The 72,089-nt window shown below is 31.9% G+C and overlaps 2 protein-coding genes and 2 long non-coding RNA genes across 4 annotated transcripts in view; 3 read left to right on the top strand and 1 right to left on the bottom strand.

Annotated features, from left to right (window-relative positions):
- The window catches only part of LOC134690468 (uncharacterized), a 3,312-nt gene extending 3,004 nt beyond the window's left edge, over positions 1 to 308 (bottom strand). Inside the window, exon 1 of the long non-coding RNA XR_010101938.1 lies at positions 160 to 308. This is a non-coding gene — a long non-coding RNA (uncharacterized LOC134690468). The remainder of the gene's footprint in view (positions 1 to 159) is intronic.
- A 4,014-nt stretch (positions 309 to 4,322) lies between these two features.
- On the top strand, positions 4,323 to 5,456 carry LOC134690170 (uncharacterized). The gene has a single exon (XM_063550148.1). The coding sequence runs from the start codon at positions 4,323 to 4,325 to the stop codon at positions 5,454 to 5,456; it is 1,134 nt and encodes a 377-aa protein (XP_063406218.1).
- A 15,027-nt stretch (positions 5,457 to 20,483) lies between these two features.
- LOC134690467 (piggyBac transposable element-derived protein 4-like) lies at positions 20,484 to 21,904 on the top strand. Its single transcript, XM_063550437.1, has one exon. The coding sequence runs from the start codon at positions 20,795 to 20,797 to the stop codon at positions 21,695 to 21,697; it is 903 nt and encodes a 300-aa protein (XP_063406507.1). The 5' UTR covers positions 20,484 to 20,794; the 3' UTR covers positions 21,698 to 21,904.
- A 17,667-nt stretch (positions 21,905 to 39,571) lies between these two features.
- LOC134690466 (uncharacterized) lies at positions 39,572 to 42,048 on the top strand. Its single transcript, XR_010101937.1, has 4 exons — positions 39,572 to 39,767; positions 40,274 to 40,340; positions 40,701 to 40,772; positions 41,747 to 42,048. It is a non-coding gene; the product is annotated as an uncharacterized LOC134690466 (long non-coding RNA).
- The last annotated feature ends 30,041 nt before the right edge of the window (positions 42,049 to 72,089 follow it).

The raw sequence follows: 72,089 nt of genomic DNA, 5'->3' as shown, positions 1-72,089 counted from the left end.
GTTGTGTATATAGAGCTTCCAATGCTATTTTTGATAAAATGGTCCAGTAGAAAAAAAATAAAATTCACTGCTTACACGAAATCAAAATGTGTAACATGTAGATAGTCTGACAAAAACAAAATATTCAAACAAAGTTATCCTATTATTACATGTACATACCTCTGGTCATAAAATAATTGCCGGCTGCTCTTTATATGCACATACATGTAAATCAATGCCTCAGAGAATTGCATTCTGTTGCTTAGCTTCTTCTTCTTCTTGAAGTACATGTACTTCCATAGAAAATGCTAAACGAAATAATGTAAAATGAAATGAAATTAAAATATCTGACAAATTGCCTTAAATATTTTTATACATGTTGTATGGCAAAATTGACTTATTTTGATATTTAAAAAGAAGACCAAAAGATCTAGACTTGCCCTGAAAAAAAAATAATAATAGTTTTATACTATATATATATAATATAAAAGTATTAAATCATTTGAATGTTCTAATCCATCTTATTAAATCCATATATAAAAGTATTAAATCATTTGAATGTTCTAATCCATCTTATTAAATCCATATGCCTGTTGTATGAATTCAATGGTGTATCAAAGTGGTTAAATTTGATCTCTGACTAAATAAATTAATGCCAATCTTTTTCATCAGTTACAATGTACCAGTACAAATGTACATGCGGTCAAGGGGATAACTTAATTGAGGAGCCTGTAACTCAGTGGTTGTCGTTTTTTTATGTGTTACATATTAGTTTTTTGTTCATTTTTTGTACATAAATAAGACCCTAAGTTTTTATCGTTTCAATTGTTTTACATGGTCATTTAGGGACTTTTTAAAGCTGACTATGCAGTATGGGATTTTCTCATTGTTGAGTAGTATAGTTGTTAATTTCTGTGTCATTTTGGTCTCTTATGGACAGTTGTCTCATTGGCAATCATACCACATCTTCTTTTTTATATTAAATAAGTTATTAGTGAAAATAACATGCATTTTGTTATGCCAGATAATTTCATGAGTTGTCTACTCTTTGTTTCTAAAATTTTCTTTAGGAGTAACATATATCTGTTGTTTTTGGTAGGCATTAGGGAATTTTTTTAACTATGTATGAAGATGTATGTGCAGTAACTAAATACACAGCCTTTATAACTAATTTTCAAATTAAACAAGTGAAACTGCGAGCTACTGCTCACTGATGATACCCCCGCCGCAAGTGGATAATATTAATAGTGTAAAAATATGCAAGTGTTCAGTAAACAGGAAGTTGTTGAGTGATGAATCTATCACACGGTATAGCTGACTTATATAAATCCTGAAACAAAATTTCAGAAATCTTTGTATTATAGTTCCTGAGAAAAATGTGACGAAAATTTTCAACTTTGCTATCATGTGTAAAATCATACAAGTGTTCGGTAAACAGGAAGTTGTCAAGTGATCAATCTGAAAACGCATCACACAGTATAGCTGACTTAGATAAACCCTGAAACCAAATTTCAGAAATCCTTGTATTGTAGTTCCTGAGAAAAATGCGACGAAAAATATTCATGGGATGGACGGATTGACTGACGGACAGGCAGAGGTAAAACAGTAAACCCCCCTTTTTTAAAGCGGGGGTATAATGAATACATATTTAATCAACCATGGTAACTTCTATAGTCAATGAGACAAGGGATTTCGAGGGATTAAACTTAGCTGTTATAATATGTATATATACATTTGTATAGCTACATGTAGTTATCATGGTTATTACAGAAATGTATCAATGTATTACAAATGTATTACATGTTTTATATGAGACAGTTTGGTAATTACTGGAAAGCATGCTCTGATCATCATGATCATTATGTCTTACAATAACTTAAAATACATTGTGATTTTAAAAGCATGATATACTGATATATGTCTTAGCAAAAGCTTTGAAGTTATTTAGAGAAGCTGTAATAACATACTTCAGTTACAATAATTATTGCATATATTGTACACCAAAACCTGACCTACATTTGTGTATTTTGTATACTGTAGTTACTACTAGTAATGGTTACTAACTGGAATAAACCTTAACCAGGCAAGGTTTGGTGGTATTAATACCTTGTTATAAGCTTTGAACTAGCTATCAGTATCTAAGAGGTACATGTAACTGTCAAATCTAGACTTAAAGAGGTTATTTTTGTTGTGGTGATGTATAAATACCCTGTCTGGTCTATGTTTTTGTTACATGTAGATGTCTTTTTTCTTTGTACATATATCTGATGGCAAATGTGTTAAGTCCTTTTCACACCACTATTTAAGGTTAGGATGGGGGGTTAATGTGTCACCAACTAACTGGTTTGACTCCATCACATCCTGTACATGCTGTATGTTTCTGTCCCAAGTCAGAAGCCTGTTATTTAGCAGTTCATGTTGTAGTTTGTTGCTTTAATAGTATACAATGTATCATATTTGCTTATTTGTTCCTTCATTTGAATTATTTCACATTTGTCATTTACCATTGTTTACAACATTACATTTTGCATCTTTTAAAGCTGACTTTACATTATGCACTTTGCTTATTTTTGAAGTCAACCTTTAAGATACAAATGCACATGTCATTGCATGTAGTTCAAATTAATTTGACGTCTAGAAAAGCTTTTTTTAATTTTTGTATTGACGCCATTCTGTGACATATATAGATATGTTAATAAAATTAAGTATAATAGCTTTCAAGATTTCATAATTACTTGGACTACATTTGTACTTGTATTGTAACTTATAATTGTTGGCAGGCCTTTGTAGCTGAGTGGTCTATGTAGTTACTACTGTATTAAATCACTAGCCAGTCAACACTGAGGTTGTGAGTTCGAACCCTGCTAGTACAGGGTTATATTTTTTTATGTACATTTAAGTTCATGTTAATCAATGTAAAAGTAGATCTATCAATTTCATGCACTCATAATAATTTGAGCTTCAATCAAATGTAAATAATCATGATTTTCTCGATTATGCTAGAATATGATTCTCGTCTTGGAACCACTTGATAACAGTGTTATTGTTCAAAATGTAGTCTCAGTTTGATCATAATTAAAATTTGGGAAAAAATTTCATGAACATTATTATCTTTGGCTATGCAATGTATGAAAAGCCGGCATACATTTTATAAATCTAAATTATATGAAAAGAATGGGAGTAATAGAACCTCACTGACATCTATCCATTCATTCAGTATTGATGCCCCCCCTTTTTTTTAATTTAACTAATCTCTACAGAGTTTACAAATATGGTTATTTGGGATGTATTTAAAAATAACCTTATGATAGATAATGAAACAGATGATTAATAAATGCAATTACTGATCACCATTGGATATATACATAACAATATCGTTCTCGGGTTTATCAACAGTCAAATAGTTTTTTGTGAAAAATTTGCACACACATCTTCCTGCTTTTGTCCAATTGTAATAAAAAAAAAGGAGCATAATTATATTTACCTTTCAATGCCATGCCGAAATCTTAGAAATATACGTTCAGTGCCAAGGCTTGTTTTTTCATCCAGACTGGTTGTGCATTATGACGTTACTGTACTCTAACGTCAGTAGTATGAATAGGCTAACACTGGGACACATTCCAAAGGGTAATAAAGATCAATGCAAAGTGAACGGGACTACATTCCTAAGAGTAATTAAAACCCACGCATTATAGTCATACCAAGCGATGGAAATACAGTGTTTTGAGGTGTTAGTTTTATGGTTGTAGGTTCACGAAGTACAGGGATGCTATGTAGATTTTATTAAACAAATTTTATACCCAAAATACAGTGTGTTTGCCACATTTCTAAGAGCAATTAAAACCCACGCATTATAGCCTAACCCAAGCGATGGACATATAGTGTTTTGAGGTGTTAGTTTTATGGTTATAGGTACACGAATGACATGGATTTTGAAGAGATATTTATGTTTATTATGTAATCATAACACTTTTATAAAAGAAGTTTATGTCTTCTTTCACGCTGAATGTTATATCCAAATCACCAAAAACAACACTTTTTGATGGATGAAGTTGAAGTTGAATTTATGACTAGGAAATTAGACAATGTTTTAGAATTTATTCACGCTGACTACGTTTTAAAAAATGTGAAAAAAGATAACACTTTTTATGATTTGATTCTTAACATTACATTAGAAGAGTTATATCATGATTTTTTGAAAGAAGTATCAAGCAGAAACATTCCAGAACATTTATTCCTGTTATATTCTTTACGTCTTCGCACACCAGACTGGTATTCTATTAGTTGGAAGAGTGAAGAACGTATTTCGAAGATTAATCATCTTGCAAACCAAATGTTCAAATATGACTTCTACAGAAGAGGACAAATTGATTGAAGACGTCTACTATAATTTACAGAATGGAGCAGCATATGCAGGTCCGCAGAAGATTTACGAGGTTTTGAAGAAAAAGAAAAAGAATCCACCGGGACTTTATAAAATAAGAAAATGGTTACAAAGCAAAGATGACTATACGCTTCAAAAACCCATTCGAAGACGATTTAAGACTCCCAGAATAGTTGTGACAGAACCATTGGAAATGTTTGACGCCGACCTTGCAACTTTAAGTTCAATTTCTTCCTTTAACGACAACTTTCAACACTTGTTAATCGTTATTGATTGTTTTAGTCGTTATCTATGGGTGGAAGCATTGCAAACTAAAACAGGGAATGAAGTGTTAAAAGCGTTTCAAAAAATATTTGAACGAAGCAACTTCCCGAAGAAGTTAAGGACAGATTCGGGCGGTGAATTTTCCTTTACAGGTCTAAAGCGGTTTTTGAAGAGCAAGAATGTCTACCATCATTTTGCTCTAAACTCTACAATTAAGGCCAGTCTCGCTGAACGTGTGATATTGACGCTGAAACGAAATATTTTTCGATTTCTAACGAAAGAAAGAACTAATCGTTATATAGACAAATTACAGGATTTTGTTGCCAGCTATAATAACACTCCTCATTCTTCCCTGGGAAATATTGCTCCCTCAAATATTGATGATGAAAAAGATCAAAGTGATTTGTGGGCTTACATGTACTTAAAGAAGAACACGAAATCAATCAATTCACATAAAGGAAAGACGGAAAAGCCAAAACATCACTATGTTTTTCGTACTGGAGACATGGTTCGCATCAGTCATTTAAAAAGATCATTTCAGAAATCATATGACCAACAGTGGACATCTGAAATTTTCAAAATCGCTGAGCGTTTTCTTTTTCAAGGTTTTCCCATGTTTAAAATAATCGATTTTAAAAATCGATTAATCAAAGGTTGGTTCCAAGCTCCAGAACTTCAAAAGGTTGTGAAAAATGCTGATAGTTTATGGTATATTGAAAAGATAATACGCAAAAGAAAACGTCATGGTCGTATTGAATATTTTGTGAAATGGCAAGACTGGGATGATTCATATAACAGCTGGATACCTAAAAGTGACGTAGAACAATGAGTTTTCATATGATTGTTAACAGCGATGGTTGTCTTGACTATTTTCCAAACAACAAACCTCATCGTTTTGTTACACATTTACAAACACCGCTTAATTTACGCGAAAATTGGAAAGTTGCGTTGGTGGACATTAACCTTCCAGGACATGACTCTGCTAAAGAAACGGATATCTATTTGTGTTGCAACATTTGCACAGGAACATTGGTTGATGGAATATATCGCTCGGTGTTGAGACGCATATGCTTAATGGATACAGAGATGGATTATTGTTCATTTGAAAACTTATTATATTTATCTGTTATAAAAAGTGAAGTCTATGACATAGAATTCTTTTTAACAGACAAACATGGAAACACAGTTACCTTATCATCCGAACCTATAAGTCTAACGGTTCATTTCAAGTCATATCCATTTTTTTATTGATTGGTATATAAAGTCAATCTCGTGTTTCACTTTTCTCATTAAAGTTGGTTACCCGAAGAGACTACACCATGGATGTTTCAAAAATGTATATTCCCGATCCTCAGAAATGGATGAAATACTACGAACAAGTTGCAAAAGGTCACCATAATGCTTACATCAATAATAAAAACAGAACAACATTTCAAAGAGGTGGTTCAATTGCTCGCAAAACTGTCGGATTTATGGATTCAATCGGCCTTCAGTCTTTGAGACCTAAATCATCCGAACCTATTGAAATTGTTTCTCCAGTTCAACAGGTAGTTGATCAAGCAGAAAGTAATATACGACGTGATCAAAAAAGATATAAAAGAAAAAACAGTATAGGTGACCACAATCGCTCTTATAAGCATCGAAAGGGACACACAGTCAAGAAGTTATCAACTAAATCTAAATCGAAGGAAAAGGATATTTTCAGTCGCTAGTGTGCTATGTCGACCGTTAATTCATCAGCGTTTCATGAAGTTCAGCCGAGTGAATTATCAATTTTTGATTTACCCGGGACACAGACGGGAGTTGTTAATCTATCATTTCAACAAATTCGTCCTGTCTCTCAACTAGACAATGAGTCACCTATTGAATTTAATATTTCTGGTCAGAACAGTATGGATTACATAGATCTCCGAAAGAGCACAATGAATTTGAAAGTAAGATTGGTAAAAAGTGATGGAAGTAAAATAACATCGACTGATAAAGTGGGACCAGTAAACCTCCTTCTACACTCACTGTTTTCACAGGTGGAGGTCAACGTACAAAATAAGAGCATTACATCTTCAACTACCAACTATCCATACAAAGCCATGATTCAGACTTTATTAAAATATGGACATGAAGCCAAGGACTCTCAACTCACCTCTCAGCTGTATTACGCAGATACACCAAACTATTTTGACGACTCAGACCCGGATGGACAAAACATTGGATTGTACACGAGGTCGCAGTTTTTTAAGGATAGCAAACTGGTCGATTTGCAAGGAAACATATATCACCCTTTGTTAGCACTAGAGCGATATATTCTGAATTCAACCGGGATGACTATAAAATTCTTCAAATCGAAACCAGAATTTTATTTGATGTCATCCGATGAGATGGCAGATTATCGAATCGAGATTGTCTCAATGCATCTGAACATTTGTCGTGTTTCAGTCAATCCAGGCGTCATTTACGGTCATAACGAAATATTGAAGACAACGAATGCAAAGTATCCATTTGTCAATACAGATGTGAAGCTTCTCAGTATTCCAGCTGGGAATTCAAGCTTCAGTTTCGATAATTGTTTAATTCACTGAGACCAAACAAAGTGATTATTGGTTTTGTGTCCAGCAAAGCTGCATCTGGAGATTACAAATCAAACCCTTTTAGATTTAAAAATTATAACCTAAGTCAAATTGCCTTACTGATAGATGGTTTACCAGTTGGTGGGAACCCAATGAAGCTTAGTTTTAACGGATCCAATGGTTCTACATACCTATTAGGATATAACAGTTTGTTCGAAGTGAGTGGAAAAAGCTTGCAAGACAGCGGGAACGCCATTGACAGGGATGATTTTACAGGTGGATGTGCATTATATGGATTTCAAATCGAACCTGAATTCGATGGCTTAGACTACCTCACCCTTTTAAAACAGGGAAACGTTAGAATCGAAGCCCATTTCAACTCACCACTACCTGAACCCTGCATGTGTGTAGTATACAGCGAGAACTCTGGTTATTTTGAACTGACACAAAGCAGAGATGTTGTTTTACAATGAATACACTAGAACTAGAGTGTATCATCAAATGTGATCGGAACATGAGACCTTTCATCAGCGGTGTTTTTGCTAAAGATGAACTACCGCTTAAACTTCCTGTCATTCCTGGTGGTTTTATTGCTAATACGCAAGGCAAGGACGAAAAGGGAGAACATTGGATAGCAATCTATGTCGATGCAAGTAATACTGGTTATTTTTTTGACAGTTTTGGATACAGACCTGCATTCTACAACCAACATTTTGTGAACTTTTTCGAACGCAATAATTTAGTCGTGCAGTTTAATGATAAACAGTTGCAAAGTTTTAATTCTAACGTTTGTGGTTTTTACTGTATTTTCATACTCTCTCACTTATGTAGAAATATTAAATTTAACGATGTGATTCAATTGTTCCATTGTAATGATAATTTATGTAATGATGAATTTGTATTTGAATTTGTTGTTCATGCTTTCGATCACTGCATTCAAAACAACGATGAGGTGACCTAAATGTCTTGTTAACCATTACATACTTTCAACAAATAAAAGTTTAACCATAACCTGCTTTCCTTCATAACTCCTTTACCATCACAACCATGAGCAACGTTGATGATGCGTTAGTAAAGTTTAAATGTCCTGCAACATGGATGATCTGCGGCCCCACTTCTTCGGGTAAAACAACCTTGGTGAAGCAGATATTGTTAAACGCCGCAGGTCTTTTTGAGGTTCCACCACATCAAATTATATATTCATATTCAATCTGGCAACCCTTATATCAGGAATTACAGGATCGTATCAGGAATATAACTTTCATACAGGGTCTACCGTGTGAGGAGGACTTCAAGGCGAACAATGGGTTACATTCCATTTGTGTAATAGATGATAACATGTCCCATGCTTCTGAAAGTAAGATGGTTGAGGATCTATTCTGCATAAAAAGTCACCACTTGAATTGGACGACGATGGTAGTTGTTCAAAATATTTATTACAGGGGTAAAGTCATGCGAACGATAAGTTTGAATTCCTTAGTGTTTGTGTTTTTTTAAGAATTCTAGAGATGAATTACAAATAAGTACAATTGCAAGACAAATGTTTCCGCAAAACACTGCCTTTTTCATGGGTGCTTATCGACAGGCTGTAAGTAGATCTCATGGTTATCTCGTGGTCGATGTAACACCGGGTTCCAATAAGAAATATCAGTTGCGATCCAATGTCTTGCCTGGTGAGGATGTCATAATTTATGTATCAACAAAATGAAATTATCGAATGCAGATCGACATTTAATCACTTTCCTTTCAACTGCTCGTTCACAACAGATAAAATCCATTTTATTAACGTTGACATTGCAACAACAGAAAAGTCTTATCGAGATTGTATATAACATTTTGAAGGGAACGATTTCATTAACAAACGTAACAAGAAAAAAAATATCACGTCACCAGAAAGACATTAGAAGGCTAGTAGCTGGACAACTTACAGAGAGACAGAGAAGAAATCGTTTACAGAAAATTGTATCTATAATTCCTTTGCTTATGACAGCTTTCATCAAGTATGAGTCGGGAAATGATCTTGTTGACTAAAGAGAAGTATGATCGTTTAATTCAGGAACAGAACAACGCTGGAGAAATGACAAATTCTGGTAAAATGACTGACGTTGCCATTCAGACAGGGGGTGGAACTTCATCGCACGACGAAAAGGTAGAGGAACAACCTTCTGGCGGGGCTAAAATGATGGATGATGTTAATCAAGACTCAAACCACAACGAATCAGAACATTCTAATACACAAACAGAGTCATTCAGTGATGAAAAGGTAGTGGATAACACAAATGCCATATCACGAAGCGTTGCACCAAGCATTCGCATGACTCCGAACGATTTTTTCAAACTAACAACCACCAAAAGGATAAATAAAAGGAGGAGAAAGTGGTTAACATTTCGCTTATGATTTATTATATGTAATGTTTGCTTTTGTGAATAAAAAATGACGGATTTAGATCAACTTGTTACATCTTTGTGTGTAAAATATAAGACAGACGATCCGCAGTTAAAGCAATGTGTGAAAACATTAAAACGAACTCTTGACTGTGATGATGATGATGAGGAGGATGATTGTGTTGCAACAGCATTCAAAAAGACAAAATTACAATGTCGCTCGTGTGGTAAGATGATAGCAAAGACTTATTTCCGAACACACACTTCGTTACATTGCAAAACTAGGAACACCGTTTTCCCTTGTAACCATTGTTCAAAAACATACAATACCTATGACGATTTGTTTCAACACGTTGATCATGAACATCCTCTGAATCAGACAGGTGGTGGTAGAAAGCGTAAACACAGAACCAAAAGAAATGTGTTTCAACACGTTGGAAGTAAGCAAAAACAAAGGTGGAATGAAAGCGCTCTCAATAAAAACGCATGTAAACATTTTATGATTCCACGAAAAAATGAACGATATGATATGATTACTTTTTTTGCAAATATCAAGGATGAGGTGATAGAGTACTTAAGAAAAAAATGTCGAAAATCGGGACAGCTTAAGTTTTATATGATCGTTCATGTACAAATGATACGACAAAGGGTTAATCGCAAAAACGAAGAGGCAACACCCTATTTCAGATCACCAACATCACATATTCTGGTGGCAGAAGATAGCGGGCTCGAACATAACATTAATGTTGCTTTTCGAAAGATGTTCAAGGCGTTAGATGAATTCATTCGGAAAGGTTCGTCTTGGACATTGAAAAAGATTACAAAACTAGAGATTCACACAGCTACATACAGAGCCATTGGTGGTAAATCATACATACAACTACCACCAAATCTAAGATCCTCAAAATCAGTGATTAACATCAAAAACAAAGATAACAAATGTTTCTTGTGGTCGGTTCTAGCTTCATTACATCCCGCAGAATACCACGCCGAGCGAGTTAAGCAGTATAAACGGTTTGAAAACGACCTCAATATGAATGGAATAGAATACCCAGTTCATCCATCCGCAATGCATAAATTTGAAAAACAGAACAACATTTCCGTGACAGTAATAGCTTACGAGGAAGGACGGTTGTTTCCTATATACATAAGCAAATTGAAAAATGGTTACCATCATCAAGTTAACCTGTTGTATTTCCAAAAGAATGATGATCATCACTGGTGTTTGATTAAGAACCTAGATAGGTTTTTGTACCACACAAAACCATCAACTCATAAATATAATTTCTGTCATCTGTGTTTACAGAGTTTCAGGTCAGAAGAAAAGCTTAGCAATCATTTACAGTACTGTTCGCAACATGATGCACAACGAACAATTTTCCCAACTAAAGGTGTAGATGATATTTTGAAATATTCAGATTTTAGAAAGCAGATGTTCGTCCCCTTTGTTATATACTGTGATTTCGAAACATTGAACAGAAAAATGGACACCTGTTATCCTGATCCGTTGTCTTCCTCGACAACAGAGGAAGCCAAATGTATACCCTGCGGTTACGGATATAAGGTTGTGTGCGAAGACTCGAAATATACAAAGAAAACCGTTATATACAGAGGGGAGAATGTTGCCGAACATTTCCTGAAATCACTTATGCGTGAGCGATGCTATATCAAAGATATTCTTTCACACATAGAACCGTTAGTCATGACTGACGAGGATGAGGACAAGTTTCAGAAAGCAACCCATTGCCACATTTGCGAAACACCATTTACTTCCTCGACTATTCGTTGCAAAGACCACAATCATTTGACTTCAGCTTTTGTCGGTGCAAGCTGTCAGTCTTGTAATTTAAACTATAAGCAAGCAACTTTTATTCCTGTGATCAGTCACGGTTTGACCAATTTCGATTCACACATTATCTGTTCAGCAATGGGTCTTTTCAAAAATGAGACCATAAGCTGTATTGCCAAGTCTACGGAAAAGTACATTTCATTTTCTGTGGGTAGCTTGAAATTCATAGATTCTTACCAATTTCTAAGTGCTTCTCTGGAAAAATTGATCGAATCTTGCGAAAGGGAAAAATTTGAATTGTTAAGTCAAGAAATCGATAAAGCTCACTTGTTATTTCGTAAAGGAGTATATCCGTATGATTACATGGATGACTTTGACAAGTTCAAAGAGAATAGACTTCCCGCTCGAGAAAAATTCTACAACAAACTTACAAGAACACATATCAGTCAGGAAGATTATGAATATGCACAACAAGTTTGGAATGAGTTTAACATAAACACCATGGGTGACTATCATGACCTCTACCTGAAAACCGATGTGTTGACACTAGCCTGTGTTTTCCAGAACTTCAGATCGGTTAGCATGAGTTATTATAAACTTGACCCTTGCCAATACGTTAGTCTCCCCGGACTTTCCTTAGCAGCTTGTTTGAAAATGACCAAAGTCGAACTCGAACTTTTAACAGATCCCGATATGTATTTATTTTTTGAAAAGGCTATAAGGGGAGGGTTATCAGTGGTTAGCAAGAGATATGCCGAGGCAAATAACCCATACTTGCCTGATACATATGATGCAGAAAAGCCGAATTCCTATATCATATATCAAGACTGTGTAAATCTGTATGGTAAAAGTATGAAGATGAATCTTCCCGTGAATGATTTTCGTTGGTTAAATGAAGAGGAGATTAATAACTTCAATATCCACGACAAAACATAAAATGATGAAACGGGATGTGTGTTAGAAGTGGACTTAACCTATGATAAATCCATTCACGATTTTACCAACGACCTACCGCTCGCCCCCGAGAAAAAAGAAATAACTAATGATATGTTATCACCGTATTCTAAAAGTTTGTTAGAACATTTGAATCAAAGGCGAGTGTCGTCAACAAAACTCATTGCTTCCGTGGAAAACAAAAGCAGATACATATTGGACTATCGAGCCCTTAAACTTTACATGCGACTCGGTCTCAAACTGACAAAAATTCACAAAATTCTATCCTTTCATCAAAAAGCATGGTTACAACCGTACATCGACTTTAATACACAGAAGCGTAAAGAGAGCACATCCGAGTTTTTACGTAACTTTTTTAAGCTGATTAATAATAGTTGCTATGGAAAATTCATTGAGAATGTAAGGAAATATATGAACTTCAAATTAATACACACCGAGCAAAGATTCAGACGAGAGGTTGCAAGGACAAACTTTCAACATTTCACTGTTTTCGATGAAGACTTGGTTGGAGTCTCACTCTCCAAAGTTGAACTGAAACTCAACAAACCCATATACTGTGGAATGATCATACTTGACTTATCTAAGGTCATTATGTATACTCACTTTTATGACAATATCAAACGTGAATATGGTAATCGTGTTTCCCTATGCGCAACTGACACGGATAGTCTAATAATGCATATAAAAACTGAAGATGTCTATAGTGATTTTGCAAATCAAAAGCACTTGTATGATCTGTCAAATTACAACAAAGATCACTTTCTCTATGACAATACCAACAAGGGGAAAATAGGCACCTTCAAGGATGAAACCCAGGGATTACCCATTCATGAATTTGTTGGACTAAGATCAAAAATGTATTGTTACACCTGTCCTGCGACATCGAAAAAAGAACATCCTATAGCGAAAGGTGTTAAAAAAAGCACAATACAATCAAGCCTCTCATTTCAAAAGTATTACGATTGTCTATTTGAAAAAACACAAACGATGTGCAACATGAATTTGATAAAAAGCGATAAACACAGACTACATATCAATAGATTAAACAAGATAGGGTTGTGCGGTGCTGATGATAAGCGATGGGTTTTAAACGATGGAATTCAAACGTTGGCTCATGGACATTACAAAACCAAAGACAATTCATAAGTCATCGTGTAAATTTAATGTAATACATATATACAAAATAAAATTATATCATTATATTGTGTTCTGTTAATTAATTGTCTCATTGACATTCACACCAAATCTTCTTTATATATATCAAGGAGAAAACTCGAAAACAAAATTCCAGAAGAAAACCAAAAAAAAAAAAAACCACCAAAATATCCTTATTAATTTCGTTCAGACATTATTTTTGTCATCAAAACATTCCAAAATAATGTAGGAAATATATTTTTTAAATCAATGAATATTGGTTTTGGTAAAAGATCACATTTTTCTTGAATTTGAACATATGTTTTATCGTAAAAACTTTTGACAAATGTTAATAGAGACTTTTCATATAATGAGTGAGAAAATGAAATATTGATACTTCTATGTTTTATCTTATCATGTATTATTTTAAGAATGTTGCTCTCCATGCATTTTTGGGGAAAATGTTACGTAAATGTCTAAATTGTGTTATTTTAAAATCTAAAGAATCAATTATAATTTCGTTCAAAGTTTTAAATCCTGCATTTTTTATGATATCTAAATAACCATTTAAATCGGTTGATAAATTTCTTTGCTCTAAAATTTCTTCATTAACAAGGTAAATATCGTGTAAAGAAAAATCAAAATCGTCCCAAAATTTGTTATAAAGATAAGATGACAATTGTTTTAGTATTGGCGTTGTCAGCTGAACTAAAACATCTCTAATTTCAACACTATGTAAACTACGGCATATGACAACTATTTTTTCTATCGCTATAAGTTCTAAAGTATTTATTGACATCATTTATTTAAAAAAAAAAAATATTATTTTTTCAAAAGTCACTGTCTTCTTCTTCTTCTTCTTCTTCTTCTGATTCATCTGATTCTTCTTCGGAGCTCTCTGTCTTTTTTGTTCTCCAACCACCCCTCTAAAAGAATATAAGATACAAATAAGGCACAACTTTCATTTAAAGACAAACGTATTATGATATTTTCTTTCATTTATTCAACACATTTCAACATGGAAAGAAGTGAAGAAAATAATCACATGGATATTTCAGTAACGACAGAAAATGACAGTAACAATGATTTTGTTTTCCTCAATTCACATATGAAACTTATTAAGCGTATAGGCATATTAATGCTTGCATACACTACAGTTATATGTCTCGTGGGAATTATACACATGTCAACAATACCATGCATTACATATGTTAAACAACATGAAAGTGCAAAAAATGATAGTGCATGTGCTACACAACACAGATTTACTTTAACGGATAAAGTTTACATTGGTGTATGTGACGATAATATGGAAGTAAATCTGTATGCAGAATTGATTGATCATACCATTCAACTTTCACGACGTCAATGGAAATATTTAAAGAGGACTGTACCATTCATAGACCGTTTGTTGAGATTAAAACGTATGACTAAATGAATACTTACTGTGCCTTCTCCTGCTTCGTCAGAAATGAAGGGGTTCTTCTTTGTTTTCTGTAAAAGAAACAACTATGTATCATTAACGTTTCATATGATAAAAAAATATATAAATAATATTTAGTTTTCGTTTTGTTTTATTTTCCATTACAAAAAAAAATATGATCGGTTAAATGAGAAGATGTAGATGTGGTTAATTATTTTCGTTAAATCTTTTATTTTTTTTCCCTACCTTTTTAGTCTGTACTTCTTCTTCTCCTTCTCCTGCTTCGTCGGAAATGAATGGGTTCTTTGTTTTCTGTAAAAGAAACAACTATGTATCATTAACGTTTCATATGATAAAAAAATATATAAATAATATTTAGTTTTCGTTTTGTTTTATTTTCCATTACAAAAAAAATATGATCGGTTAAATGAGAAGATGTAGATGTGGTTAATTATTTTCGTTAAATCTTTTATTTTTTTCCCCTACCTTTTTAGTCTGTACTTTTTCTTCTCTCTCTTCAGCTTTGCGTTTACCACCTTTTTTCTAAAAGGTAAAGAATATATATATATAAATGTCTAAGAATATAACTTAACACGCATATATATACCAAACAATAACATTCGATAATAAATGATGATAGAATGTTTAGTTTAATACTTTAAATTTATATTTTAACTATTTATCAGAAAATATAACGGGTTTATTTGTGGAATTAAAAGTTACACACACACGCATACACTCACTTTTGATTCTTTCTTTTGTTCTTTATCACTTGCTCTGTCCTGAAAACAAAATAGGAATTTATTAACGAATAAAGAATGGAAACGGAGCATATTTTAGTTGGGTAGATGACTCTTTGACATGTGTAAATGTCTTCATTTTAGAAAAAAATATAGAATTCTATCCTGCACAGAAAATTAATGTCAAACTAATTCTAGTAATCAAAATCATGTGTGACAATAAAATACTTTTACCGTATAGGTTTAATCTCTAAGACTTACTTTAACTACTTTGTGACATAGATGGAGAGTTGTCTCAGATGCACTCATACCACATCTTCTTAATTATATTCCTTCATATTTTAGATTATTTTCATAAAATTAACTTACCCTTTTCTCCAGCTCTTTCTTTATTGTGACCATTTTTTTCACTATGAGTGAAAGTTTGCTAAATTCATCCACTCCCAGACAAATCCCTCTGCCAAACTCTCCTTTCTTTTCCAGACATATATAAAAAAAATCCTCAAACTTCTTAACTTTAACTACCTTACCCCGTCCAAAGGTCTGGTAGAAGTAATTGGCCCCCTTCTTATTTGTTAAGTACACCATGATCTCGGTATGACATACAAGATCGATTCCAATGCTTATGTACAAGGAAAGTGCGTGTGGTTGTAAAAAAATTTATTATCTTTAATTTCCAATTATCATAATTAATGTCAAAGACAAAGGTCTGTAAAGTATTCAACGTTCGCTAGTACACACAGTTTACGTATGTTATCATATATTTCCTATGCTTATGTTTCCTCAGGACTGTCTTCCCACGAGTATATTGACTTCGCTCATTGTTCTCATGCGTGAAGGAAAAATAAAACAAGAAATTGCTATCTATTTTTTATTTTAATTCAACAAAAAAAAAATATTTATAAAATAGTAATACATACATCATAAATTAAAACACCTTCTTAAATACTTGCAATTAATGTAAAACATGGATTTCTTATAAATGAGATCTTTGTTGGATGAAAAGTAATGTTGAACAGAGAAAAAAAAATCCTCATAGAAAATTTTACACTATAACTTTCTTTTTTATTACTTTCATACTAAAAATCCAAAACATATTCATAACAATATGGAAGCTTCAAATTCTCTAAATTTCTTTTTTGGAATGTAACAAAAAACATTTTTGCATAAAAAAAATGAATATTTAACATTTAAAACAGTAATACATACATCATAAATTGAAGCACCTTCTTAAATAGTTGCAATTAATGTAAAACATGGATTTCTTATAAATGAGATCTTTGAGAAAACTTTACCCGTAAATAAGTTTGTAACAATATGGAAGCTTCAAATTCTCCAAATTTCTTTTTTAGATATGAACTATTTATTTTTTACTATAATTCTTTATTTCAACATAAACATTTGTATTTAAAAAAAAACGTATATACACCATAAAGCATCTACTTGATTGCGTGGAATGTAAAAAAAAGACATTTGGATTTCAATTTCCACATTATTTTTCTATAAAAACATACATATATATATATTTATACACACATAAAGCACCTGCTTGAATACATGGAATGTAAAAAAGTGTTTTGTATCAAAAAAATGAATATTTAAAAGAGAAAAAAAAAAACATCACAGAAAACTTTACCCGTAAATAAGTTAACTTGATTTAACGATACAATGAAAAACAAATCTTTAATTAATATTATTGACATACACGAAACTGTCTTTTTTTTTTAACCCAGGGATATAAAACTATTTTATAAGTAATTCTTATTACCATAAACCCTTCAAAAAAAACTTTCTTTACTCCCCCAGTGATATAAAAACTATTTTATGAGAATTTGTTTTGACAATTAACCCTTCAAAGTCTATCAACCCTTGCTATGTAAACAATACATTATTGTCATTTAAAACAGATATATAATTGATTACAGAAACAGTTATATATGTAGGTAATAATTATACATGTAGGTAATAATTATACATGAAGGTAATAAAAAGAATTATCATTACATTCAATTGATATAAAAAAGTAAAGCAAGGTCTTCAAAAACCATTTATTAAAATGGATAAGATTTGTGAAAGGTGTATGCAAAATAACATTCTGCATTCAGAGGATCAAAGTAAGTGTCTTACGGAAAAGATGGAAGAAAAAATCACAACAAATTATCCATTGAAGAAAATCGGTATAGCAATACCTTTTGTAGACACCCTTTCTGGAGATCAAAAATATCAACGTTCAATGGCAATAAGAAAAGTGTAAGTAATTTATATTTCTAATTTTAAACTTTAATCTATGGTGTATATCTCTGAGGTTGTCTGGTTTGACGGTTTGATCTTCTCAAAAATTGAATAGCTATTTGTGGTTCTTGTTGATCTTGATTTTGTTGTGGTAATGGTTGTTGTTGTTGTCATAAATTCAACTTCAACTTCATCCATCAAAAAGTGTTGTTTTTGGTGATTTGGATATAACATTCAGCGTGAAAGAAGACATAAACTTCTTTTATAAAAGTGTAATGATTACATAATAAACATAAATATCTCTTCAAAATCCATGTCATTCGTGTACCTATAACCATAAAACTAACACCTCAAAACACTATATGTCCATCGCTTGGGTTAGGCTATAATGCGTGGGTTTTAATTGCTCTTAGAAATGTGGCAAAAACACTGTATTTTGGGTATAAAATTTGTTTAATAAAATCTACATAGCATCCCTGTACTTCGTGAACCTACAACCATAAAACTAACACCTCAAAACACTGTATTTCCATCGCTTGGTATGGACTATAATGCGTGGGTTTTAATTACTCTTAGGAATGTAGTCCCGTTCACTTTGCATTGATCTTTATTACCCTTTGGAATGTGTCCCAGTGTTAGCCTATTCATACTACTAACGTCATAGTGTAGGCTTACTGCAAGAAAGCGGTAGGTAAAAATCGAGGGTCAAATGAAAATTTACTGAATAATTGATTTTTACATATATATAAATAAGCATAATTTGTATAGTATTTTATATGCATAAATACATTATTTCTTCTAAAAAGAAATAAAATTCGTAATTAAATAAAACTTGAGAACATAGTTTTGTTTAGCTTAAGTAGCTGTTTTTTTCTAATAAAAGACGCATACCTAATCATACATAGACTTGTTTTTTTAGAGACAATCTTTTAATTTGACCATATTTCTAAGACATATATTAACTTTTATAATGAATTGTATTGTCTTCCCGTATCAAAAAAAATATGAATTGACCGACAGCTTTTCCATACATTAGTGATTTTTTTCATCACATTTGAAAAGGCATTATAAACAACTGATAGAGAATATAAATCCGGTGATATACACTTACAGGTACATGATGTACATAACAATTATACAAATAATTAACAGCGAGTACTAGAGTTCCGTTATTTTACGATAACTTTTTAATGTCAATTATAACGCTTCAGCATGATTGTCCGTAAATCTTGTAATAAAAGAAAAAAAATGTTTCTTCTTTACTTGTATGATACATGAGGTTGGATAGGAGGGGTCCTAATCCCAAAATTCCGGGCTTAAAAACACGCAATCCCGAAATCCCGGGCTTAAAAAAGCGAAATCCCGAGGTCCCGAAATTCGAATAAATAAAGTCCCGTACTAGAAAGGGTCAATCCAGAAATCCCGAGCTTAAAAACACTCAATCCCGGAGTCCCGATAAAGATCTTATCCCCCCTCAAACATACTAATAGCACTAACTGTACGTGCAATATTGGATTTCTTCTTCTTTTTTTTTATCAAAACTAACAAATTAAATCTAAATTTTGCGGGAATTATGGTGTTGGAACGTCAACGTCATTGAAATCAATGACGTCATCATAAAAAAATCCTCAGCGAAAACATGGACGATTCAGATGAATCTTTTTCCGAATCTGACCAAAGTGATCTAGAAGCTGAATATGATAGTGAGGAAGGAGAAGAAGGAGAAGAAGGAGGTGAAGAAAATGATAGAAATGACGAGCAGGTGCTTCAACCCTGGTTTCGGATATTTCCACCCGAAGAAGAGCGTCGCCAGCCAGACTTTCAGGAAACTGTTGGACCACAGAATATGCCAAACCGAAATTCGAAACCTATAGCATATTTCTACCTACTGATGACATTAAACTTCTTACAGCACATTGTCCAGGAAACTAATAGGTATTTATTCAAAAGCTATAGTCGTAACGATATTTATAAATATATCAAATATAAAATTTTAGACAAAATAACATATGGAATAAACAAAATAACAATTCCAATTTACGGTATCTCTATTCTTGTTAGTTAGCACATTTTCCATAAAAAGGACTTAAATTTGAATTGGGAATAGATCAAAGAGACAGCAACTCTTCAAAAGAGCAGAAACAGCTTGGAGAGTGTTGATTTGTGCATTTATAACAATGTATCAATCTTATATACACGACTGTCAGAAACTGAAACTTGATACAACACTTATATAACGATGTCAAATTGTAACTCTACATAAAAGAAAATATATTAAATTAGAATTGAAAGATGTGGTTTAATTGTCCCATAACATGTTTCTATAGAGAACAAATGTCACTGATACAAGGAACAATACTGATAATCGTAAGGTTTTCAACGCGAAGCAAGAGCTCATAATGCAAAGCAAGATATATCAAAAGTACCCAAAAAATACAATTATCGAATATCAGACTTATTTTTTTTCTTTACCTTTGAAAATGTGTTTTTTTTTAAGGGAATGACATTTTCGATATTCTTGTAGGTATGCTAGAGATTTTATAGCCAGTCGCGAAAGGATTAGACGCTTCTCAAGGTTACATGCTTGGCCTAAAGTTGGAGCCTGAAACTACATTAACTGAAATAAAAGGATTCTTTGCTGTCATTCTTAATATGGGTTTGGTTAGAAAAGCGACAATAGCTGAATATTGGAATTGTAAATTGCCTAGTCAAGACACATCATGGTTTAGGAAAATGTTTAGTCGAAACAGATTTCAACTTGTTTTCAAATTTTTTCATCTTACTAACAATAATAACATACCCGGCAGAAACGACCCAAATTACAGTCCAACAGCAAAATTTCAGTGCCTTATTGATTTATTTAATAGACAGTCGCAATTTCATTACAAACCGGAACAAGATTTAAGTATTGATGAAAGTTTGATAGGGACGCGGGGCAGAACATGAATGCTTCAATATATACCAACAAAAAGTTCAAAGTTCGGGGTAAAAGTTTGGATGCTTGTTGAGGCAGTAACAGGATACATCATCCATGCCATAATTTATAGAGGAAAGACATATGACCCAACACCACCAGGACTAACCCAGGGTTCCTACGATGTAAATAACTTGTTAGAAAGAGCTGGGTTACTACGTAAAAAATATCATGTCGTGTGCGACAGCTTTTTCACTTCCATCGCGCTAGCTAAACAGCTTTTTCAACTTGATACTTATTTCACCGGGACAATTCGACAGAACAGAAACATGCCAAACATGATCAAACATGCCATATTAACGGAACGCGAATTTAAATACGCAAGACAGGGACCTATTCTCATGTGTGTTTATCGTGAAAGGGCTAGAAGGAAATCCGTTCGTATTTTATCGTCGTACGAAAAGGCTACCCAAAATAATGACAATAAACCACAAATACTTGAATTCTACAATAAAAACATGGGCGGGGTCGATCTGGCAGACATGATGGTAACGCATTATAATGACAATAGGAAAACTTTTAAGGTATGGAAGAAAGTTGCATTTAATTTCTTGCAGCGCATTGTAATTAATGCATATATCTTGTATTGCAAAAACACGTCTGATCAACCAGTCAAGAGTAGACTACAGTTTTTACAATCAATTATAGAAGATCTTTCATGCGATTATCTGCTATCTCGTGAAATGAATGCACAAGCTAATCCGGGTAGACAAAAAAGAACTCGCTTAAGGAAAATTGCCAAGTATAAGGATTGCTCCGTGTGTTCGGATAGAGACGGATTTGGCGGTCGTCATCGAACAAAAACGGCGTGCAGAAACTGTAACAAAGGCTTACACAAAGATTGTATGAATAATCATGTATGTATTGAAGAATAAATTAATCTCTTAAATATTATATTGTCAACGCTTTTGTTTTGTCTTGTCTTTTTAATGTCAATAACTAAATAAACAATTTACAGGATGGCAGAAAATACCAAAGATTGACTGGTAGCGTCATGACAAAAAAATATTTAAAACAGGCTAGTAAAAATCAAACTATGAGTCTACAATATGTGTATAAAACTGAAGATTGAGTAACATTATCTTTACTTTAAAAAACACACACAACAAGGGAAGCAGGTACTACTTTACATGTTCCCGCCGTTGCGTGTATTCTGATATAAGAAAAGTTTTTAAGTTTTAAAAAGATATGTGTAAAGACACACTTTAAATAAATGTGATCTGGCCAGGTCAAACCAGAACTTGAAAATTGGTATTTGCTTTTCCGCTACTACAAAACCAGGTTTATATTCAAATATCATCGTCAATATGCTTGTGAGTGTAACCTACCGATTCAGAGATAGATGTGACCCGAAAAATTCAAAGGTACATGTAGCTGTAAAAAAATCATGTCTATACTGTAACAACTTGCAAAGAAATCCCTTAATCTTCACTTTGTAACGAAAAAAATGTGTGTAAGAGATCAATGAATTTATTTTAAAAATATACTATTTTAGGGAAACACTATTCATCAAATGCGTATATTAATAAATAATGATTTACACGCACCTTTCTTACTTTTAAAAGAATTAAAGAATTTGGCGCGCTTTGTGTATTTAAAAGGAGCCAGAACAATGACGTTACGTCACAGTACATTTTACAGCATCAGAGTAAAAAAAAACAATGGCCCAAAAGTGGCCCCTTGGCACTGAACGTAGTACGAAAAAAATGGCCCAAAAGTGGCCCATGGCACAGAGATGGTTAAGGTACATAAATGTACGTCATCCATGAAAACAAAACACTTTCGACATTTCGAACTTTCGTTGCGTTGTCGTTGACCTTTTCTAGACTTTCATTTCTATGTTTTGTTCCTCGGTTTCTTCTAGTAATCGACAAGTCACCCAATTCAATTTATCTGTTTATATGTAGAAGAAGAAGTAGTATCTTTCTCTGTCCATTCTTAAAACTTAAGGTAGATTGATGGTATACCGCCATCTTGGATTGTACAATCACAGTACAAAATCGGTCTAGTTATTTGCCTAAATCTGCAAATTTGGAGACAGATTTGCAATTCAATTGTTAGAAGTTTTTTCTATTTAAAGAAAACTTGTTAATTAGTTGTATTATACAAAATATTTTAACAAATATCCTTTTCTTTGGTTTTAAAATATTTTTTTCAAATGAGCCATTTAAGGGTAAATAACTCTTTTAGTACAAAATTTATACTGGGCTAATAGGGAAATTTTTTATATTTACTTGTAGCAAGAATACAAGTTCGGTGACACCATGTTTTTTTTTTATTTTCTTAAAACATATTATGAAACCTTTCTTCTCACAATTTATTTCAAAATTCTATCTCATAGAATTTTTTTTATGCACACTAATGTGTTTTTTCATGAACAAACTAACCAAATTTTGGCAATTTTCAACGACTCATAGCTTGAAAAATAGCACGGTGACCCATACTTTTTATTAAATTTTTGAAAACAGCATAATAAAATCTTCATTTTGGCAAATTATAAAAAAATTCTGTCTCAAAAAATATATACTGGAGATCTACCTTAAATAACAGCTGTAGACTGCTGCGGATGATCGCGTGAGCGTCCATGGTTTTGCGTGTCACAAAACGATAACGGTGAAAATATTTCCGAATTTTCCCGGTTTTCGAATTCTACGTGCCAAGAACGTAATACTAGGGTCTGGAATCAAAATTAGAGATCTAAGAAAAGGGAATAAAAAAAAATGCAGAATAAATAATAACTAATAAAGAACAGAGAGAGAAAAATGGGGTAATCAATAAAGAAAACTTATTGAGAATAAAGAACAAACTATAAATTATATAAAGAATATTTACTATATTATTATCTATTAATCATAACTCATTCACTTATTTCACATTCTGTTCATGATTCAGAATTAGAAAGCTCTGCTGTTGGGAGGATCTATGCTTCGATACTAATTTTGACATTTTCTTCAATTTTCATTATTTTTTTTAAAAACATATGAAAACATATGAAAATCATATGTTTTTCATATGTTTACAATCATATGTTTACATGTGTCATAAAACAGATGTTTACATATGTCTGCTTACATATGTTCTCATATGTTTCAAAACATATGTAAACATATGATTGTAAACATATGTTTATCATATGTTTGTCCTAAACATATGAAAAACATATGATTTTCATATGTTTTTCATATGTTTTGAAAACATATGATAAACATATGTTGCAATTTTTCCTGTGTAGGGCCGTGTTCACACCAAACGCCGTGTAGAGTAAACATGTTTACAATTAGTTTAGTGTAGTGTACACTGGTTTCACATTACATTTGTTCACATCTATACATCTTGTTTAGCTACCTGTACATAAGATTTGTCCCCACTTGTAAACTATATGTCATTTAAATGTTCATTACGTACAACTGAATTCAAAATTTTTGGAAAATGTTTCTAGCGGTAAGGGAACAACCATTTGACTTCAAAAGGGGTGTGGGGGATGGGAATGGAAATATTCCGATCCCCAATTTGATAAAAAAAAAATGGTCATACAGATGATAAAAAAAATATTCTCAATCAAGTGTTTCCCCATACATTATAGTGTTAAATATTGAAAAAAAAAGTATTTGATCACCAGCATCGAAAAAAAAGGAATTAAAAACGTACGCGCGAAAATAAATCTGACTCAGATAAAAAAAAAAAAAAACCTCCCCCTTTTTTTTTTAAGTTAAGTGGTTGCTACTTTATGAAAGCCATTTTAATAAGATGCAGTAGTTTGAATATACTAGAGATGTCTCGATAACGCATTAGAAAACGTTGGCTGCAACAGCGTGCTTGCAGCCGGGAAAAAAGGATTGAGATATTAGGGATCACTACATTTTTATCTTTTCTGTTCGTTTCAAATGGTATTTCTTCTCCAAGGAGTATTTAGTAAAGGAATAGGGTAACGTTTTTTTTAATTCATTTTACGTGTTATTTAACGGAACTGAGATACTAGACAAACATATCATTTACCTCACACTTTTTTTAGTCATGCATTTAAGCGTGAATCGTTTTTTGAGTAAAGACCAGTGGCGAATATTTCTGTGTACGTCAAGTCGATACGGGACGACCTTTTCAAATGAATTAGGCAGCAACTATTTACTTCTTTTTTTGTGGAGGGGGAGGGGGCGTGGGCTATTGATTTTTTTCAGGACAAATTTTGGTTACAAGTCGAAATCAATTTTAGCATTATATATATAGTGGCAGCTGAGGGTGAAACAAACAATTTTTTTCAGGGCCAAAAACTGGAAACATTTTTTCTTCCCAAAACAAAATCGATAGCTCACCACCCCACCCCCTTGCCTTTATGTTTTATACTCGACTATAAGAAATCAATTGGTTGCTGCCTTATGGGTTCGGCAATGATGCTGCTTTGAGTCTTGATTAGGGGTTAATAAAGTACGTTAATTTTTTTAACCAAAAAAAATCTCTAAAATTTAGACAACTATAAATAATTATCAAAAATAGTTTCCTCCTTAAATATATACACGATAAAACTAATGTCCTAAATGCCTAGTTTTGTGTACACTGAACCTACACAAGGCCTACATTGACTATCGACTGTGTGTAGGTTAAACATGATTTAAACTACATGTGAACATTGAGTTTAATCAATGGGAGCGCAATTGTGTTTAGTTTACGTGTGAGTTACACTAACACAACACCGAATTTAGGTCAATGTGAACACGGCCTAGGCCTTAGATATTTGGCATGTGGATGTATCATCACGGGGTCAAGTGTCTTGCATCATGATTACCTTTGTGAGACCTTCAAATGTGACCTCAAGGTCAACTTTATATTGTTTTTTCCGTGAAAAACACAACCATGTAGGCCGTAACTTATTTGCCTTTTGACCTAGGTCTAACATCTTTGGCTTGTGTATGTATCATCATGAGGTGGTGTGCCTTTTTAAAATTTTGACCTTCATGTGACCTTGAATTTTGACCTCAAGAACGATAACTATGTTTTTTTTGGTAAGAAACACTTGTACATCTATCCCATCGAATTGGAGATAAAGGATACTACAGATACAGTTAAGTCGGCTTCATATCTTGACTTACATCTAGAAATTGACAATGAGGGTCGGTTGAAGACAAAACTTTACGACAAAAGAGATGATTTCAGCTTTCCAATTGTGAACTTTCCATTTCTAAGTAGCAACATTCCAGCAGCACCTGCATACGGGGTATATATCTCCCAATTGATACGATATTCCCGTGCTTGCATTTCCTATCATGATTTTCTTGATAGAGGGTTACTGCTCACAAGGAAGCTATTAAACCAAGAGTTCCAAATGGTGAAGTTGAAATCATCCCTTCGTAAATTTTACGGACGCCATCACGAGTTGGTTGACCGTTATGGAATAACCGTTTCACAAATGATATCGGATATGTTCCTTACGTCGTAGCTACAATCCCCTTCCCTTTCATGAATTTGACCTACCGAATTAGACTATTTACCGGATTTGTAATCACATAAGCAACACGACGGGTGCCGCATGTGGAGCAGGATCTGCTTACCCTTCCGGAGCACCTGAGATCACCCCTAGTTTTTGGTGGGGTTCGTGTTGTTTATTCTTTAGTTTTCTATGTTGTGTCATTTGTACTGTTGTTTTTCTGTTTGTCTTTTTCATTTTTAGCCATGGCGTTGTCAGTTTGTTTTAGATTTACGAGTTTGACTGTCCCTTTGGTGTCTTTCGTCCCTCTTTTTGTACGGGCCATGACTTTTATGAAGTTATGAATTCATATCTATTTTAAAAAATCATATTACACAAGCTTTAATAGACAATACACCAATATAGACACATTTTATGACATGTCAACTCATTCCATGCACACGGAATACATAATTGTATGAAAAAGGAATATTTTCTATTGAAGTGCAGTATACGTACTTATCTACCTAACAGCAAAGTAAACTTCCTAAGATTCAAACAGTAGGAGGAGTTATGCCAAATACCTATATATCAATAATGGAACGGACGGAAGGACAGACAGACACGGGTAAAACACCCCCCCCCCCCTTCCCGACTTTCAGTTGCAGGGGCAAAACAAGGATGTACTTAGTAACTGATTTTTGATTTGACATACGAGCTGTTGAAATTAAAAGCATGACACGTTAAAAATACTTATGAAAGAAGGGCAAAGCTTTAAAGTTGGCAGATGCTTTACATGTTCAAGATTTTCAATTTATTGGTATACAGATTCAAAAATAAACAATTCAAAACATAAGTAAAAACTATTCGTGTAACGAACCACGGCTCATGAGAGATGAAATAGAGCTGACTGTGCAAAATACTTATACAGTGAAATCAAGTTCGTTAAACATAAAACATTTTCAGTATTTCTGCAGAGGTTATGAAAATTAGATACAATTGGTTCTTAGTTAAAAGCACGGCAGTTACAAGTTTCACATTATTTTTTGGCCCCTTATTATTATAGAGAATGATTACTCTATTCAGTAATAGTCTTTAATTGAGACTTGAGAAAAAAACATTTTCGCTTGTCACTTGCAATAACACCACACTTTCTTTCTTATATTTATTTCAAAATTGCATTTGATCAAAAATTTGGAACGATAAACAAACATGACAAAAGCACAACAAAAGAAAAATAACAAATGTTGATATCCCTTCGAAATCTAATTTTGATAAAGCAAAAATAACATGTTCTATTTATATCATACATGCAACCATGATTCTAAATATAACATTACTTTTCCTAAAATTGAGAACGGAATAGAAGACCCCCGTTTATTTTATACACCAGTGAGGATAAAGGTTGAAAAAGGATACTAGAAAGATGGAGTATTTTTTTTATTCAGATGAATGTGAGAGTGCATAAATATGTGTAGTTGTTTTGTGGCCTGAATCGGATGTTTTTTTCTCTCTTCTTTTTGTCTTTGTTCCGTAACATATAAATGATGCACTGGTAGTTGATTATCCCTCTCGGTGTCTTCTAACTTTTTACATGAATATAAATCAAGTAATAAAATATTCAATAGCGCTTTGAAAAAATATGCCAGAAATTTTAAAATTATAAATAAGTCATAACCTTTTTAAAAGTTAACATTTATATTTCATTAAAAAAAACTACATGTATTATGGTTTAAAAAAAAGTATAGTGGGGCCAATTCCGTTTTGATTTTCACCAATTTTGTACAAACATCTACGAACAGAAGCATTGTAATTGCCCATGGTTAATTTAATTATTTGGTTAAAATTTTTATTGTCAGAGGGAGCTACCATTTGAGAAGGGAGGCTTTGATCAAATTTGAAAAAAATGCAAGACAGGCTTTTGAACAAACAAAGGCAGGAACAGTAATTTGGCATAACAAGCAGGATTACAATTCATGCAAACAATTTCAGGATAAACTTATGAAAATCGCAGGTCCCTAAAGGATAAAAAATAAAAATGCAGGACAATGATGTCAGAGGAGGGAGGGTGGAAGGGGTCCTGATTCCGAAATCCCGGGCTTAAAAAACACGAAATCCTGAGTTTTAATAAATTTAAATCCTGACATCCCGAAATTCGAAAAAAAAATCCAGATTCCGAACAACAAGCTGTAAAGGGCCCCAAAATTACTAGTGTAAAACCATTTAAACGGGAAAACCAACAGTCTAATCTATATAAAAAAAAACGAGAAACACGTATAAATTACATATAAACAAACGACACTAGCTTGTATAACATTCGCATGAACTTCTATTGTATTGACATCGATGTATGAGCAAAACAAACTGACAAAATAGGTATACATTTCAAAATAGGGGTAAAACAGTCAACACAGTGCTCTTATCTTAATCACAAAAAAAGAGAGAAAAAACAAATAGGTAACAAAGAAACACAAAAGGCTGATAAACGAAGCACATAAACAAAAATGAGAGAAAAAATACAAAATTAAGGTGCACAGTACGTTCCAATAGGAATGCCGACAATTTGTTGAAAAATAATATGTTAACAATAAGAAACATCCGCAAACTGATCACTTGTTCCTCTGTGAAGCATGTTTTACAGTTTTGTGCATTATTAACAAATTATGATGTATGGTTTCACAAAGTAATAAAGTTATTGCATTTGCTACCATTTAAGGGGGTTCGCGGGTATAAACCAATTTTTTTTTATAATATAGGATTTCCCTATATTTTCCTATAAATGAACTTTATCTCATACTTAATAGAAAAATAAAATAAAAAAATGGAGTCACTGTTCATTTAAGCTCAAGCATACATTTGTGTAAAATTACATTTTTTCTGTTGAACTATTAGGAGAAATAAAGGTAATATCAAAATAAAAAAAGAACTGAATTACAGAAATCACCCAAATTTTACAATAGTTTTGTTTAAGTACAGCTTATTTGAAAATGATAAAATAAAGGTCACCGATGAGTTAAAGAAGACATTTCAATTTATGCAAAAAAAATGCAATTTTTTTTGCACCAAAGGGAGATAATTTGAAGCTTTTTCAATGATATATACATTTTGAAAGTCATCTGGGTCCAAAACGAATTCATTTTATGAATGATTTTTGTTCCATTATGATAAAGTAACAACTAATAAAGTAAAAAATAAAATTTGTAATGAAAACAAAAAGTTTTAAAAAAAAATCTGAAATTTTTATACCCGCGAACCTTCTTAATGTTGAAAAGCATTGTGGAGTATTTCTTTTTTCCGATTTTTTAAGTTCACATGATAAATGGTGGTATACAGGGTTGACAAACCTAAAGTTTTGATAGAACTTATATCAGAAAAAGATCGAGATTTAAAATTATCAAGAAGTTATTTTCGACATTTCTTTAGAATCCACCTTTAATTAACACCACTACTCAAGGAAACAGTTTCACAGTATTTCTGAAGACCGTCTATTACTGCAGGCAATTTTTTTGTCAATCGATATTGGACAAGTTAACACGAACATGCACATGAGCCGGCAAGGAACTGTAGTGTATACGGAATTTTGTATCCAATACATACAAGTTAAAACCTTCGAGTTTTTGTTTAAAGTAATGTTCAATGAAGCCATGAAGGACTTATGATTGGTGAAGATCTCACGATAGGTTTTGTATGTTGAATTAACTTAGTGCAAAGGTAATTTTTCTACTATACGCTTTCACTGCACAGCAGGACAACAGTATCTTTCGTTTTTGATGTCATTAGACATAAATAAAAGACATTTGAGACAAAACAATTCTGATACATATCTCATGCGGATACATGTGTTACATTCGTATCAGGCGTTGTATGAAGCGTATAATACATATGCGAGGTTCATGTATATCATATGCAATTTTCACAGAATTGTTTTTAACCGCATGTCACACTAGATTTCCACACAAGAAACGTCTCCAACACTAGCGCAGCTGTTTATTTATGCATGAATATCACACCATTTCCTTGGCAGCATCATATGCTTCTGTTTAAACACCTTTGAAGTATTTCTAGTTGTTTCCTAATATCTTAATTATATTCGTTACTTTGGTCAGTCAACTATCAATGGGAATATATTATACATTGAACGTTTAGAATAAGTTTAATAAAATTACTTAGTTAATAATACGTTGCAAAAAACGGCTGTATATTCATAAACGTTTGTGTGCATCTATTATCATAATTGCGAGTTATGTAGAATAAACATGAATATGAGAATAAACATTATGATTTCAGGAAAATATGCAAACATACACCACATCTTCCTATATCTATATATTATAAATATCATTATTTCGGATTGTACACGACTATAAAATATATTATAATGTATAACATGTTCTCCCAATTTGTACTTTAAAACAACAACAAAACCTAAAAAAAAGTATTTATTTTCATCTTGCTTGGCATATATTTCACATATATTTAATAAGATACTCCACATAAAACTGACTATTATGAAAAAAACAGTATATAGAGGGACATTTTAGTTTGTCAACACAGCTGTCAAATGTTGCGCCTCGAGGATTGTCTGAATTAACTAGTGGTGGCTTTAAATAAGTATGGTTTCCCAGACATCTTGTTCCAGTAAGCACCCTTGCGAGAAACAAATATCTGTGTCCAGTATCATCTTTCTCAGCGTAATCATTTGAATACTTTGCGTTCATTGCAAAATACGTTCCTTTGCCAAGTAAACTGCCATTTTTACCAGCTAATCTAGGATCCAAATTGTATTTTACAATTATTTCTACCAGATCTGGTGTTGTTCCGTGAAAAAGAAATAGTTCGTTGTCATTCCCCTTACCGTATTTACGTTCAAAATTTCGGTTTGTTCTGTAATCATATCAAATACATGTTCAGTTATGCATAAAAATATTATTAATGTTTTTTTGTGGAATTAAGTTCTTTTTTAAATATTGTTATTATTTTATGCTCCCTTGTATTTATAGGTGTTTTATTTGTACTTTGTCCACTTGTAAAGAAAGTGTTAATGTCATTATATTTTTTTATGAAGGTTGATTGGCAACCAACGAAACCAATTGTTGGCGTCTCCGTCAGATATACTTGTTAATTTTTTTAGATTCATAACATCAGTTGTGTAAATCATCAGTCATTTAGAACGTAAGGTATCAACTCTCTTACTAGATTAATTAAGCTAGTATTTGCATGTTTTTTTTTGTCAATAAACCTTTCCATTGTTTCCATACGTTCTTGATGAAGGTCAATCCAGAAAAGTGCTTCTGATGCAGTCAATTTAAGTGCTGTTTTTACATTACATGATCGATAATTATTCTTGGAAGGAAAAAGTTTACGCTTATGAAAAACAACAACAGCCAAAAGCGAACACAAAACCCACCAGAACAGACTGGTTTATTCAACATATTTTCTGCAATTGTCATTATCAAGGTGCTTTCTCTTTTTAATTAATGGCATATCTGTCATGTCTGAACATGCTGGAGGACATTCTTTTTTTTCAATGCACAATGAACATTTTTGTTAGAATTAAGTTGAATGTGCTCTTTTTCAAACATGATATAACTTGAGACAAACTCATCAAAGATAGATCAAATATTCCTACTCTTTCAGCCACACCTATATATTGTGTATATATCTTCATATTGATACGATATTCCAAAGCTGGCGTTTCAAAAAATTAATTCATGATAACATAGTTGTAGATTATAAAATAAAAACGTGAAACTGAGTTGATGGTATGTGTGACGTCATTCCTAATTCATGTTATTGGTCTTGAGGATTTGGATTGTCGCCTTCAGATATGACCTTTCATTTATTACACACACATTGATATATAATACTAGCATAATCTTTATGTTAATTTGATTATATGACTTACAAATAAAATACTTCCCATATGTGCAAATTTTGCAACCTTTTTATCTGGTAGATTTGTATGCCACTTAAACTCTTGTGTAGTCTCTGTGATACTTCTTTCCACTCATCTGACTCTTCTTAGATATCAAAATTTTCCGATAACTCATCATGCATGCTTGTCCAATACTGTGGTACAGGAAATGGTGTTGGTTTTGAAAATTTTGTTCATTTTATTGTCCGTGTAAGTAGATGTTAAATTTCTTAATGATACTGCTATATTTTTAGATCATGCAATAAAATTTCATAAAAAAAAGCAACTGACAGTTATGAATTACCAGATAAATTTGCTGACACAATTGTTTTATTCGCTTTGGTTCAATTTGATCAATAGAGATAGCAAGTTAACTCGTCATGTAATAAGCTAACCGGCTTGTATCTATAATCGGTTTGATTTTAATGCAGATAGATATTTTTTTACATATTCAAGAAGAAAGAAGGTAAAATACATTTTTCTGTCCCTATAATAATTAATTGCTACAAAACAGTTATATATCAAATCTATGAAACAACATACGTAGATTATCTAAAGATTTAATTATCTATATTTTTTCTCTAAACTTTTGCCAATATTCTGTTGCAATTATTTTGACTAGCATTAGGGAGCACACAACGATATCTCTGTTTTTACGTTCCATTTGATGTTCAGTAAAAACAGGCGAACTGAATGTCATAAATGATACAAGTAATGTATTTTTTAATAAAAAAAAAAAGCAAGGTAAAATACACGTACCAGAACATGTTTAGTTGATCTATAAATAGTAAGACCTTTCTACTACAAGGTCAGTTATTAATCTGTAGTGAGAGGGTTAGCGCTATAAAACAAGGTTTAATCCACCATTTTCTACATTTGAAAATGCCGGTACCAAGTCACGAATATGACAGTTCTTGTCCATTCGTTTTTTATGTGTTTTGTTATTTATTTTGCCATGTGATTATGGACTTTCCGTATTGATTTTCCTCTAAGTTCATTGTTTTTGTGATTTTACTGTTTACTGTACACTTCTCTTTTCTTAATTAACAATATACATATAATTGAATGTTAAAACCCAATTGTTAAAACAATAATTGAAGGTCTTTCCATCACTGAATTTTAAAATCATTTAACAGAAGTCAGATTTCGCAAAGATACAACGGGCGTCAAACTACCTTCTTTTCAACTGATTATTAAAAACAATACGGCTACTATATAGTTATGTCTAAAATAAGGGAGGTCATTTGCTACTTTTAAATAAGAGCATGTCACTTCCGGTCTCATACAATACCTTATTTTACATTGATATCAAACATTCTAGGTTTACAAATACTATTGACGGAAATAAGAGAAATAATTGGTTATTTCTTATGGAACTCCACAGCTGTTCTATGTGGAACTCCGATATTACGTTATGTTGTCTTACAATTATTTTATGATATTTTTTCTTTACTTAATATGGTTTTGATATTAATGTTATTTTGATGTTACTCAATATGGAATAGTCATTACGTAATGATATTTCGATATGTCACGAAACGGTTTCGTATTGACTTGATATAGTTGTCATTACTCAACACGGTTTTGTCATTACTCGATGTGGTTTCGCAATAATTTCATGTGGCCGTGTCATAAGTCAATGTGGTTTTAACATTATTTGATGTGAATTTGACTTAAAGTTATGTAGTTGTTTCATAACATGATGTGGTTTTGTTATTTCGTAATGAAGATTTGCCTTTTCTTTATATGGTTTTAACATTACGTAATGATGTTTAAAAATTTGACGATTTTATATTACACGATGTGTTTTTGATGAGGTCCTGTCAATCTTTGATGTGGTTATCCCATTACATAATGAGGTAAATCACGTGACCATTTCGGACAAAAAAATGATTTTAATATGTCGTTTGTTATATGTGCTTTAGCATGTATAGATGGGTATCGCTATCCATTGAGTAAAAGTTCAAATTAAAGTGCGAGTTCTCAAATAGATGCAGCATTATATAATTATAATATAGATAAATTTATAAATACATTTATCGGTAAAAACAAATTTAAAAAAAAATGCTTTTCTGTATATATTTTTTATGATATTGAGGAATGATTAGTTATCAAAGGTACCAGGATTATAATTCAGTACGCCAGACGCGCGGTTCGTCTACATAAGTCTCATCAGTGAAGCTCAAATCAAAATATTTATTAAACCAAACAAAGACAAAGTTGAAGAAGATTAAGGATCTAAAAATTCCAAAATGTTGTGCCAAATACGGCTAAGGTGGTCTATGCCTGTGATAAGAAAATCCTTTGTTTTTCGAAAAATTTAAAGTTTAGTAAACAGGAAATTCATAAAAAATAACACATTATTGATATTCATGTCAACACCGAATTGTTGACTACTTGGCTGGTGATACCATCGGGGACGAAACGTCCACCAGCAGTTGCATCGACCCAGTGGTGTAAATTGTTATCAAATGTACCAGGATCATAACACATATTCAAGTTTTAAAACATTTCATGGTTGTTTACAAATCTATCATGTCAAAACAGTTTAAATATTTAATTAAAAACGAACTGTATGGTTCACAACAATGAGCACAACCTTATCCCCATAGTAAGCTATGAAAGATCCCGAAATGAAAAATGTAAATAACTAGAAACCTCACGATCTAATCGATGGAGACACCGACTTTGCTATCGACGACGGAAAATAGGTTTGTTATGTCTCACTGCCGATATAGTGATGTTAACAAATTATACACTTTAAATCAACCCACACTAAAGTTAAGAGAAATAGGGGAGTTGAAAAATGAGGCAGTGTTGAGGGTTCGGACTACCCGACAAAGCATCGATGCTATAAAATAAGAATTCCCCCAATTTTTTTTGTTGCGTAAATGATCATTTGAACATATACGAAAATCGACCTTTTATTTGTATCAATTATATTCTCTGATCCACCTCGCACTAATTGAGATTTTTTTTTAGTATCTTTTTCTTATGTGACGACGGATATGTTCCAGTTGCCGAAACCATGATACCGTCATCTGTTCTTCGGATGTGAACTACCAAATAAAACCAAATCACTCGGTTTGTACTTTTACAAATAACACGACGGGTGCACCTTTGTGGAGCACCTGATATCAACCCAATGGATTTATATTACCCAGTCATACCGATTTATTTATTCAGCCAATTGAATCTGTTTTTATGACCCCGCAACTGAAAGTTAGTGGCCATATTGTTTCACCCCTGTCCGTCCGTTAATCTGTCCAGCAGCCTGTCCGTTTTTCCGTGCTATTATGGGTATATATGGGTAATTCCGCACTACTTCTCCAACAGTTTTTATCTTAGGAAGATTTCTCTTTACTGTATGTTTGTACATATACTAGTATTGAAGGTGTGCATGTGGTTAGGGGTTTTTTTTGGGAGAGAGTGGAACTTCATTTTTTGAACAATTTACTTGCATAAGAGGAGTGTTTCCAAATAAATCCTACAGTTTGAATGCTAGGAAGTTTTCACTCTGCTGACTGTTTGAACATATAAAGATACATAATAAAATGCAATTATGGTCAGTTTTGGTTGATGCGGACAACAAATTCTTATACGAGTCAGTCTGAGGTATAAAAACTATTGAAATTTGTTTACAATTCAATATTTTAGATAACAAGAGGACATATAAAAAAGAAGATGTGGTATGATTGCCAATGAGACAACTATCTACAAAAGACCAAAATGACACAATTATTAACAACTTTAGGTCACCGTACGGCCATCAACAATGAGCAAAGCCCATACCGCATAGTCAGCTATAAAAGGAGCAAATATCGTAAACATGTTCGTGTTATAGATAATAAAGGTTTATAGTATTACTTTATATGTTTCGTTCTGGGGTTAGAGACATTATTATGAGAAGGTGAACAATTTTTAAGACAATGTAAAACAATTCAAACGAGAAAACTAACAACTTTATTTATGTAAAAAAAATGAACGAAAAACAAATATATAACACATAAACAAACGACAACCACTGAATTACTGGCTCCTGACTTGGGACAGGCACATACATAAATAATGTGTCGGGGTTAAACATGTTAGCGGGATCACAACCCTCCCCCTAACTCGGGACAGTGGTATAACAGTACACCATAAGAACGAACTATAAAATCAGTTGAAATGTTGGCACTCTAAATTGTTGCGAATATTTTTTTTTAGTCATTATGGTCCAATATTGATATCCTTTGCATTGTACAATCCATCCTTACATGAAAATATAACTCATTTACTATGCAGCTATAAAGATTTACATAATAAAGTGCAAATATGGTCAATTTGGGTTGATGCGGACAAATTTTTTTCTAATAAGAGTCAGTCTGAGGTATGAAAACTACCTAAATTTGTTTACGATTCATTATTTTAAATAAAAAGAGGACATGCTGGCACTCTAAATTGATGTGAATATCTTTTTTTAGTCAGTATGGTCCAATATTGCTATCTTTTGTATTATACACTAATCCTCACATGAAAATATAACTCATTTACTATGCAGCTAAAAAGATTTACATAATAAAGTATAAATATGGTCAGTTTCGGTTGATGCGGACAACTTATTTTCTGAAATGAGTCAGTCTGAGGTATCAAAACTACTGAAATTTGTTAACGATTCAATATTTTAAATAAAAAGAGGAGATGCTGGCACTTCAAATTGATGCGAATTAAAAATTCTAGTCATTGTGTTCCAATATTGCTATCATTTGTATTATACAATCCACCCTTACATGAAAATAAAACTCATGCATTTACAAGGCGGCTATATTTTCAATATTTTTAATAAAAAGACGACATGCTGGCACTCTAAATTGATGCGAATATTTTTTTAGTCCTAATGTTCCAATATTGCTATCATTTGTATTGTACAATCCATCCTTACATGAAAATATAACTCATTTACTTTGCAGCTTTATAGATTAACATAATTAAGAGCTTAGATTGTCAATTTAGGTTAATGAGGTGAAATAGATTCGAGTCATCCTTAGTCAGCCAGTCTGAGATGTGAAAACTGTTTTATTTTGGTGATGATGGAATAATTTGAATAAAAGAAGGACATACTTGCACTTTTTATTTGTGAAGAAAAAGAAATTTAATTTTCATGTCCCCAATCATTTGATATATAGGTCAGAGTTACTGACAGTGTATACAGGATACGATGAAAATCTGCGTTAAAGACACTCGTTTACTACAAACAGTAAACGTGCGTTTACTTTTGACAAAAATGGAAGATGAATGCTTGGTCTACACCCAACAACCAACGATAAACTTCCATATGTACATATGAGTGCTGATGATTTCGGAGTTGATGATTATAGTACGTTTATCGTGAAATTTTGGTAAAGTTTATTCATTTTTAATTTCAAAATATTGTTCATATTCTAGCCATGTGAAATAAATGTTTTTCAAAATACAATCGATAGATGCAGATCGAAACAGCTCTATAGGTTGATTATGACTCAGTCGGTTATGGTTTAGACTAGGTTACGTATGGTTTAGACTACCTCAAGAATAGTTAAGACTTAGTCGAGTATAATTCAGGCACGCATGAAATTGTTCAGACTGCAGTCGATTAATATCGAGTAAATCGAGGCAAAAATTGGCCATTTCAAACTTTTACTAGTTTTTATATATCTTTTCGAATAAAATCCAACAAAAAACATATCAATGACATCCAATGCCAACACTAATGGGTTTATTTCAGTAACATCACTCGAGTGGTTGTTAAACAATAGCAATAGTATAAGGCTTATATTTTTGGGCGTCAAATGCGCAAAAACATTTCAATTTTATTTGGAAAAAAACTACCTACAAAATAGATTACCTTAGTAGCTGTATTTGTCAAAACTTTAAGACTTTGAAGTCAATGCTGATTAAGGTAGTACATTATTTGGCTTTTAAGGTAGCTCCCGACACTAAGGGAGATAACAACGTTTTACTGATGTAAAACTGGTTCCCGTTAAAAAAAATTAGGATATATCGCCTATATATCTAGGTCACGGTAACAGTTCCAATGTCGTCTGTTGACAACGTGTGTAAACAACTTCTAAGTTACAGCCCATCGCTCAGAAGAAAGGAAGGTTTATCAGAAAGGATAAATGCATGCGTTCTTTTAAAATAAAGAATATGAATAGCTTCAACTTGAAAGTTCACACAGTCTTAAATGATTCTCAACTTATAAGATCATATGATATAAGTTTTTGGAATCTGGAGAAATTCGGCGTCCGATCACAGACAGTGACTCTCCGTTTGACGAAACCTGGAAAGAAGGTCGAAGGATAGCTCTAGTTGATCACCTAGTGCAGAATAAGTTCGTTAAGATATACAAATGTCCCCTGCGGATACTGTCTGCGAACGGAAATACGACCGTCAAGGCTTGGACCAGGAGCCGAGGCGGAGGCCGTGAAGCATTTTGTCCATACCATATCGTTGTAGCTGCAGTGAATGTAACCTGCTTATCATACATGTGTAACAGTGTTGAAACGAGGAAAGAAATGGAACTGGTGAATTGTTATCAATTCAAAAGCTGTACATGGTAAGAGTTCAATTTTCTCTTTAAACATTTTGATTTTACTGGGTGGAGAAGGTGTATGGTTTCATGTCTTGAATAAATGAACCTGCCCCACACCTCTCTTTTTCTTTCTTCAATTCCCCTCTATTATGGTCTGGGGTTTATGTTGTTTGAGGGTAAAAAGCTTTATTTTGAGGGGAAGTGCTGCTCAAATTTTTTATGAAGCTGGACTTAGTAATTTTTCTGGAATTTTGCCCCTGGAAGTTATTTATCATTTTTGCAATGAACACAAAGACACCTATACATAAGGGACTTTTTAGTTTTGCATCCAAAAGGGGAGGATTCTTTTGTAAATACTTATTTGGTAGCAATTATATAACCATAAATAAAATTAGAATTGAAAAAGTAAACAAATGCAGTCACAATGATTCATTCACAAAAATAATGTTTTACAAACTTAAAATATTAGTTTTCTTTATTTTATCATCAGAATTTTCATATTTAATAAGTCTTCTTTTGCATGTGATCAGAGACCAAGTGGTCTGATACCTTACATATTTAGTCATTTAAAACACCTAGAATAATGTGTAGAATGCAGAATAATGCATGAAGGCAACAAGGAAAATCAAGAAGGAGGGGGAGCACCCACCCTCATTCCACATTATTAGAAATAAATATGAGTCTGTAATCTATAAGAAAATAGATAAACATGAATTCACAATCATATTATATAAATTGAAAAAATCAATTGTAATAAAATTATGAACTAAGTCTAAATTTATAGTTTATAGTTTATCTAATTAACCAATACATGTGCGGCAGTGCCATGATGTGCAGAATGACATTTCGTATCATATTTTTCAGGAATGATACATTTGTACATGCAGGAATTTGTGCCACACATTTCAACAATTTCCTTAATGGATTGAATGTACTTTATGTGAATTCATCAGCCATACTTAAAAAGAAAAAGGAGAATGAAACTGGAAAGAAAATATTTGCAGTTGCAAAAGAATGCTGTAAATAAATTCAAAAGAAGAAACAGTTTTAAACATGGTTAATTTAATAAATAATTGGAAGGTAATTAAATCTTTAGTCATATAATTTCAAATTTTTTTTTTTTTATAATTTTCCTAAGTGGATATAAAGTATAATGAGGACCATAATTATATTCATATTTGCACTAAAAGCAGTCATAAAAATGATTTAAAAGATCTTGGAAATAATTTCAAGTTTAGGGTAAAGTTTTTAAATCAATTTTGTGGTAAAGCATTGTTATATATATACTTAAAGACTTTTATGTATAAAACATGTCAGAATTTGTTTCAACAAAAAATATTGAACTAGAATTAGTAACATTTGTATTTATTAAATGAAATCTATATTAATGTATTATTTCAACAAATTTAATGAAACCTATTTGGTTTTGAAAGCCTTTATACATATTATTATTACAAATTTCATTGTTAACCGTCTGAGTTTCCAGTTAATTTTAAATGTAACATGTTTCAGCTATAGTATTTGAACACTGCATGCACTTTCATTTATATATATTTGTAAATTTTGTTACTACTTTTTTTCATTAGGTTGAAGCTAGTTTTGTTGCAGAATGGCAAATGTTTGGTACTGGTTGAAACTATGAAAGTGATACAGGTAAATTTAAAGAATTTAGGCTTAAACTTTATTAATAGAAAAGATATTCCCAAATGTCAAGGTGAAAGTGGACATTGTAGATTCTAAACAACCATGTGAAAGCAACAGTCTTCTATGGTGAGAGGATGCCATACTTAGCAATGATCTTGTTATTATATGGAATATGATTTTTTTTCTAAGTTTCGATGTGAGTGGATTTATAGTTTTTTCATTAAAAGAAATGGCTTTTTTATCATTATTTTCATTATTTTGATATTGAACAACCAACATTGATAACAAGTTATTTAAAACTCTCACTTATTATAAATCTATATAATATAAATTTACTATAGTTTTTTTTATATTTGTTATCAATTGTAGGTCCCATGGTAATCATTTAACAGCAGGTTTTTAACAGCAGTTATGCAGAAAAATGAAGGATGGCTGTCAATGGTAAATACATACATTTTAGGATGATTACATGTAGTTACCTTTGAGAAAAAACTTGAGGTTTCATTTGATACTTTTTAATCTAATAATGGTGTTTTGCAGGCATTTATAACATTTCTTTTTGGACAATATATTTAGTAGACTCAACTATAAAATGAAGGATCATGTAAACTTGTACACATATGTCACTGACCTACATTTTCCACTTCATTGACTTTGGTAACATTAAACATCCAATTTCATATACAACAAAGGTATATCTCAGCAACTAAAAGGTGTCAGATCATGCAAACTTATATATACACTCTCAGAGTCTCAGTTAGTAACTCAGCTTCCAGGCAAAAGAAGGTCACAGTGATTCACATTTTACACTATTGATTTGTACTGTATTTTATAATTCAAATACAAAGTATATTATCAAGACTTCCAATGGTTCTTATGTGCCAAAATTATGAAAATGAAGATAACTATGTGATGTAGATTACTTATGTTTATCACAAACTTGGTCACATGCTGTATATGTAAATTTATACCAAAAAGAACAGTTCAACTGTATTGATTTAAGGTAGACAGTAAAGGTCACACCTATTAAATATACATGTAGACCTTGAATTTGCATTGGAAACTATAATGCTGCCTATAGCATATATATTGTCAAGTGTCCAAAGTGTCATTGTACACATAACAAAAACCACTCAAAAGGATGTCCATCATATGCAGAAGCAATATAAAATGCATACCCATCAGCTGACCTAATTATTGCAATCACTTCAAAAACCTGGCCATATATCATATAACAAAATGTATAAAACACTTAAGGAGTACCTTTGTTAGTCAGGTATAATATAATCTTTTTAAATTGATTATGTAATGCATGATTGGATTAATTTTGCACTCACTGAAATAATATATAGATTTAGTAGTTTATTTGTATATATATCACCTTTTCATTACAAATAAATAAATTAACCTTTCAGGTAAATGCAGCATCAGAATATTCCCCAGGAAAGTTTACCCAGAGAGTTTGGGAAAGTATGAATAAGAAAATAGAGAGGGAAACACTTACAGATAACCAGAAAACAAAGATTTTAAAAGAAAAGAATTGCAACTAATAGTAATATGATATATCGGACTGGGAGCAATATGTACTATTCAATATAGAAGGATTGACAATTTTGACTGAGAACAAAGTGAACTTTAATAATGCTATGACTATCAATCAATACTTGACTGAATCAGAGGAGTAAACTATTTACATATTTGTAAATGTAACAATTATATGTTTGCTTGATTATTGAGGCATTCAAAATAAAGAAAGTTGAAAAACCTTTGAAAAAATTATAATTTCATAATTTTTTGGTTATGTTAATTTGACAACTGAAATATATAATGTATTATCATTATGCTTCATCAACTTAAATCATTTATTGTGGAAAAGGTGACAAAGTCTTTTTATCCATTTACTTGCATGACTGTTATCTCAATAAATTAAAAAAACAAATATTTGGTGATTTTTGCTAACTTCTGACTAATTTATTTTGCTCATTTAATACCACAGTAATGCTAATGTAAGCTGCATTATAATGTATCATAGTATTTGTTCACATTTACATAGAAGCTATGTGTTGTTGCTCTAAAATCATGGGATTTGATCTTCTATTGTCTGTTTGGTTGTAACTCTTGCACATCAGAACAATGCACAAACTTGAATTTTCCAACTTCGTGTCCTGTTGCCATGGTAACCGTTGTTCATAGAAACAAAATAAATGTTCTCATTTCATTGCCTTGTGAAACTATTATTCTGTGAAAGTTTAACAAAGGATATGACAACATATGTCACACGTTGGTGAAGTTTGGTCACCGATGATGAATGATATACAAAACACTGCTGTTGATCACTGTTTTGTTAGGGGTCACAAAAACGTTTTTGGGGCAAAAAATAGTCTGGTGACCCATATTTTTTTTTTTTTTTTTTCAAAGCTCATTGTAATGACCATCTTATGTCAAATTTAAAAAAATATTCATTGGACCATTTTTTTGGAAATTTAAGAAAAATAGAAATTTTTAACAAAATCTGTGTTTTTTTTGGTGGTGCAATGTTGATGAAATTGGAGCTGAAATCAATTAAAATGAATAAAACTGCCATTATTTGTGTTTTATTTTCATTTTAAATAATAATTTTGTAATAAATGTAAAACAAACCTTTCAAAATACTTTCAAAGGCTTAAAAAAAATCCAGAGTTTCTACATCAGGTATGTTTTTATGCATACACGTGATATACCAACTTTGGCGACCGTTACCATGGAAACGAGTCTGGTGACATACTATTTTTAACTCAAATTTTTATAGAGGCCATTGCATAGTATATGTATGCAAATTTTTAAAAAAAATCAATGGGGGGAAAAAAATTGCTATATCTGTAGGGTGCCACCTTAAACAATTCTTTTATTCGAGCGTCACCGATGAGACTTTTGTAGATGAAACGCGCGTCTGGCGCAAATACAAAATTTCAATCCTCGTATCTATCATGAGTTTATTGATACATTATTTGCAAAAAAACGTAAGGTTTGACTTTGTTTTTGGCATGTTCGATGCATTTTCCTGGACAGTTTTTTTTGTGACTTTTAATTCGTCACAGTTGAATAAAAAATACCTTTCAAATATTGGTCACTGCACGTTTTGTCAATCAGGCATATATTATATGTTGAAATTAGGAGTTTAGTAAAAGAACACTTTGCCTACATGACGATTCTTTTAATATCTTGCAAGCATATGTAAATGTATACTTTTTTCACATATCATAGTTCTTATTTTGGGTAATTCAGGTTTACCATCTTCGACAGGTCTCTCTATCTTTCCTTTGAAAATAAACAAGTATTCCAAGTCTTCTTAATAATGCAATTCAGACCTGCAAAAATAATAGAATTCGTGACTTTAACATATTTAAGTTATTGGAAATGCATTTAACATATGCCTAAAAATTGTCTTTTAATTCGATTGATGATGTTTGAATATCGGTAAAATACTGTTGTGTCTAATTAAGATTCTTTCCTAGTTCAATAAACAACCACCCGAAACAGAGCTGACGTATTTTCACTAAATGCGTATATACTTTCTTATTGTATATATAACTTACGTGTTATTCTATACTAAAGCGTCGATTATGCAAAATATCTAAAAGGTTGTTGACATAAATTTCTGATTTAAACTTCATTTCTTGTCTTGGAATCAACCAGTCATAAGTAATGCGTCTAAGCCTTGCACATAATCTGTCTATTTCTGACTTATGTATGCATTTCAGTTGATACTTTAAAGCTAAGAAATGCACTTGCAGTATCTGCTTAATCTGAAATTTTCAAAACATTTGTTAGATATTGGCATAGTACATATATATACATTGTACATTGAAATAGTGCATTATCTGAAAAATCGGAACAGACAAGAAAGTTAAAAATAAAGAGTGTTTCAATTCGTTATATGTGTTGGAGCTTTTGATTTTGCCGTTTTATAAAGTAATTTCAGTTGCTGTTCATCATGATATTTGAATTTTTCCCTTAATCGGCAAAAAAGGGTATACACATGTTTTGAGTATTTTGCGCCACTAATCTATTATACCTATAAGCATATTGTGCATATGTGACAGTGGCATGGTGTGTTTGTGCAGGGAAATTTTTGTTTTATATGTATATATGTTCCCAAGTCTAATGACCTTTCGAAATAATATAACTGTCCTGTATACCAACATGACCAATGATATTACTCTTTCGGTGAATTTGACAATAAAACAATACAATTATGACAATTAAAGTTAATATTCTAATCCAAATCGTAGAAACAATACTTCAAACAATGGAATATGACTCGCAGTAAACTTTTTTTTCATTTTGAATCTTATTAAACTCCTATGGTATGACGTAAAGCTAGAAAATAAAGCTTGCTATGATATCAATAGGACGATACATATTTCGAAGAAAAACCGGCAAACATTGTCCATACGAAAGAAAGGATAAGAAGATAAGCAATACTATACAAATAAAACAGTCGGCAAACACAACGTAAATAAAATGTAAGATTAGATTTGGTTACTGAAATGGAAATGTTTTATTTATAGCTCCAATCTTGTTGTTGGTTTCAAATAAAAAGAATGTGTTGATTCCTTTTGACAAGTCCAAATATATATAATAATAATATATTACTTTATATTTCAACAAAAGGTTAAAATGATAGATTGAGGTCATTATAATGCATTTGTTAAATGGTGCGAAAATATAATTCACTTATTCATGATATGATATAAAGAAAAGCAGATTACAGATGAATTAATAGTCTAATCTCCCTTTTAATTGATATCAAAAATTTTAATTATGCATTAAACATGTTGAACTAAACTTCCTGATATTTTGTTATATTTTCTTATCTTACATCATCATCATCTATTTCAGTTTGATCGGGGATTTTGACATCAGATGTTCGTAGCATTGGTTTCCCTTTTTTTTTGCATTTTCTCGTTTTTCCATATAAAAAGCTATAACTGAACTGTATATATCGTACACATTTTGTAGACAAACTGAAATTAGAAGATCTAAATTAACCTACTATTGTTTACTCCACTTGATTTAATCAAATTGAAAAAACAATGCAATCACAATTGTTAAATACAGCACCTATCCTAAATTAATTGTTAATACATTGAATTTCACTCACTTTGTTATGACAATAATAAGTGATTTCGAAGTGTTTTAATCTAGCTTGTTAACATCGATCACGATTAATTTTGTTTGATGGTTTTAAAGAACATTAAAAAAAGACACGTCATAAAAGTTTACTAGGTTACTTTTTGAAAAGGGAAATAAATGAAAGCCAGTACATGCCTTTAATTGAATGATAACATCAACATTAACGAGTACAAGTCTGTAGGCTGTATTTTATTTGTAAAACGAAAACAACACGTAACACTAATTGGGTGAATCTGATTAGATTTCCTAAATAGCCCTTCATCAGTAGCGCTCATACTTCAAAGCATGAAACCCAATCTTGTATCTACTTTAACCAATGAAAAAAGTGGTCTTTATGAATTAAAAATCGATCGCATGTCATTTTTTTGTGACGAAATTGGGATATTGGAAATTATCATGACGTGCAAGATATATGATTTCTGTGCTAACAGCAGTGCTCTATTATTTATCTGCAATATGTTTCAGCAATATTATATTTTGAAAAGGACGTGTGTTTGTGGTTACGTTTGTACATTACTACTCTTCTATGGGATACCTTTTAAAAAAAACTTTACAAGTTCTGAAATATGTATTTGCCATATAATTTAAGAGATATATCAACTTCCACAAAATAGATTTCCGAGAACAAAGTTTATTTCGTTTCTATCGATCTGTAAGTAAGTTAGATTTTCCCCATTAAAACCAATGGTTACATAGACAAACTGACAGTGTTAACCATTAATATTGGATTCAAAACCAATTCATCCAATGCCTTTTAGCTAACAATACAAAACGAAGTTAGCTGTAATGTGATTACAAAATGAGACAACTTTACACCAAATAACAAATGATAAGGACCATGGGGATGGTATAAACTGCGGTCTTCAAATTTATAAAACAAAAATAAACAATAAACTGAAGGAAGCGCATTAAATATAAGAGGAGAATAACGACACAACAATAAAATGTAACGCACACAGAAACGAACTAAGCATTAAACAAAATCCGATGAGATTAACAAATATAAAATCAAAACTAAAAACATGAATTTGTGATAGAAAAGTACTACGACACGTCTTAAAGTGATGTGAATTCACACTCAAATATAAGAGGAAACAAACGAAACAAATGAAACACAACATTTAAATGTAACACACACAGAAACAATCTATAATATAACATTGGCAAAATTCCTGACTTGGTACATGACATTTGTTAAAGAAAAAATGGTGGGTTGAACCTGGTTTTGTGGCATGCAAAGAAACACACGAATAATAGCTAACAAAAGGCACAAGGTTTAAAATTTAATACGCCAGAAATGCGTTTCGTCCACACAAGACTAACTAGTGATACCCAGATACAAAAGTTCGAAAACCAACAAGTACAAAGTTGAACAGAACTGAGGACCAAAAGTTCAATAAAGTTGTCCTTAAATTGTCCCGAATACGGCTATGGTTTCCGCTTGGGATTAGAACATCCTTATTATTTGGAATAATCTATACTTTTGCCAACAGTAAATTTTATAAAATGACTATATGATAGATATACATGATAAAACTGAAGTATTAAATATTACAGAAAAAACCGGAAACATTACATAAACCAACACAAAAAAATACAAACTCGATTGAGTCAAAGCCTCAACACAGAAAGTGACATCACATTTGAAATTGCAAAACGGCATAAAAATGACGTCACATTTTAAATTTAAAACACCACACAAAAAAATGACGTCACATTTGAAAAACTAAAACTGTTTCTCAAAAATAAAATAGAATTTGGATTGATTAAAGATTATATTTGTACTAAATACTGATATTACATTTAATAACAATGAAAATTGCAATACTTATTAATATCAAACTGATGTAGCAGTTAGACTATTAACTATATTATATAGCTATGCCCGCAGTATTCTGAATCAAACTGCAAACGTTATACAAAATACGTTGAACCAAATCAAATCCAATAAATGAAGGCGGTGATTAATTTTCTTTACAATAACACACAACTATACCAGAAAAGAGTCAAAGACATTCGACAAATTCCGATGAGAATTACAAATATAACATCAGAACTAAATACATGAATTTGGGATAGAAAAGTACAGTAACACGTCTTAAATGCGAATTCACACTTAGCAAATCAATAGCAATGCGAATTCACACTCAGCAAAACAGTCACAATTGGGAATAAGTCACGCTCGGTAATTAAAAGTTTAGACAACGTAATGACAACCCACAATCTAACATGTGGTACAAATGTCCATAGCTAGTTTGGACAAAGACACATCGTATGGATCAACCAATTCGTGATGGTGTCCGTAAATTTACGGAGTTTCAATTCTATTATTTCCTCTTCCTAACTTTGTTGGAGCAGTTTCTGCGTAAGTAGCACACTCCTGTATATGAAGTCCGTATAGTGTGAACAAGCACGAGAATAACGTATCAACAAAATATCTATTAGATTTTATATCTATCAATATATCATATTACTATATAATTAACCACATGCACACATATTACCTTATAATAAATTAGGATGGAGCGAAGCAGTCCGCAGCTTTTTAGAAAGGTCAAACTTGTAAAGAGTATAAGGTTCCAATATCATTACGGCAACACAGTTATTTACATAATCACTAGATTCTAATTTCCTAAGCCTTTTCGAAAAAGTTGTACACGTCACACATCGATACTATGTTTCGATATATTTCAATTTGGTAACTTAAGGTGATAAGTCAACATATCTAAAGGATAGACAATTTAGTAGCAGAACAGATAATACAAACTGATAGAAGCGGAATTTAACGGGTTTATTCGTATCTGGTATTTATATAGACTTGACACTGGAAGGAGCTTGGTGTTAAACAAAACCGGTAGTTGTCAAAACGAACTAATAGTTGATGTTTTCCCTTCGGTTCTAGTTGGTTACCCGGATTTGTTGTCTCTGAGTCTCAATCGATTTATGAATTTTGAACACCTGTATACTACTGTTGCATTTTTTAACAGGCATGAAGTATATTAGTTCCGAAAAAAGTAAATTCACAAAAATACTGAACTTAGAGGAAAATTAATTCGAAAAGTCCATAATCACATGAAAACTCAAATAACAAAACGCATCAAAAACGAATGGACAAGAACTGTCATATTCCTGACTTGTTAGAGGCATTTTCAAATGTAGAAAATGGTGCATTATATCTTGGTGAATTATAAATATAATTTTAGCGGTTTTTTTTGCATCAGATGAAATCTTCGATCATATACTTAATTGATTCAGAGTATATTAATCTTAGTTCTTTTCCTCTTGTAATCGTACAGATAAAGGCAACAGTAGTATACCGTTGTTCAAAACTCATAAATCCATGGACAAAAACCAAAATCGGGGTAACAAACTAAAACCGAGGGAAACGCATTAAATATAAGAGGAGAACAACGAAACAACACCGAACCGCAACACACACAGAAACGACCAAGCATCAGACAAAATCCCACGAGAATAACACATATAACATCTAAACCAAATACATGAATTTGGGATAAACAAGTACCGTGCCACGTCTTATCTTAATATCTCAAAAATAAGAGAAAACAAACGACACAACATTAAATTCAACACATACAGAAACGAACAATAATATAAAAATGGCAATCTTCCTGACTTGGTACAGGACATTTTTAAATTTAATAAAAATGGAGGGTTGAACCTGGTTTTGTGGCATGCCGAACCTCGCACTTTAATGGCAAAGTTAAATATAACATTGAAATGGCAACATAATATTACGGGATTACAATACAAATAAATAGGAGAACATATTAGACAAAGAAACACATGATTAATAGATAACAAAAAGAATCAGGTTTAAAATTCAATACGTCAAAAACGCGCCTCGTCAACACAAGACTCACCAGTGACGCCCAGATGTAAAAGATCAAAAGTGAAAAAAAAGTACAAACTTGTACAACACTGAAGATCAAAAGTTGAAAAAGTTTGTGCCAAATACGACGTAGTTTTTATGCTTGGGATAAGAACATCCTTATTATTTAGAACAATTAATGCTATAATTGTAAACAGTACATTTTATCAAATGAATATGAAAGAGATACACATAATGAAACTGAAGTATTAACTAATTACTGAAAACTAAACCCGAATAAATATTGCTAAGACCAACACAGAATAGACAAACCCGACTCAGTTCAGGCCTAAACGCAGTAAATCATTTTTATATCTGGGTGTCACTGGTGAGTCTTGTGTTGACGAGGCGCGTTTTTGACGTATAAGACCATTTGACTTTTCAACCCCTCACACAAATATTCCGCATTCTAAACTAATAGACTTATTGAAAGAACTGTTCCTACTTTGTTACACGAAAAAATAAAATAATGACCAACTTATATAAAATTATTTTGTCTGATGGAGGGATAAATTGTACTTTGTAAAATATTTAAACAAAAAAGTTCTCTAAAACTGACATATCAGGTAGCCTGATTTATTGATTGAAAACATAGTTTGTCTTTCAACAAACAATCGGTATTTCTATGAGAACAAATGTGCTGCTCTTCTTGCTGTCTTGTTCTTTTAATCGTGTTAGGCTGACTCCATACAGTAAGATTGGAAAAAAGCTTTTCATATCCATTAACTTCATCCTGTTTTGTTCCACTATATAGTATATATAAATATATATAAGTACGTCTGAGTCAGTGACAACCCTACAACAGATGTATCCATCGGATCGCCATCAATGATGGTGATACATGGCTGTGTACATAATGTATATACAACTCGTCTAAACATCAACCCAACAATGTTAGATCTGTAAATTTGCTTTCGCAAATTTTTGGTTCTTCCCTCGCCGGGATTCGAACCCATGCTACTGTGATATCGTGACACCAAATCGCCTGCACTGCAGCCGTCCCGCTAGACCACACGACCACCTGGGCTCTTAAAAAAGAGCTTTCGGTGGGCATGTGTTACCTTTCCACGTCAGTTTTAATCTAGCGGCGTACTACAGTACATGATATATAAGGCATGAAGATGTTTTTGTTACAGATCAGCTAAATTATCTATAGTAAAGGATCCTACTATGGCAAGCCGTTGTGGAATTTATTCCCTATTTATTAATATTAAAAATTCATTTATTAATATTGAATATTATTTTTTAATATTAATAAATCGAATATTTAATATTAATAAATATTTTTTAATATTAAAAAATAGGTTTTATTTTTTAATATTAAAAAATCATTTTTAAATATTAAATATTCGATTTATTAATATTAAAAAATAATATTTAATATTAAAAGATAGATCCTATTTATTAATATTAAATATTCATTTTTTAATATTTATAAATCATTTTTTAAAATTAAAAAATCATTTATTAATATTAATAAATGGTCTTATTTTTTAATATTAAAAAATGAATATTTAATATTAAATATTCAGGTTGATTTTTTAATATTAAAAATCATTTTCTAATATTAATAAATACGCCACCTATGTATAAGAGTTGTTTGAGCGCTTTTATTTACGATGATCATACCTTACTGCAAGCATGTAGCTGAACTAGATCGGTGGAAAATATGAATAACAAAAACATCTACGAAACACCTTCTTGTATCCGACAATCAGCCAATTATTGTAAAAATAACCAGTTGAAAAATAAAGTTTTGTTTTTTCTTAAATGTACAAATAAAGTCTCTTGTTACTCCAACTCCATATTGAGCAAAGATCAGCAAACGGTAATGAGAATATTTTTGTTTCTGCCGTGACCACTTCGCGGTCTGCGTTTAAACTATGTAGATTTCTTTGAAAAATGATAAGAATCAGAGACTTGGATTTAAAAAATAAACTTTAAAGCCCCAGTTGTAAATTGTAGAATATAAACAATAGATGTACATTGTCGGAAATACTAAATGTATGTGTATTCGCTGAGAAAGAAGAGAAAACCACGGCTAGAGTAGCTATTCGTTCTGTTTCTAAATCTTCCCGGAACAAAAATGTGTGATTTTAACAGGTAAATGATTATGTAATTTCAGGTGACCAAATTATCAAAGGTTTACTTGTGATATATGACTGACGTTTAATTTCTATAACAACTGCCCCCAATAAATGTTGACATAACCATAATAACAGGAAAAAGGCAATAAAAGTTATTTTCATGACTGTTCAAAACATATATAATTTAATTCGTGCACGAAAAAGAAATTTTGAAAGATTTATATTCTTATACGGTTGTTGTTTTATCTTTTTCTCTAATCTTTTATTCTGATAATAACCTTTTTACTTGAAAACTTGCAAGACACAATCCAGTGATAAGAAAACTGTTTCGTTTGATTAGATTAAAGAAGGTACATACGCAGGTAGGTTAATGCAGTTTATAAAAAATTAGCAATGATTTTCGGTGTTTGCATCGCAATCTAAATCTGACGTCAAACAGTTAATGCATAAAGAGTGTATAGTTTCTATAACATCAAATATGAGGTCTATACACAATTAAATGTAAGTTTCAATTATATTATAATGAATGATTCCTGCTAGGGTCCTTCAGTTCTATATTTTATATACCATTTTCTATATTAATCTTTATCTATTTTGCCCAGTATTCTCTATTCTTTGTATTTTAACACACCCTCATTTTCTTTTATTATCAGTCTTTTCTCAATCTTTAATTTCTCAGCCTTTTAATATTGCACTTTTGCTTAAGGGATTATTACATGATTGGTGTATCTATTCTGTAAACACCATCCAGACCCTCAGTTTAGGTGAATATAATTAAGTTATCTGGTGTATTAAGTCACACCCACCCCATATTGATTATTAAAGTTATATTGATTATTGATAACAAATTGGCAAAGAAATGTGATGGGTAAATATCAGTTATAGAAAGTTGTATTTATAAACTTTATTGTACTTTTACAGACAATTCATCAATTAAACTTTGTGTCAAGTTTACTTTTAATTCAAAAATAATTAAGGAATATACATATGTGCCAATTTTTACTGAAGTTTTCTATGTGTATCATAACATGAATACCAATAACTTTTAAATGCCATTAATGGTTTACATATTTTTTTCAGTACATGCATGAAGATAACTTGGAGGCAATGGTGTCATACAAGTTTAATAGTTTTAACTATGATAGCCTTACTGAAATTTGAAAAAAGTAATCAAAGAAAAAGAGTGACCACTTCTGTCTTATGAAGATCAACATATATACAAGGAAATTGCCAGACAATGTGTAACCATGTATGAGGATAGCTTTAGATATATACATGAAAAAAAAGTGAAATCAATGTTTTTAAGATAAAATCTTGATGACATATATAACAAAAATATAACAGTGTTGAATATGAAAACCCCATGGCATGTCACATGTAACTTTGGAATGCAGCAGTTTTCAGTATGACACTAAAAGGAAGGATTTCATTACTGTTAAAACTGACTCTTGAACATTGAAGACAGAGAAATAAAGGTTTTACATCAGAGGAAATGACTGTGCACTTCTTTCTTGAAGGATCAACACACAAAAGGAAATGTTCATATCATTATGCATCATGTTCAGTAGTTGAGATAATTTTGGATATATACATAAAACTGTGAACTAAGTGATAATTATAATTCAAACATCATATGTGGTACCTGCATGTACTTACTGGTATATATATTGTAATTCACAACATGTTACATGAATATATAGGAATATTCTTTGCATGATACATGTGAAATAAAAAAAAAACACACAAGTAAAGGAATAAGGATTTATCTAGTACATCATTATCATATGAAAACCAGCAGAATGATATATGTCTACATTTATTATGGATCATTGAAACCTACAAGGAAGTATATATTGTGTGCATTGTTATATCAGAATTATCAGTTTTAATTCAATGTGACATATAAATGCAATGCTTTTTGTTTTAATTTTGAGAAAACTTTTTGAAATGAATGAAAAATTATAAGTTTCTTTGATTTTGAAACCTTTGAAATATCAATAGTCATACTTGTATGTAATAGGCAGATAATACTCATACTGAACTCAATGCTTTCACATGCATACAACTTTATTGAATAAACAAATAGTTTTATCTCAAGGAAATTTCTTTTTTTAATGTTTTTTTTTAATTTACTGTTTTGTACTGGAAAAACTGCAATGAATGAGTGATGCATGTTCAAAAAATGAACACAGCTCTAGAAATGATTGCTTATAGCTGATATAGTTTAAAAAGACCCATTCACACATGTGATGTGACAGTAACTGATCCTTATAATTCAGTGAATTAATCAAAAATGTGTTTAATTAAAAAAAACCATTGAAAAAACTTTTAACAGGGCTGAGCAGATAAATATTTCTCGTAAAACAGGAGTTTGACAGAAGCCTTCAAGGGGCTTCATACTACCATGCAGTTGTGCTTGTTAAAGTGTTTTCCCTATCTGGAGAATCATTTTGTTTTAGAAATACTGTTTTGCCGTTCGCCATCACGTTATTTCACTATGCTAAACCTTGGTAATCTAAAAGTCGTGAAGACCCTATGATATTAAAATTTAAGGAAGTAAGCAAGATAATTCTTTTGCAATCGGCACACGTATATGTATGTGTAGTTAGAAATGAACATTTGGTTACGAAAACCCTTATAGCGTCAGAGTATCCCCCCTTTTTTCTCTTCGTATGCATGGTGATTCTTTAAAGATTCATGAACAACTAATAAGTATAAAAATGTGAAAACAACAACATTATTTTACATCTTTAATGTGTTAATCTCTAGTCAGAAACTATCAAAATGTCGATTATTTCTTTCTCGGCATTTTCACACCGAAAAGGGGAATAATCCATCTGTCATGATCTAAATCATATTCAGTGTTTAAATGTCGCCGAGTAAGGACTTGAATATTATTCATCTATAAATATTGCATTGGCACACCCCGTTAACATTTATTGATCTCTTTAAAACTTGGCATATTTATTCTTGGAAAGCTCACGAATACGAAGATTGCTGTTTCTTGATTTTCAAATGATTACAACATTTCTAAAATTGGCAAAATAGTTGACTTTTGGTGTGGCCACGGTTGGATTGTATGTCACTTCTGTTATTTTCTATTATAAAAGGGCACATTTAAAGAATGAAACAGCTGTTACGTGAAATAAAATATTTTTATCAACCAAATACAACTTTATTTTTATTCATTTGTCTAGTTCTATGGGGTGCGCCAGGCTCTTGAAGTTGGACGTTCACACGCCATCTTTGAATGGTGCCCGTTACCATGGCAACCAGGTGGGGGGTTCTGAGACACCTTAAATTAAAACTTTGGATGATATTAGGGATGATATAAATAAGTTCTGGGTATGGAAGTTTCTCGACAAAAAATCTAAATAATTTCAAATTTCATTGATTTTTATATGAATAATAGCCGATTTACTCTCGAACAGCATTAACCTACCTGCGTATCTTTTTAGACACTCATTTTTTTATACGGAAATCTGTAAAACATTTTGTTTATTATATTTAATAGACATTTGCCCATTTAATAGACATAAATGGTAAACAATAAAAGAATGTAGGACAGAAAGTGACAGGACAAAAAGTCACAGACAAAAAGTCACGGACAAAAAGTCGACAAAAAGTCACAGTTCATTTTTTCTGATTATTTTCTTTAAAGAAAAACAGCTTATTTCTACAAAAATATTTGTGAATTTTTCTTGAGCTATTGTATATATACCAACTCATTGGCACTCACACCACATCTTCCTATATCTATTTGTAAACAAAAATTATCAAAAATATATCAAAGATAATCAAATGATTGTTAAAAAAAACAAAATGTCAAAGTGGCTTCGAACTTAAATGGCTTCATGGTGCCAAGAGATATTAATTAATGTAAGATACAGTCACAGAAAATAATTATATTCATAAGTACGTCTGAGTCAGTGACAACCCTACAACAGATGTACAACTCGTCTAAATATATATATATATATATATATAAGTGCCTATAAATAGCAGCACATGACATACAAATCTATGGGAGTGTGGATTAATCAGTACAGAAATTAATTCAATTACACAAATAAAGTTATAGATTGGGCCAAAATAAATAATAGGTTTGTTTGCCCAAACGCTACCTACCCAGAAAAAAGCTGCCTACTCAAATTCTTTTATCGTCCTAATTTGAAGAAGTTTTTTTTAATCAAATAGGCATGAAGACTAATAGACATCTGATACTACAATTTCTTTAAAAAAAATTAAAAAAAGAAAATGCCTACCTACCTACCCATTGTCTCAACCTTGGGTAGGGTTTGGGCAAATCAAAATATTTTTAAGTGTGGCCTTGCCTAACAATGTTATTTTAACACACTATTTAGTATGTAAATATAAGAATGTTTAAAATATTTACAAAATGATAAAAATAAACGCAATATTTCGCTAGACCAACTAGCTTTATTAAGCGTGCATCTATCCAGGTGAAATCGGATGTAGATGATAAGAAACTTTTGCAGCTCAATGTATATGTTGAACTAAGCTGCCTTGAAAATAAGAAATTTTTGCAGCTCAATGTCTATGTTGAATTTGGATTGAGCTGCCTTAAAAATAAAAAAATAAATTGCAGCTCCATGTATATGTTGCTCTTGGATTTAGCTGCCTTAAAAATACATAATTGGTAGTTGAAATTAGCAACGTCCATTGGCCGTTATTACGGGATAAAAAGGACGATGCTTTGTTTTTAAATTATTCTTTATCTTTCCTGTATCTTTTCTCGTCTTTTTCGTTAAGACCATCAGGTTCTAAAGTGTGGAGTTGGTGGATCCAAAAGTTTTCTCTTCTCCTTCTCGCCGTGGTGTCCCACTCGGTGTTGGTTACAATGTACCAAATAAAATTACATGGCCGCAGCCATTTTATGAAGGGAACACGACATAGAGAAAAAAATAGATGGCTGTCTGTGATTGGTTGTTATATCTTTTATATATTTTTCTTCTGGAAAGCATTATGAATGAAGTTTCATGCAAGCACAAATTTGTCCTTAAATATACAGTATGAAGGGCCGGAAATATTTTTTTTATGTTGCTCAAAATTATGGAAATTTTTCTGCGAAATCGTCAGGTATCGTGAAAAACCCCAGAATTCACCAAAAGGAAAGCCATGGGACCATATATATTTGAGTGAGGTGAAATCGCAAATAGATATCGAGCTTCAATAAGACAACAGCAGTTTTTCCATAATTAGTTTATTAAAAGCGCCTTTTAAGGAGATAATTGCTAAAAAATAGCATAGCCGGCAATGGGGCCCCCATTTAGTACTTTATATCCTTTTTGGGAAAACGGTACTTTTTATTCTGCCATAGGCGACAATACTAACATTTTCTAAATTTACCACTATTTATAATAAAACCTGGATAAAACATTTATGTGTGGTGTTAGTACTTTATTATTCTATTTTAAAAATTGAAGCCAAATAGTATCATGACCAATTTCCAACGGAGCTGGTTTATATTATCCATGCCCATCGTCATTTTACACCAAATTCACAGGCACTTGTTTCTGTCAATATGGGGTTTACTATCAATACCAGTATAAAAAAAACACAAGGTAGCTAACGGGAATTTTCAATGTGTTCGCTTCAACCAATATTTTATTACTTTCCCTTGCCCCTTTCACGAATTAAAGTACACCAGTCTTTCGGTAATTGAGTTATCTTTACAATGAAACAACTCTCACGTACCTTGAGAATACCCCTCAAACAGAATAACACACTTGAGATGAGAATTATTGACCTTTTTCCAGACCATTGAATTTGGAAGTACTAAACTTCCGGTTTACTTAGGAAGTTAATAAAACTGTGCAATCTGATTGGTCACATTTTTCTGGTTTCTGGTAACTAATATAAATAAACAGGTAACCAGATGAATTCGACCAATCAGATTGCTGTGTTATATTAACTTCCTTAGTAAACCGGAAGTTTAGTCCTTCCAAATTCAATGGTCTGGAAAAAGGTCAATAATTCTCATCTCAAGTGTGTTATTCTGTTTGAGGGGTATTCTCAAGGTACGTGAGAGTTGTTTCATTGTAAAGATAAATCAATTACCGAAAGACTGGTGTACTTTTATTCGTGAAAGGGGCAAGGGAAAGTAATAAAATATTGGTTGAAGCGAACACATTGAAAATTCCCGTTAGCTACCTTGTGTTTTTTTATACTGGTATTGATAGTAAACCCCATATCGACAGAAACAAGTGCCTGTGACCAAATTTATGAAATTTTGGAAGCCTTTTCGAATAATTCTTTAGAAAATATTTCAATAGGTATTAAAATTTATATTGTAAATATACACACTGCAGTTATTAATAGATAAATAAAAAAAATATATATTGTACCCTTACATCCAATCACAGCGCTCTTAAGTTGACTTCCTACGCCCTGTCTTGGGTACACAAAAGGCCAATTTACCAAATGCTGGGAAAATGTAATACTACCGTTTCCCCTACAACCAATCGTATTATAGATAACAAAAAAATGAAAAATTACGTCGGGATCGGGTGTTTTTAAGCTCGGGATTTCGGGATTGACCCTTACGGGATCCGGGAATATTTTTTTTCAAATTTCAGGACGCCGGAATATGAACATTAATTTTGGCACCTCGGGATTTCATGTTTTTAAACTCGGGATTTCGGGATCAGGACCCCTCCGACCACCCTTTAAATAAGCCTTGGTCATTTATACAAGATGCAAATCCTGCCATTGGCATGTTCATATTGGGCTCTGAAAAGAAAAAGCACTGATGAATTGTCCTAGAAGCATATTTTATTAGAATATTAATGTTCTATAAGCAGTTGCATTTATTTCATGTTTGTCAAAGCCGTGCAAATTTTAAATTTAATTTGACTATAACCAAAAAATGTATTGTTGCAAAGAAGAAGAATAAATTAGATCTGAAGCAAGAAACACGAACATAATTGAATTCAACAGACAGGAAACAAATAACGGACTTTGGATACAAAGGACAGGGCTTTTGATACCTTTTATGACAATCTCCAGATATAATATAGTTTACCTAAATTCATCCTATAACAGTTTACAAGCTGTATATGCCAGCGATTTCGCGGGTGTGTTCTAGTGTAGCTAAACAATAGAATTTGTTTTCCTACCTGTATTGTCAATACTAGTTTTGTCACTTCCATCCGTCTGATCAACGGCTTCATTACTTTAGCTTCCGCCATTGATATCAATGTGCAAAATAATTTAACTTGCATATGAAATAAATATACACATACCGTAGATATTTTTAAACTGATGAATGTCACGAAGTTTGAATATTGAAAACCCGCTTATGTTGATAAAACTTGTTGACATATTTTTTAAAGAGGTACAGCAAGTATATTGCCTATGTTATCAAATAACTTTGCTTGTTTTCTGATATAGAATGTCCCGATTTACAAGTATTCAGGAGTGACAAATGACTGTGCGCCTAATTTTCCGATTTCTTGTGAAAATTGTATTACCCTGGAGTCTTCTATTACTTAAAAATATACATTAACTCACACATGCAGTGGTTACTTGACCTTCACTATTGGGTTGTTTTCATATATTGGCTTAAAGACTAAGGTGAATGTATATTAATAGTAAATTTGATTCAACGTATCAAGTTCACACTTTAGAAAGATGATGGTTTATGGATATTGTTTAAATATCAGTTCTAGTAACATTGATCAGATAAATATAGAAAAATATATATACTATTTATCAAATCTATTCATAACTGTTGAGTCTGACTGTCTTCTTTCACTTTTTCCTCTCCCAAAGCAATTAAACAAATGTCAATCTAATTAAAATATTGATCTCTGATTACGTTATACTCATATGCAGTATAACGTAATCAGAGATCAATATTTTAATTAGATTGAACAAATGTAACTGTTTCAAGTTTCGATGTCAAGTGCTTGTTTAAGTAAACAGGCGTTTATAAGTATGACATTTGATTTCTATGATTCTTATTCTAACAATTATTTTAAACATGATCATACATGTACCATTATTATAATATTTTCATTTCTGTTTTGTAGATTTTCTAGAGGAACTACAAATTGAGTTACATAACAGACATAGAGCTATCACAGACACAGTACATATTATGTCTTGGAAGCAGCATTTTTTAAGATATCAATAAGACAGTGGACATACTACATAGTACCCTTTTGGATGAATTATAGCCTGAAGAAGATCTGATCTTGCATTAAGGACCGGGCCATACATTTTTTGCCCTAACCCTACAAGTGGTTTGTTAAGAAGGGACTGAATTGGCTTGTGTGTCTGCATCTTTAAAGAAAAAGACTTGATTGACTATCTGTAAAAACAAAAAAAATATAGAATAATAAAGAAAATAATGCTAACTGATTTTTCTATTGCCTTTGAAAATAGAGCTCTATATATGTGAGACTAAAAGATTTACAGATAACTATCTGGCTGCAGCAGTGTAAACTATTTGTATAAACATGATAAAACTTTATATTTTAGAGGGGAGAAGACATGGATGCTTCAAACCTTTTATGCAGATACCTTATGCTAAGAAGTTTCCTTCTGTCAGGTGTCCCTTTTCCTATAAAACATTTTCATGTTTCAACAAAACCATAAAAATATACCTACCAGGTAGTTTGATCTGCTCTTGACCTCATTTTTATGATTCATTGGTCATTGTTAAGTTTTGTGTGTTGGTATGTTTTTCAATATCATAAGCAAAACAAGATATAACTACTTTAAGTGAACAATTGTAAGGTGTACATGTCTGTCTGACCTTCACTGCAATGGCTAATTGTCATGGATCTTTAAAAAATGTTTAGTTGATGAGATACATGTATATTCTGTTTTTGAGTAACCAATTTGTTGTCTTTTTTAGAAACAGTGTTGAACTTTATCTTGAACCAATACTACTATATTGATATGGACCATACACCCCTATTCTTGTCCAAATTTTCAAATTGAATTCTTTAGAAAAAATTAAGGAATAAGTTCCATTATTTAATGATTTAAAGGCTATTCCTTGCACTAAAACATATCTGAAAAGCTTTCATTGATTAAATATAGAGCTTAACTGTCAGAGTTATCATCCAGATTAATTCTAGGAAGGGGGGGGGGGGGGGGGGGGGAGTGACAGATATCTTGAAAGGGTTGTTTGAAAGATATAAGTTTAGCATCAATATTTAATATTTTTGCTCCTTACAATGATTTTGTACAAAAATTATAGTTTGAACAAATATTGTTTCAGTGATTTTAATCGGAAATTATGTAGATCTAGGCATTTGTCTCCATGACGACCAAATTTTCTTCTTAACTTTATTATATTATTTTAAATAATTTGATGTTTCAATGTATAACATGGAGAAAAATTTTAAAAAATTAAATGCTTCATTAAAATTTTATCATTTTAAAGCATACATTTATAAAAAATGTGTAATTCTCAAAATCGGTGTGTTCTGTTTCCATGGCAACTGGTAGCTTGATTTGAGGAAAATGATAAATAAGTAACTGGTTTCTTTCCTTTGTTTTTAATATTTAGGTGTTATACATGCAAAAAAGACACAATCCAATGAATTGTGCTATAAATACATGAAAATAATTTAGCTTATTGTAAGAAAAAAAATGCCCCCCCTCCCAAAAAAAAAAATGAGACAAAAAAAAACTTTTTTATTGAAAAATCTAAAGGAGGCTACAAATGATTATTTTTGATATGTTATAGACAAAGGTCAAATGAAAAAATGCAAACAAACAGATTATCAATAGGACCCCGTGGATGCCATGGAAACAAGAGTTGCCATAGTTGCAACTTCGGTTTATCAACTTTAATTTTTAGAACAAATGTGAAACTATGATACGCATATTTGTTTTATCCAAATTAATTAGCAGTTTATAAAAAAATCTGTGATGAAAAACAGAAAATTTTGAGGTTTTAGGACTGAAATTAAAGGGTTGTTATGGTGTCATCGTTACCATAGCAACCAAATTTACAACACATGTGTTATTGATATTTTTTTTAATTTCTCATCAAAATAGAACATATGAAGCCCAAAAAAGTAAAATTGACAACTATCACTGTATCACCCTCTGCATGATTCTTAGGTGGAGCCATACTTAAAACATAAACTTAGAGTGCATTTCTTTCTAACGATGCAAATTGATCTTTTCATTCAAACATACGTTTGCAAAGTTTACATAAACTTCAAAATGACAAACTATGAAAACGATAAAAGTGCGTCCGAAGTTTGTAGTTTGTCATTTGCTACATTTGTTTCTTACTTCAACCTGATTAAATGAAGTATTTGTTTCCAAGTTTGTAAAAATTCTGTCTACCAACAACATGTTCATGCATTATTAAAATTTCAAACAGGGTCAGTAAAGACTTATTAAACGATCCATTTGTTTGTACTTTTGTAGAGTTTACAAAACAACAACAAACGCAACACGACGTTTATAAAATTTTGGTTACAAAGAAATGCAGCCTTAGTATGCTTTGCTATGTAGTTACTAAAACGTTGAGTTCTCAGGTCGATATCTTGTACTTATATGTTAGCATTACACATTTTAACTGAGCTTTTCTTTAATAACGTTTACACAAAATCCGATGATTGAGTGTGCACAAGTCAAATCGGCATCTATAGAAAAATAAAATCGTAACCTGGTCAAATTGACATCTAGTCAAATCGTCGCATTTAAAGTAATTTCGGCATTTGTTCAGTTGAAAAAGCAATTAAATGAGTCAAATGGAGGAGTACTGAAACAATCAATGATCAGGGTGTTATATTATTACACAAGCCAGCTAATGACGATCGAGATTTGTTACTTTTGTTCGAAGGCAACGCCGGATCTGGGCACTTCCTAATATATACATTGTTAACAATGCTGAAACATACGTACGCGGTATGGGCTTTGCTCATTGTTGAGGGCCGTACGGTGACCTATAGTTGTTACTGTCTGTGTCATTTTGGTCTTTTGGGTGTAGCAGGAACAATTCTGCCTAAGATTCGGGGATGCGGACCACAGCTAATTCTAGTTTGTAAACTGATGTAACGGAGAGGATGGATGCCAAATGTGATGCGCTATAATATATCTAAGTAAATGAAAACCAAAAACTGAAAACAATATATAATTTAATCAACAAAGTACAACTTTTATGCATCATGTAGAGCAAAAGGTGAACAGAAATGGAGCATTCAATGACTTCAAATTAACTCGTACTAAGGAGGCATGCATATAGCAAATGCACTATCGTACTTTGGAGGCATGTAGCAAATGCACTAACCTTAACGATGGTTGGAAAGCTCGGCTTTCCTTGGGTTTTTTTTTTTATCTTTATTCATCATACTTCATACATACAATTATCATATACACACATAGCAATTCCTTTTACACACATTTATATACATTATTATCACAATTTTAAATATCCATTTATTTTGACAGTAATAGACTTTATCTTTTTACTTTGATAGTATTTATTCATCATTACTGTTATATACTTTATATATTTCTTTCAAAATATCCATTTATATTTACAGTTATATACTTTATATACATGTATTTACTTTTAAAATATGTCTCTTTTTTTTCTTTTTTCTTTTTTCCCTTTTTTTTTTTTTTTTAAATTTTCTTCAATTTGATCCAACAAAATACTATCACTTATCAAATAAGACTTAATGATTCGTATTTGATTCTGTAAACAGTGATTTTAGTCAAAACGGTTATGCAAGATGAAAAAAATAAAACAATATATGCGGATGGAGTTCCAATTCCTTCACATATTCAAAATTGTTAAATCAGTCGCATAAGTTATTAAACAAAGACTTATCTTTTTAATTGAACAAAAACTAGTATTTCGGTATGCTAAAAAATAAAATTATTTACAACCATATTCATTTCACCAAAGTAAACAGTTCATTGTCAAATGCAAATCTGGCCATTAACTCAACTTTTTCGTCCGTATCGTCTGGACGAAATTCATAGTCTCTCACATCACCAAAGTCTTGTTCTACATTTTTCTTAAATGTATGGTAATCATCATCAATTGAACACACTTCTATTGTATTGTCAAGTTCCCTATCATACCGTATAATTTTACCGGTTCCTTTCAATTTTGCTATTAGTTTATCTGGCAATAATCTACTTTTCTTGATCACAACTTTAGAAATAACGTCATCAATTCCAACTAATATATCGTCATCATCAGATTCATCATCTTTTTATGTTGGCAATTTTCTTTCATTTCTACTTTGTTTTACATTTTCCAATAAATTTTGATCGACATTGTCTATTGATCTTTTCCTTTTTGTAGTTTTTTTACTTTTCTTAGGTGAATTCTTATGTAAATGTTTATCTGAAAACATTGTGCCGTTTTCCGGTAATTCATGCGCAATATTGTCCATTACGGTTGCAGTTTCGGCGCTCCGTACATTTTCATTTTCGAGTTCCATCAATTGATCACATTGAATAATTTCAGTAGCTTGACTTTCGTTTGTTGTTATATTTTCATTATCTTTGGTAACTTTCTGTATGAAATTATACATTCTAATGTTATTCCTGCGTTCCATAGATTGAGATTTACGTTTATTGTTTTTATCTTCACTTTGTCCAAACATTATAGAAATCCTCGCTTTATTTTCATCGCCATGTATTGTAAATGTTATTTTACTAAACAAACTACATGCATTGTCTATCGATTTTACTAAATAAGCAGGCAATTGTCATGTTTACTGTAATACAACTAGTTCAGGTCAATATCTAGGTCGACAGCACATATATCTTTAAAAAGTGTCTTTGTGAAACTGGACAAGCGAATTATTCAACAATGAAGCAACACTTACTTTAAACTAGTAAGTTCCTCCGCAAATACATGGAAAACAATACTGGTAATCCAAGTTTTCACCATATATTTAGAAAAGATTTCATTGACAAAATTAACGCCCTTGCCACTCAAAGGTGCGTTCGACTTTTTCGGCTTTCCTTGGTTGACCTGAAAGTCAGTCCTCAGAGGATTCACCATAATAATCTCAAACCAGTTATATAAAATATATAAGTTTCTCACAGAAGGTAATCAAAGGTTTTGCGACGGTGCAAATATTTAACTTTACAATATAAATAAATATCTTTAACCAATGAATTCAAATTGCAAAATCTATGCAATTTAACAAATATATACTTAATAAGCATCATGTAAATCTTTAAATAAAGGAATATGAAATTTATAGTTTTCAACAAGGGAAATAACCATGAATTAATCCTAACTGCCACATTCCTCCCCCTAAGAAAAACAATAAATTTCATAAATAAAGTCTGCAAACTGAAATGTCTATCAAATATCTGCATCTGCAACAATAAACACCCAATATGCAAATGTCAGGATCAAACATCAAATCAAATATACATCAGTAAAAGTTGAATCACGAGAATGTTCAAGGAGACCGCAACACCAGTCTGATACCCTCCTCCTCCCTTTGAAAAACAAATGTAAATGAAATAACATTTGAAAATTTGATTTAACAAAAGTCTGTCAACGTTCACCAGATAACTTGTCTTTCAAACACATGTAATAATATCCCTTTCAAATTAATGTCACTGTTAAACGCATACACAAACACACATCAGCATCAAGTTCAAAGGATAAGGGTCGCGACTTGAGGTCTTCTTGATATTAGGCTTCAGAATCAGTGGTACGGCATATAGGGTTACGGCTCAGCTAACAGTTGGAATCCAACATGAAAAAATATACCAGGCAATGTCCGCCAATGTTGATCTCACAGTGGCACATTTGACGTGTACCACCGGGTTCTATTACTGCAATCCAACGTTTTTGATAACGGTAACAAAGACGCTGTGCCACCGGAGATGGATCGGGTCCATCTGTATGCAAGGGTCTCAAAATAAAGTTGGACGATGCCAAACTGTTATAGCAAGGCTCTCAAAATAAAATGAATGATGTCCATCTTAATTGCAAGGTTCTAAATAATGGATCAGATCCATCTGTATGAGCTAGAAGTGTTCCTAAATTGAAGCTTAACTCTCACTCTATTGGTTTCTGCCATGACAAAAGTCAAGAAGTCGGTCTCCCGTAAACTCTTTAAATAATAAATATTTAGCTAGAGCTTACAATCCAGACAAACGAGCAACAACTCATAAAAGAAGCCAATTCCAACTACAACTGCTAACATTCTACACCCCAAACTACACAGAAGATCAGCCATAATTCAAGTCAGTACTTAAAAATGAAGAATAAAACAAGTTGGGATGTGCGACATCCCTCCCTTTGAAAAAGAAAACTAAACAGTAAAAACTCAGACGCATGACACCTCCGAATACATTGAAATAAACCTGAAGTAAAACTGAATATTTACACACAGCACAATGTAAAACAAATATTAAACAAAGGTAACACAATCTGAACTACAATAATCATTCTTCAACATCTCGCCTATTTCTGAGAGCTTTACTTGACTATCTGCAGACCTGTCATCTCTAGCATAAACTTTGATAGACATATTTGGACACTTATACCTGACATGACCTGACTGGTTACATTTAAAACATCTCTTAGTTTTATGTTTCCTACGTGATTTCAATCGCCGCCTCAATATATGAATTAAAATTTCAAAGCTTTTATGAACAGTATTACAACAAACTGAACTTTCTGACTCGCCAATACACGGTGGGTATGGTTGTCCTGCGAGAGAACGTACTGTGCTGGTGATTTGGTCCTGACGGGTGCTGGTGGGTGCTGATTCTGTGCTGGTGGGTTTGTTTACATTGTATCAGAACGGCAATAAAACGACTGTTTTGTTGCTTAATTTTTCTCTAATGTGTCATAAGTACCATGCGAAGTATATTACAACAATATTATATTGCAAAAGTCGTGCAAGTTCGTTAAACGGAATTGTCCTGACGCTGTCCTGGTGATAAGAAAAACGGTCCTGGTTCTGTGCTCCTATGTCCTGGTTCTGTGCTTTTATATTTTAGTTAAAAGTGGCATATATTCAAGATCATTGATGCTGTACTGTTATTGGCTAATTAGCTGTTGTCTGCTTTCTTGAAATTGACATTGTTGTGAATCTGTTTACTGTTATTATGAGAGAAAAAATACCCCTATTTTTTTTTTTAAATTAACTGTAATCTTATGTATTGGCCTGTTAATGGAACCCTTCTTGCCCCCTTTTAAGATAAGAAAATATGTTTACGATTTTCGGGATTACGATCATTTTGCAAGATCACCAACATACGTTGTAGTTTATACAATAGTTATATAAAGTAGATGATGTAGTATGTTTGTTGTCAATGGACAAATTTCCATAAGAAACCAAAGGAAGTATGTGTTAACAACCATACTTCATCGTACGACCTTCAACAATAACCCATAAAATAAAAATGTAAAAGGTTTTACATAAAAATGGAGAGCAAAAATATAGAACAAAGGACTTTCTGAGCGTTTGAATCATGTCTTTAGAAGCTTAAATACATTTGTTAGTGAACAATTGAGTGCTGACTTTAAGAATGACAATAGTATTGCGGGTTTGTTTGTTTGGTGGTTTTTGGGGGGGGCGGGGTGGGGAGGGATGGGGATAAGTTAGAGCAAGGTTACAGTGAAAGCTTGGAATAGTTTCCCGTAAGATTTAAAAGTTGTATTGTTAAAGAAAAATGTATCTTATAGCTGTTAAGAATCACTTGCTGTTAGATTTTTCCAACATATTTTTTTTTGTCTAAACGGTTATCAGGTATTATTTTTTTTCGAAAGTTCGATAGAACACTAAAAAAAATCACTATTTCATGAAAGGGCAGGCTAGAATATGTCAGAAAATAAAGACGAGATAACCTAGAGAACACTAACAAAATTAAGATTTCTTAGCTTTTTCATTTCAAAATAAAAAGTTTTGAAAAAGAATTACGGGTGAGGAAGTGAACAATGTGTCCTTCTTTTCTATATTTAAATATTTTTTCATGAATAAAAATAAAATGTGCCTTGATTATAATTGAAAATGTGTAAATGGAAAAAATACCCAACTAAAATACACTTTTATTTTAATATTGGAAAAATCACTAAGCTTTTAAGTTTTGTGTGTCAAACACACCATCTCTGTACTAGTAATGACTCCTTACTAAGATATTTCACTTCATTCATTTTTTTTTCTGCCTTTTTTTATATTGTGAATTCATAGAATTATTATATTATAATGTAGCCTTAATTTATATTTTAAAAAATCTGAATCTAAAGCCAGATATATTAAAAAAATTTGTTTCCATCTATCCGTTTTCAGGACTTTCAACAATAACACGCCTGGAAAATGCGTACTCGGCTGTCTGTAATCGACCAATTTCAGACACCACAGGCTCCTAAAAAAACAAGCCGGGGTGGGGGTTCAAAGATGCAAATTAAGTACTTATATCAATATTTTATCTCTTCGTGTACGCTTTCGTGGCCTGTCAATTCCGAAATGTGCAAACTGCAATAGTATCAAAACAGCACAGATAATGAATAATAGAGATATAATTTTGTATATATCAAGGGGAAACTTCTTGCAAAGCATTATTATTTATAATTCATTATTGTACCGGTATTTAGTAGAAAAAGAGAATTTAGTGAAAATAAAATCACTATTTTTGTAGAGAATTCACAGACCTTTGTACAGAGATTTTTGTTATGTTTAGCATGGGATCAACACAATGGTTCATTACCGAGTAAAACAAATCAAAATGTCTATCTACCTTGCACATTTTAGAAAATTCAGATCAGATAACGAAACTGGGTCAAGCAGCATTTCATGATAAGCAATTTAAGATTGTGACCCTCACAGTTTCCATTCACCACAAATATTCTCGTTACAACGAATCATTTTAAATACAAAAATACGTGTTGCAGCCTTTTGCTTATCTATTTATATATGTATACGGATAAAGTTATGAAAGGCAGCAGGGTCATCAGGGTGAGGAGTCCATGTTATCTGAAATAAATTCTAAGCATAGATCTAGAAAGCGACAGATAATCATGACATTAAAAAAAGTCTCTTCTTTTCGACTTTTTTCGAACAAATAGACACATAGAATGAATTATATAGTATTGTGGAATTTTTAACTTATTTTAGATACTATATATATTGTTATCTGATATTGGACGAAAGATGTTGCCCTTTTATGTTATTATGTAATACAAGTTCAGATAATTTGAAAACACATATTAAACAGCCAAATGGATGCACAAGAGCTGAAATAGGAGTTATAGATCCTGTTGGCAACAATTATCTGGCTAATTTTATTGATTTTGTAACATTTGTTTCAAATATGACCAACTTCTTATCCAAAATCACCAGCACCGTATCAGGACCCACCAGCACAATGACAGGACCCACCAGCACAGTATCAGGACATGAATAAATTGAGAAAATGCTAAATTTTAATTAATTGCAATGTTTTTTCACAAAATTGTTTTGTCGTGTGGATTGCGGTATAGAAAGCGGACTCAATGAGCATTTTTGTTTAATTTTTTCAGTTCGAGATTTTCTGAAAACGAGCATTTTTGTGTTACGCTTACTGAAACAGTTTAGAGGGTCAATTTTTTTAATGGTTTATATATGAACCCATAAGAAACGAAATTGAAAAATCTCAACTGTTTTCTTCCATTTTTTATGAATGAAAACGTCAAAAATCATCATTTTCGTCTTTGTTTACATTTTTTCATCGATCACCAGCACCCGTCAGGACCGAATCACCAGCACAGTACGTTCTCTCGCAGGACAACCATACCCACCGTGAATAGTCTCTAAATCACCAGAAAATGAACAGCTTTATATTCAATAGCTAGTGATAAAGACTCATCTATACTATGAGGGTGATTAAATGTGACAGATGTAGCCATCTCAATATTCAAACATGATGTAAATAAGTAGGTAAAATACGAATCCAAATCAGAAAAATTATTAGGGTAAGCCTTATGAGCTAGTATCTTAAAACGCTGACCAAAATCAGAAATTGTTTCATTTCCTTCAAACTACAAACTCGCAGTTGAAATTTAAAATATGCCACCCTCTCCTTAGGATTGAACCTCTGAATGAGAACATTTTTCAAGCAGTCATAATCATACAACTGTTGCATTTTTAAGAAGCGTAAAATAGTTTGTGCATCACTTCTCAAATTCATTACCAACTGACATGCCATCTCAAATTCATTCCACTGACTCCAAAGAGAAACTGTCTCAAAATGAACAAAATAATCTGTAATATCAATATTGTTTTCAGTTTTGGGTTTTCATTTACTTAGATATATTATAGCGCATCACATTTGGCATCCATCGTCTCCGTTACATCAGTTTACAAACTAGAAATAGCAGATCTGCTAATTCTAGTTTGTAAACTGATGTAACGGAGACGATGGATGCCAAATGTGATGCGCTATAATGTATCTAACTAAATGAAAACCCAAAACTGAAAACAATAAATAATTTAATCAACAAAGTACAACTTTTATCATGTAGAGCCAAAGGTGAACAGAAATGGAGCATTCAATGACTTCAAATTAACTCGTACTATGGAGGCATGTAGCAAATGCACTCAAACAGTTGTTAACGACCTTGACTGGCTATACAGCCCTTGCACGGTCCGTAGAAGATACAACTAAATAATCTCAAATCATTTATATAAAATATATACGTTTCTCACAGATGGTAATCAAAGGTTTTGCGACGGTGCAAATATTTAACTTTACAATATAAATAAATATCTTTAACCAATGAATTCAAATTGCAAAATCTATGCAATTTAACAAATATATACTTAAAAAGCATCATGTACATCTTTAAATGAAGGAATATGAAATTTATAGTTTTCAACAAGGAAAATAACCATGAATTAATCCTAACTGCCACATTTGGATAGTTGTCTCATTGGCAATCATACCACATCTTCTTTTTTTATAGTATCCTAGTCATGTTTCTTATATAAGTAAGAAAACATTAACAAATAATGAAAATGAAAGTTCAAAGACAGAAGAAAGTAAAAAGAATGAAATATGTGACTTAAATGACAAATACATCACAACTGACTTATGGATCATTGGATCTTCAGTTACGAAACACATAAATCCTAAAGTTATGTACAAAGACAAAAAAGTGATAGTTGCAACACTTAAAGACAAAACAGTTGGTGGTGCAAAAAAACACATAGAAAATGAGGGTATAAAAGCTACGGTAACCCTTTTTCAAATTGGTTCCAATGATTTGATAGAACCAGGTTTAATCCACCATTTTCTACATTTGAAAATGCCTGTACCAAGTCAGGAATATGACAGTTCTTGTCCATTCGTTTTTGATGCGTTTTGTTTTTTGATTTTGCCATGTGATTATGGACTTTCCAAATTGATTTTCCTCTGAGTTCAGTATTTTTGTGTTATTACTTTTTTGAACAAGAAAGTCCCAAGTGAAGTATTACAAGAAGTTGAAGACCTAGTTTATACATACCAAAAATGTATACCAACAACAAAAATTGTACTTTGTGAATTACTTCCTAGGTTCCAGAGGAACACAATCTGGAGAAAGATGTTCAACTTAGGATTAAAGGAAATAAGTGATCACTATAATTGCAGTTTTGTTACTTGTCCACACCTAAGAGAAGACGATATAATCGATGGAATTCATCCTTCAATCGAAACCGGTGTCCCAAAACTAGTACGAGCATACAAAAAAGTTCTAAATAATATGATGGGGCTGAAGGAGTATCTTGACAATTGACCGAATAAATCTACTAATCAAAACTACCAAAACAGAAATAAATATGTAAATAAGCAAAGATACAATACAGACAGATATGGAGAACCTTACATGTATACCAGAGAACAAAGAAATAACTATAATTATGGAAAGAATGAACATCAAAATAGCTATATGTACAGCCAGTCTGGACTCTCAAATCAGAATCACAATGAATATTGGCATGATAAAAGTAACATGCAGGAATCCTTCAATCATAAAGATGAAAATACTCAGGAAAAGCTTAAATGGGTTTTAACATCTCTAATGAAAGAATTGTACAACTAAATAGTTAGATATTTTATTTTATTATATGTTATAGCTACATAGAAATTAATGAAATTTAAACTCATTATTTACAGTTTCTATTTTGGACTTGAAAATATAACAGAAAAATAAATAAAAATGTTATTGACCTCAGAATCATGTGTATTGGCAATAACTTTATCATCTAGTCATAATATGAACTAATATTAACTTACAAGTTTATTTAGAATAAAGAGAAAAGTCTATGTTTCAAAGGTAATGATAAAATAAAAAAAACAACAAAGTAAAGCGATATTTTTGGAATTACTTTAACTTTTTTAGCATTGTTTGAGATTTGATGAAAATGGAATTTATTTTCAATATATACATTTATATTATACACACACAAATTCCATATTATTTAAGGAATTTTAACAGGTCAAACTGTCTACGTAATTGTGTTTATATATCATATACACATGTAGATACATATATATAAGGGAATGTGTATAGATACAAAATGCTTATCTTGATTTGGGTATATTATATATATATATACCGGTGTCATATGGTATTTTGAACCCCCTAAATATTGAACC

Source organism: Mytilus trossulus, chromosome 11 (assembly GCF_036588685.1).
Source record: "Mytilus trossulus isolate FHL-02 chromosome 11, PNRI_Mtr1.1.1.hap1, whole genome shotgun sequence".
Lineage (NCBI taxonomy): Eukaryota > Metazoa > Mollusca > Bivalvia > Mytilida > Mytilidae > Mytilus > Mytilus trossulus.
Note: the sequence above shows the minus strand (reverse complement) of the source record. Positions and strands in the feature narration are given on the sequence as shown.

Bases quoted from the DNA above. Each gene is read 5' to 3' on its own strand.
- LOC134690467 (XM_063550437.1), top strand. From the start codon at position 20,795: ATGCTTCAATATATACCAACAAAAAGTTCAAAGTTCGGGGTAAAAGTT.
- LOC134690170 (XM_063550148.1), top strand. From the start codon at position 4,323: ATGACTTCTACAGAAGAGGACAAATTGATTGAAGACGTCTACTATAAT.